General features: G+C 36.1%; 1 pseudogene; it reads right to left on the bottom strand.

The window, feature by feature from the left end:
- Nucleotides 1-38,976: 38,976 nt before the first annotated feature.
- On the bottom strand, nucleotides 38,977-40,435 carry LOC116866784 (annotated as a pseudogene).
- Nucleotides 40,436-72,089: the final 31,654 nt, after the last annotated feature.

The raw sequence follows: 72,089 nt of genomic DNA, 5'->3' as shown, positions 1-72,089 counted from the left end.
CCAGAAGAAACACAGATTCCTCTTCCAGTGTCTCAGTACAGCAATCCCAGAGAAACAGACTTTGGTCTTGCTCAGGTCCACAAGTTAGCTCTACAATATTTATTATTCCCTAGAAAAGGAATTACTACAATTGGCCAAACCAAAACACACATCTATATCTACAGCCAGAGTGCTAGATCTCTTGTCAGAAAAAAGAAACATGGAGGAAAAAGTATACTTGTCAAATACAATAGCTCCCTCGTGGCCCTTGAGATTTTCATTAGGTTACAAGATCAACTTTGCCCTACCAAACGCTTTTCCTGTAGTTCTCTATAATGTGTATTATAAACACGTCCAGAAGTCAGTTTCTAAATGGTCCAGAGATTTGCTTTCTTAGTAAAAAATCACTTTAATTTAAAATTCCACATTTCACTTCAATGCTAATCTGATGAGCTAAATATATTTCGATAATTGAGGTTGCACACATCTGGAATTTTAAACCATGTACTCAGAAAGGAAAGAACAAGCTTTGGGGGTCTAATGAAATGCAAAAAAAAAAAAATAAATAAAAATAAGAAAATAAAGAATTCTCATGAAAGAGTAGAAAATTAAAGGTGATAAAAAGAATTCTGACCAATTATGTAATTCAGTTTCATTATACTTTCCTAAAACTTCTTTGTCAATTAAAGAAATTATGTCAAAAAAATTGGGCCAAGGCAAAATGGACTAATCAATAAAGAAACTTAAGAGAACACAAATCAATAGTCTATTTCCTTTCCAAAACCAAAAGCCACAAAACTAAAACTCATCTCATTTTTGTCAATAGTTTTTTGAGTGTACTTTGGAAAAGTATAAAGGATTGTTATCATAGAGGTGGGTAAATGGGCTAAAATCCTGAATAATCAATAGTCTTTTTTTCTTAAATTTATAAATATGTTTTGGGTAACTTCTGCAAGATCTGAGAATGACTGGATATGATAATATATTTAGCTGATTATTCAAAATCTGAAAAAAAGTAATGTCTTTAAATTCTTAAAATAAAACCACTTCATGAAAATTTATAAGCTACATGCATTGTGTAAGGCCTAATGTAAGTGCATAAAATATTTAACTTTTTGAATTTAACATGACTTGTTTATACTGCTATTTAGTTTATTAAACTTCCATTCTCACATACAAATGTCAAAGCTTCACTCCTTCCTGTCTAATCAAAGCGTAAAATGAAAATCCAGATAATTATTAGAGTGTCCATAGATTTATCACAATCTTGCCAGTAAGTTAATGATATTCCCATTGAAAAACAAGATTATTTTCATATGGTCTAGGAAACAATAAATTGCTAGGCAGTTATTATGTGCCAGTCATTTTTTAAGCAATTTAAAACATAAATGTTTTATAATAAAGCATTTATCATAGAAATTAACATATTTTATCAATAAAAAATCTAAAACTTACAGACAACCTGTAATCAACAGGGGAAAATTGAATCAGGTTCAACTCCAAAGCCAATGATATTATTTACTAGAGTAAATCATCTCCTAATTATAGACTTAAACTGATGGGGAAAATTGTTTCCAACTATTTTTTCATTGCAAGAGGATTAAACAGCTCTGTCCATTGCCATGTGATTTATAGCAGTCCCTGCAAATAAAATATACTTTCCTTCTAAGTGTCAGGCTTGTCATGTGACTTACTTTGACTTACCTTGATCTATGGACTGTGAACACGTGATGTATGTTATGTCTGAGGAAAGGCTTTAAGAGACACTGAAAGCTTTTACCACTTGTTGTTTTCCCTCTACCTTGAGAACAGCATGTGGCAAATATAGTTTGCTCCTCTTACCTGATCCCCAAGATAAAAAGACATTTGCAGCAGAAAAACAGCCAGCGATATTTAGTAACAGTGGGAAATAAGAGTGTGGTGGTGGAAACCTATGAGATTTGGGGTTATAGGTCATTGCAAATGGCTAATAAATACTGTGGATATTGATGAACAGAATATTATCATTCCAGCAGTTATAAAACAAATACAATCTTAATAGAGTATTTTGCTTTTTATCAAAACCAAACTTCAAGTGGAGAAAGCTTTTTGCATTCACCATATACTACTGGTAAGTAATTTTTATGCCTCATCTTGGGAACATGAGGACTAAACCACTTTAAGGAGAGAGTAAAAAGACAGAAGGGATCTGGAGACCCCATGGCAGTGTTGAGTTACCATTCCAGGCTGCATTACAAATCCTCTTCTTCTAGAATGAGAAAAATAAACACCCTACTCATCCAACCTACTGCAGTTAGAATCCTATTACTTATGGCCAAATGTAATCTTAACTATATCAAGAGGTCTTTTAACTGCCTAGCAGCCCTTCATGTTATGTCTTTGGAGTGAAACAGTGAAGAAAATAATGAGGGGAGAAAACAGAGAGGAGAGGAGAAGACAGGCAGAATTAGAAGTTAACTAAATAAAAGATACAAGCTCAATTATGACCCACTTATTTCTTCTAAATGATTATATTTAAGAATTTCCACAGAATAAAAAGATGGACCATAAAATTTCAACTTTTTTTAAAATTTTTTTTTATTTTCAGCATAACAGTATTCCCTGTTTTTGCACCACACTCAGTGCTCCATGCAATCCGTGCCCTCTGTAATACCCACAACCTGGTTCCCCCAACCTCCCACCCCTCGCCACTTCAAACCTCTCAGATTGTTTTTCATAGTGCATAGTCTCTCATGGTTCACCTCCCCTTCCAATTTCCCCCAACTCCCTTCTCCTCTCTAACTCCCCTTGTCCTCCATGCTATTTGTTATGCTCCACAAATAAGTGAAACCATATGATAACTGACTCTCTCTGCTTGACTTATTTCACTCAGCATAATCTCTCCCAGTCCCGTCCATGTTGCTACAAAAGTTGGGTATTCATCCTTTCTGATGGAGGCATAATACTCCATAGTGTATATGGACCACATCTTCCTTATCCATTCAAAAACATTAATTATACTTGCCAAATAGTCCTTGGAAATATTTGTTTTGTCTCTTGTGAAATAAAAACTTTGCGCATGTTGACAGGCTTTCACATATTAAATCATTCTTTTATTTGTGATAAAACTTCACTTGGTCCTAATATATTATTATACAATACATTGTCATTATGTTATAATATATTCTTTAAATAAGTGGCTATACTTATTTGCTAATGGTTAATGTGGTAAATTTGATCTATGCTCATAAGTGAGATTAATTTATTGTTCTGTTTTTTGTACCATCAATATCAATTTTTTTTAAATACTCAGGATGTCTTTTTTTTTTAAGATTTTATTTACTTATTTGAGACAGAGAGAGAAAGGACGCAAAAGCAGGAGGAGCATCGAGCAGAGGGAAAGGGAGAAGCAGGCTCCCTGAGGAGCAGGGACCCCTGTGTGGGGCTTGATCCCAGGACCCTGGGATCATCACCTGAGCTGAAGGCAGTGGCTTAACCAACTGAGCCACCCAGGTGCCCTCAATATCAAATTTTTTTATAGAACTATCAATTCTTTATCAAATAGAGGGATTTTCAAATTATTATGGCTTCACATATTTTAAAAAGCATGTATATTACCAATTCAAAATAATAGATAAAATTAACATATGAAGCTATCTACAGTAATTGGTGTGTTTGAATGTTCTACCTATTTTATTCACAATTTTAGACATTTGTATTGACTATTCTCTCAGCTCAGATTATTTGGCCCTAAAATTTTCCCATTCTCTCTAGGTTTTAATTATCTTTAGTTATTTTTTAGAACAGTTCTAGGGTTACAAAAAACAGAGTGGAAAGTATAGAGTTCCCATATAAACTCTCTCCCTTTCCTGTCACTCCCACATCCCCCAGAGTTCTCTTCATTATTAATGCCTTGCATTAGTGCAGTATATTTATTACAACTGATAAGCCAATTTTGATATGTTAACTAAAATCCATAGTTTACATTAGGGTTCACTCCTTTTGATGTACAGTCTATAGATTTTGACTAGTATATAATAACATGTATTTGGCCATTGCAGTATCATATGCCGTAAATATCCCCTATGCTCCAACTATTCATACTTCCTTCCTGCCCCTAACCTCTGGCACTGACTGGTCTTTCTACTCTCTCCATAGTTTTGCCTTTTCCAGAATGTCATATAGCCTTTTCAGATAACAACCTGCTTGCCATATAAGAGAGCTACCTTGTAAGTAGATCCTCCAGCTCCAATCCAGCCTTTGGATGACTTCTTCCCTAGCTGACACATAACAGCTACCTAATGAAAGACACTAAGCCAAACTGTACACCCAAGCCACTCAAATTTCTTACCTAGAGAAATTATGAGAGACAATAAATGCTTTAAGAAGGTAAGCTATGGTATATTTTCTACATAGCAATAGATATTCCAAGGCCATAAAGTTTCCTCTAAGAATAATTTTTGCTATGTTCCACATGTTTTGGTCAGAACCATTGCAGTATTTTCTAAAAAATTTGTATTCTCTCTTCTCAGTTTCTTCTTTTCTTTGTCAACCAAGAAGGTCAGAAGTCTGAGTGGCAAGGGGAATGGACATGAGTATACTGATGCTCACGGTGTTTGCTGGGCTGTAAATAACAAAATCTTTCATCTCTGTCCTCTCTGTCCCAGGAGTCTCATGTTTCCTGCCAACATGCACAAATACTGTGGCAGTTTAACATGTTTATTTACAAGTGTGGTAAAATCTCAGACCCTTCAGAGTTTTGGCACACCTTTATAACCCCATTAGAATTACTCAGTGTATTTTTTTTTCTTTTTATCTCACCTCAACTGAATATTGAGTGAAGGCATAGATAAGTGATCAAATAAAATCTGAATCTTGAATATAATGCCTGACAAATTGTATGGGCACAAGCCCATCAGGATACTGGCCAAGTCCAGGGTCAGAGTTCATATGCATTGCTTAGAGTTCTGATAGAATATGACTTGATAAAAGCAGAATAAAAGAGATAGGATGGTAGGTTTAAGTCATTATTTTCCAATGTACAAAAGAATACTAAACATCCCAAAGTTCACAGTGACATAGAGAAAAAGGATTAATATCTGTTACGATAGCAGCTATTATATTCTATTTCTAAACTGAGCTCCTTTTTCAGGTATTTGATTGTGACATAGCTAGGCAAATTCCAATTTATGATATCCAATTTATGATCCAATTTATGATCTCTCTTCTCTTTGTCTTCTTCACATCTTTCCCCATCAGTCCTAACCATGATTACTGAAACCTGTAGTCAAGGCCTTACCTTAACTTTCACAGTCTAGTTAGCTATGAGAAGTCTCCTGACAAAGGAAGAACCAACAACATAGCAGACTTGTGTAGATAAGGATGGCAGGTATACAGCGAACACTAAGTAGCATATATTAGGTATTATATATCCATTGCAGTAAAGGCCTTCTAACACATAGTCACTTTCACTGATTTGCAGGAATTTATAACTTGTCAATCACCTTTTACCTATTATTATTTTTCGATATAACAAATTTGAAAACTGGTAAGGCATCCCCAGAAAATAAAGATTTGACTAAAAGCTCAGATTCAGGCATCTACATTTTAATGCAATGACATCTTTAAGACATCATTATTATATTCATATGTAGCTAGTAGATGGTCATTAAATAAGCAAGAATTACCTACATTATGGCTGGTCATTGAAAAGAATCCCCTTGATTCTTAACTGCTTAGGAAAGTTAACTGCTTAGGAAAGGTAGCAGGACAACAACTTCACGACTATTAGATGATGATGTGTATTGGCTGCTACATCTGATAGATATGACATCCACAATTTAACTATCTTCTAGTTCCTGGGCTAAATATTAAGAGGATGTCTTGAGTTTCAGATTGGAAGCACCCATCTTGTAATATGTAACAACAATCTAATGTAGCTACAAAGCTTCTAAAATCTTAAACATAGTTTCCTTTTTATTACTATATTAGTATAATCTTCTAATTTATATATGTTACTTTTTAATTTGTTCTATTTCTATAAATATGTTTTACCTTTGTGGTTATTAAAATGACTATTCTCCATTTTGCATGACTTCCTGGGCCATTACCTTGATGCTTTACAGCAAATACTTCAGCAATTTTTAACTCATTAAATAATCCTACAGATTATTGCACTTCTTCATTTTATAGATCATAATTAACTCCAAATTTTTGAAGTAATTAATGCAAGGGAGGGACTTAGTTTTTTTCTTTTACATTTCTTTAATCACTCATTCAATTAAATTGATTTTTTAAAATTATGGTAAGATTTATAGGAGTTCAACTCTTCTAGAAGCCCTTTCTATAAAAGTAAATAATTAGTGAGCATGTATCATGCTAAACCAAAAAACATATATATATTATATTTGTAATGTTAAAAGAAGCTTGTAAAGAAGATGAGGTAATCATTTAAAAATGTGCAAAATAAACCTATCCCTTCTAAATATATAAAAGAAACATTTTGCTAATTTTTTGAAGACCATCAAGAAAATATATTTTGTTTAATAGATGATAGTAGTTACAAATGGGCTATGTCACAGCAACATACTATAAGCAAGAGTTTTATTGATTAGATGAATATTTACATATCACTTTCAAAATTTAATTTACTGGTAGCTTTTAAATCATACAACAGATATTTACTTTAAAAGGATAATTCAACTTCTCTGTATGAGAAATGGAATGGATTCAGAAACTCACAAATTATAAACCTAAAAAAGAATTACTTATCCTTTTGAAAATATATGTACTTGAGGGAGAGAAAGCACAATGGTGGAGGAGTAGGAAACTGAAATAGCATTAGGTCACAGAAATTCAGCTAGATAGTTATCAAACCATTCTGAAAACCTACAAACTCAACAAGAGATCAAAAAAGAGCAGAAATTTTAGAAACAGAAAACTGACCACTTTGGGGAAGGTAGGACGTGCAGAGTAGTGAATCCGAAGCAATGGGAAGATAAACCACAGGGGGAGGGGCCGGTCCTGGCAAGTGTTGGAGCAGTGGAGCACAAAAACAGAACTTTTAGAAGTCTGCTCCACTGGGGGACGTCACTCCAGAGGCTAAGTGGGAGTGGAGCCCTCGTGGGGACAGGGTGGTCTCAGGACCCATGGAGTCACTGAAATTCCAGGGGTGTCTGAGTGTAGCAGAACTGCCAGGTTTCACAGCAGGGAAGCCAGCTTCAGAGATGGAGCCAAGGTGGGGGCTCTCAGCTCAGGGTTACCGTAAACCATGATCCAACGTACAGTTGGGCCACTACTCTTTGACCAGGGGCCCCACAAGTGGCAGATCTGGAGAGACCCCTTCCTTTCCACTCCAGGAGGAATGCCATGGGAGCATGTGACAGGGATCTACTGGGTTTGGAGACTTCAAACAGGGCTGTGCACCAGAGATAGAAATGCTCAATCATAGGTCTGGTGAACACAGAGCGCAGCCAGAGACCAGGGAAATGGGAGGGATTGACTGCTTTTCTCTGATGGTGCACTGAGGACTGGGTCCCCGAGCTCTTAGCTCCTCCAGGCCGGAGATCAGGAGGCCACCATCTTCATTCCCAACCTCCAGAGCTCTAAGGAATGCGTTCAGGGAACAAAAGCTACCAAGGGTGAACCCAAGCAGATTACTTAGTCTGGCCCCTGGCAAGGGTGGTGCAATTCTGCCTCAGGCAAAGACATTTGAGAATCACTGCAAAAGGCACCTACCCTAGAAGATCAGCAAGAACATCCAGCCAAGACCAAGTTCACCATCAATAAGAACTGCAGAACTCCAGAGCTAGGGGAAAGCAACACATAGATTTCATGGCTTTTTCCCCATAATCATTTAGTCTTGCAAAGTTAAATTTTTTCAACTTTATTTTTTTCTTATTTTATTTTTTTAACTTTTCCTCTTTCCTCTTTTAACGTTTTTTAACTCTTTGATCTTATCGATACCTTTTTTAAAAAAAATCTTAAAATTTTCATTGTTATAGGCATATTTTATCTCTTCATTTTATTTAACCATATTTTTTGTATACATATAGGTTTTTTTTTAAATTTGGGGATATAATTTCTTCTAACAGATCAAAATACACCCTAAATCTAGTTCCAGCCTGATCACATTCTCTCTTTCTTTTTCCCTTTTTCCAACCAACTTATCTTATCAATTCTTTAGAATTGTTTTTAATTTTCATCTTTACAGTCATATTCCATCCCTTCATCATGTTTACATATATGTGTGTGTGTGTGTGTGTGTGTGTGTGTGTATGTGTATATATATATATATTTGTCTTTCTTTAAAATTTTGGGATGTAGTTTCTTCTAAGAGACCAGAATATACCCAAAACCAAGTAGGTGCCTCTGTGAATAGTCACCATTCTAATACATAATTTTTAATTTTTATTTTTTTTTATTTTCCCCCCTTTCCCCCCCCCCCCCCCAGTTTCAGTTCTATTCTGATTTGGTTAGTGTATATTTTTATGGGGACTTTGCCACCCTTTTAGTATTTTATGCTCTCATTCACATATTCTTATCTGGGTAAAATGACAAGGCAGAAAAACTCATGACAAAAAAAAAAAAAAAAAAAAGAACAAGAGGCAGTACCAATGGCTAGGGACCTAATCAACATGGACATTGATAATATGTCAGAACTAGAGAGTTCAGAATGACAATTATCAAGATGCTAGCTGGGCTTCAAAAAGACATGGAAGATATTAGAGAATCCCTTTCTGGAGAAATAAAATCCCTTTATGGAGAAATAAAAGAACTAAAATCTAACCAAGTTGAAATAAAAAAAAAAAAAAGCTAATAATGAGGTGCAATAAAAAGGGAGACTCTTACTGCTAGGATAAATGAAGCAGAAGAATTAGTGATATAGAAGACCAAATGATGAAGAATAAAGAACCTGAGCAAAAGAGAGACAAACAAATACTGGACAATGGGAGGAGAATTCGAAAGACAAGTGATACTATAAGATGAAACAGTATTAGAATAATTGGGATCCAGAAGAAAAAAAAAAAAAGAGAGAAGGGTAAAGGTATATTGGAGCAAATTATAATAGAAAATTTCCCTAATATGGCAAAGGGAACAAGCATCAAAATCCAGGAGGCACAGAGAAAACCCTCACAAATTAATAAAAATAGGTATACACCCTGTCATCTAATGGTAAAACTTACAAGCCTGGGGCACCTGGGTGGCTCAGTGGTTTAAGCCTCTGTCTCCGGCTCAGGTCATGATCTCAAGGTCCTGAGATCAAGCCCGGCATCAGGATCTCTGCTCAGTGGGGAGCCTGCTTCCCCTTTCTCTCTGCCTGTCTCTCTGCCTATTTGTGATCTCTTTCTCTCTGTCAAATAAATAAATAAAATCTTAAAAAAAAAAAAAAAACTTACAAGCCTTAGTGACAAAGAAAATCCTGAAAGCAGATCAGGACAAGAGGTCTGTAACATACAACAGAAGACATATTAAATTGGCAGCAGACCTACCCACAGGAACCTGGCAGGCCAGAAAGGCCTGGCATAATATATTAAGAGCACTAAACATGAAAAATATGCAGCCAAGAATATTTTACGCAGCTAGGCTATTCTTGAAAATAGAAGGAGAGATAAAAAGCTTCCAGGACAAACGAAAACTAAAAGAATTTCCAAACACCAAATGAGGCCTACAGGAAATATTGAAAGGGTCCTCTAAGCAAAGAGAGAGCCTAAAAGTAACAGACCAGAAAGGAACAGAGACAATATACAGCAACAGTCACCTTACGGGCAACACAATGGCACTAAATTCATATCTTTCAATAGTTATCCTGAGTCTAAATGGACTAAATTCCCCAATCAAAAGACACAAGGTATCAGAATGGATAAAAAACCAAGACCCATCAATATGCTGTCTACAAGAAACTCATTTTAGACCCAAAGACACCTCCAGATTTAAAGTAAGGGGGTGGAAAACCATTTACCATGTTAATGGACATCAAAGGAAAGCTGGGGTGGCAATCCTTTTATCAGATCAATCAAATTTTAAGCCAAAGATTATAATAAAAGATGAGGAAGGACACTATATCATACTCAAAGGTCTGTCCAACAAAAACGATCTAACAATTTTAAATATCTATGCCCCTAACATGGGAGCAGCCAACTTTATAAACCAATTAATAACAAAATCAAACACACACATCAACAATAATACAATCATATTAGGGGACTTTAACAATGCCCTCACTGAAATGACCAGATCATCGAAGCAAAAGATCAATAAGGAAATAAAGGCTTTAAATGACACACTGGGCCAGATGGACATCACAGATATATTCAGAACATTCCATCCCAAAGCAACAGAGTGCACATTCTTCTCTACTGCACATGGAACATTCTCCAGAATAGATCACAGCCTGGGTCACAAATCAGGTCTCAACCAGTACCCAAAGATTGGGATCATTCCCTGAATATTTTCAGACCACAGTGCTCTGAAGCTAGAACTCAATCACAAGAGGAAATTTGGAAAGAACTCAAATACATGGAGGCTAAAGAGCACCCTACTAAAGAATGAATGCGTCAACCAGGAAATTAAAGACAAATTGAAAAAATTCATGAAAACAAATGAAAATGAAAACACAACTGTCCAAAATCAGTGGGGCACAGCAAAGGCAGTCCTGAGAGGAAAGTATATAGTGATACAAGCCTTTCTTAAGAAAGAAAAAAAGTCTCAAGTACAAAACCCTACACCTAAAGGAGCGGGAGAAAGAACAACAAAGAAAGCCTAAACCCAGCAGGAGAAGAGAAATAATAAAGATCAGAGCAGAAATCAATAAAACAGAAACCAAAGAACAGTAGAACAAATCAATGAAACTAGGAGCTGGTTCTTTGAAAGAATTAATAAGATTGATAAACCCCTGGCCAGACTTATCAAAAAGAAAAGACAAGACACCTAAATTACTAAATTCATGAATGAAAGAGGAGACATTATTGGGGAGGGTATGGGCTATGCTGAGTGCTATGAAATGTGTAAGCCTGATGATTCAAAGACCTGTACCCCTGGGGCAAATAATACATTATATGTTAATAAAAATAATTTAGAAAAAAAAGAAAGGAAATATATATATACTTTATCACTTCCTCATAGTCATATTATCTACTCTTAGTGAGAAGAACTCTGAAGATAGCAATGAAAAGTTACAGGATACTTGAAAGGGAGGTTGCTAGTAATGAATTTTTTTTGTCTTAAACTAATATGGAATATAAAATAACAGGCATTTTATCTTAAACATGTTACATCTGCATTTTACATAGAATCTTTAATGTAGTAACTTTCAAGCTCCCATTCTCATCTAGCTTTTACCTATTTCATAGAGCTATGCAAGTAGGTGGTAGAAATATATCTCTCAAGTTCAAGAATGCTATCTGAACCTCAGTAAGAATTCAGTCTCAAGTGTACTGTTTATAGCTGAAAAAATTTCCAGCTGAAGCAAATGACTGTGTTAATAATAGCTATAAAAAAAAAAAAAGGAAAGAAAGCAAAGGAGAAAATCAAGAAGATGATCCTGGGAACTTGCAGTATTTAAAAAGGATGTATGAGCCGTAATATATGAACAGGAAGGCAGGGTTATAGAAGAACTATAAAGATTTATATGTCTTATTCATAGAAAAAAACTAAGAAGGAGATTTTAGGCACTATTGCAAGTCTAATAGAAAAGACTAATATATGGAGGCAACAGTAACTTTCAGCATCAAAGTATATCATCTGGGCAATGTCAGATCCTACTTTCCTCATCAGTTGTTTCAAAAAAAGACAATCTATGTGAAGGTCCTCTATGATACTAAAATCATCTATGAATTTGTTACTTCTGCACCCAAAAAGATATATAAATAACAAAACAAATTTGAAATCCCTTTGGATGCATAGAGAGAGTTAGAAAATGACTTTTTTAATATTCAACCCAATCTTATTTTGTGTTAGTATGTTAGCTTAGAAGTGTGTGTGAGTGTGTGTGGGGGGGGATATTCCCTTCATTTTTTAAAGAATTTTATCCATATAAATGTATAGGGTTTACATTAAAAATGAACATAATTTTTTCCCAAATTTTTAATGGATTAAGTCAAGTTTGAAGTACTGATCAGCAGGAGAATCTATTCAAGAGATTAAGGGAAGGTAGTCAGAATTAGCTAAGTAGAAATAAAAATCATCAGAGTTTCTACAGTTTGGCCAAAGTCTGAGCAGGGAAAGAGAGTTGTAGAAAGGGAACCAATACACAGAATTGTAGGACAGTAGGGGTTGACCAAGGAACAAACTGTTCTCCAAGCAAATAGAGTTAAATGTTTTTATCCTGCCCTTGCAAAAGACCTCCACCTACAGTATTAGGATCATAAGAAAAAACATATTTCAAGTGAGTCTGGTTAGCTCCATCTTGTGGGAAGTTTGAGGAAGGTGTTAAGGGAAGTGATGGTACCTCAGGAAACAGTTAACTCTAAGTCTGTAGTGCTCCAGACCACTCTACTCTGTGTCAATTATACTGTACATTAACACAATGGGTCTCACTCAGGAGATTGTTAGAACTTGTAGGGCTTCAGCCCTATTTACCACCCACTGATCAGAATCTGCAACATAACAAGATTTCAAGGGAATTTGTGTGAATATTTAAGTCTGAGAAATATTGTTCTAGAGGGCATCTGTAAACTGCTAATTGCTACTAACACTGGTTCATTCAGCACAGACAAAAAATCCCGTAATTGTTTGTTGTCTCACCCATCTTCCTCTCTAGCACTGATGCTGTGAATCAACCAAGACCAGGATGAAAAAGAGGTTACCTAGGCTGGTGCCATAAAGACTGGCTGGTTTCCAACAATCAAGTACACCTGTGGGGATGGTGCAATGGAGTTGCAATGGAGTTGCAATAGAATACATGTGGTCCCTGACTTTTAGGGTTTACTTTAATGACTTTGTTTTAAATTTTACAATGCTACAAAAGTGATACACATTCAGTAGACACCATACTTTGAATTTTGATCTTTATTTCAGGCCATGATAGGTCATATGACACTCTCATGATGGGTAGTAGCAGTAAGACACAGCTCCCAGTCAATCACACAATCACAAGTGTTAACAGTCATACACTTTACAACCACTCTGTTTTTCACCCTCAGTACAAAATTCAATAAATCCCATGACATAGTCAACACTTCATTATAAAACAGTCTGTGATAAATGATTTTGCCCTCCTCAGGCTAATGTAAGTGTTCCAAGCACATCTATGGTAGGCAAGACTAACTGATGACGATCAGTAGGTTAGGTATATTAAATAATTTTTGACATGATATTTTCAATTTATGATGCATTTAACAGGCCATAACCCCATCATAAGTCCATGAAGATCTGCATTCATCTTCGCTTAAAGTAGCAATACTAAAATGTTTTATAAAACATCTCCTTAGAAAATACTACAAACTTAAGCAAATTGAAATGCTTCATTTTTTTTTGTTAAAAAAAAATAATGGGTAATAGAGCATTCTCTTTAGAGATCAAGAAAAATGTTATTAATATATTTATATGAATCACATGAATAAATATGTTAGTATATTAATTAGATACTGTTCCTTGGTTCTAAATAGAAATATTATCCTATTAATGTTTAATGCTCTATGAAGGAAAATAATTCACAACTAAGCTGTTTAATTTCTCATTTTCTGCTTGCAAGTTTTAAGTAGGTTTTTTACAAGTTATAATAAAAGATCTTGTCAGAACTTATTTCCTAGGGATTTAGCAAAAGATAATGAATGTATTTTCCCAAAAGTTTCAGACTCTAGTTATCATCTTTAATAAATTGTTTTCAGTTCCCTCTTAGTCCATCTACTATATTCATTAAAGAGAAGCTTCCATATTGAGAACCCAGAAATCAATCCAAATACATTCCCTTAAATCAATTGCACCCAATGGACTGATCTTCAGATAGCAAATATTTATATAGGTTGTATGATAATGGCATTGGGGCCCATTATTAAATGACCTTTCCACTTTTGGAAAGATATTGGTCTGGAAATTTTCCAGTAGAGAGAAATTTCCAGAATAATGAGTTTTCCTTGTGAGTAATTCTGTGTTTTACGTAAAGCTAGAAATGAAAAAACATAAATCATTTTCTACTTACTTGTAAGAATGAAGGTTGTGTTAAACTTAGAAATTTACTCTAGAGATGAAAATGCTTTGTGCTAACTATAGAATGAGGGGAATTCTGAAAAATAAAATGAATAGATTTATTCATTTGAGCAGACACCACTTTAAAAAGTCTAAAGATAGTTATTCGCAGATTCAGAAATTATAGTAATCATTTTAAGTATATAAAATTTAAAAATGTTATTATCCCTACTAAAAAACCAGTGTTTGAGGTTAAAATTTTTATTGTGTTTGCATCAACAAATTAATAAATATATCAAAGATGAATTTCAGGATTAATGTAATTTTTTGAGGATAATTTAAATCAATCCCACAGTTAGGAATAATTAACAGGATATAGATTATCTGAAATTTTGAAAACTATATTTATAAATAATAAAATTATCCATGATTTCAAGAATGTATTTCTCTTATTATAACAAATGAGCATTTTTGAAGAATGGAAGTGATAAGAATATATATGAATTTGCATGAGCTAACCAGAAGTTCTTATACTAATAACTTTCCAATATTATTGTTGTGGACTTTCTTAGTGCAAGCTCCCATAAACACAAACAATTAATAAAATAATGCTTTCCAAGTACACTACATAAGCTGAATATTTCTAGAAAACTCTATGAGTACATAACAAAGCCATTGAACTTCATACTTTAGATATTAAATATCTAATGAAGAAAAGATGGGAACTTCTTTATTGAAGATTTCTAACATTAGCCCAGATAAGACTCCTATGAAATACTCCTAAAAGATAAAACCTACATAGCCCTCTGTAGCATTTGGTAGAAAAGATGAGCTATCATTGCAATAGTGCTGAATTAAAACAACAGTAATATGATAATATTATCTTTTCTGGAAATAAGCCATACATTTCAATAAACTCATATGCAGACTAGGAGCATGTATATCTTTACCTTAAACCCATCTAGGTTTTCCAGCAACACTGTGATAGACTCCAAGATGGAAGCAGTAAGAACACTGATAAGGTTGCAATAGCCTTAACTAGAAGAAGCAGCATCTTGGTCCTGCTTCATTCCTAAGCTTTAGTTTCTATATAGTGACCAAGAAAACTCTAAATCTAATATACTTCATCCCTGGCCCAGTCTCTTAGACTACTAATAAAGGAGAAAATTTTTAAGAATTCTAGCCCAACACAACAGGACACATGAGGAACTTACTGCCTACTATTCTTAGTAACTGGTCTGTTAGGATAATTGGGCTTCTAATTTGTTACAGATTTTGCCCATCCTGTACCCCAGTTCTTAACGTTAAAGTATAATCTTGTTTCCTGTGCCTGAAATTCTGAATCTCTGCATAGAAAACTATTTATTTTCTGTATTCTAAGACTGGAGTTTTGTCCTATCTTACTCAATTTGTTAACTCCCCAGGGACTGAACTCTGGCCTTGAATCCAAGTCCAGTGGAAGAGGTCTGCTACCTGATGTTTCCCTTAAACCTTTACATGCTTCCTACTCCTGAATTCCCTATTGCTATAGTCTGACTCTTAGACCTGCTCACATGTTCTATCTGTAAGATAAACCCCAAATAGGTATTTTTAGATCCTTAGACTATCATACCAAACTTGATTATTTCCTATGAAGTTAGCTATTTCCTTCAGTAAATACATAACTTTGATGATAGGTTTTCATGCTCTCTCTTCCAAATTATGTCCTCAGACATAGGAAGATTTGCCATGTTTTGAACTCTATTCTATTTTAGAAATAGAAAAGCAGATGCTTGAGAAATTCTTGATATCTTCTATTAGATTAAGAATTTCTAACTGAAAATGGCATATTCAGGCCATGAAAATGTGCTTCAGAAATTTCTTATTTCAGGAAACATGACTAACTACTACCCACTGAAAGTATGTAACATCTGTGCTGAAGCCACACTTCCATTGGGATCCTCCCAGCCAGTAACTGAGTACAGTTACTGGCTGGGAGCAAACCCATTCCTGTGAGCAACTTTGGGTTTGAGTACTCTCCACTAACAAGGCAGAAGTTTTCTTAGAATTGCCCTACAATCAAAGACTCTCATTCCAACCTTCCTTCCTATCCCATCTCCTTCAAAGGTATCAGTTGTACACTGCAGTCTGATGCGCCCTCTTCTGACTCCCCTCATTTTTTCTCCCATAAATTTTCCTCAATGAATCTCTTGCATATTTAATCCTGCTGAAGGGAAGTAGAATATGCCACCCTAAAATATGCCTCTTTGGCATAAGGATTATTTTGAGCTGAAGGCACTTGAAAAATAGCGAATATAAGGAGAAGCTTTCTTCAACTCCTCTTCTCTGACCAAAGATAAGATCCTCCAAAAGGAATACAACTGTCATAAATCCCCTACCCATGAGTTTCATCAACCAAAGAAGAGTGACTCATCACAGGAGAGGAGACTAGAAGTCAAAACCACACCCAGACAAACTTTGTCACAGATTATCATATCTCCCATATTTCCCACTGACTCTTCTAAGGACCCATTCATCTTTCCTAAAATCCTCTACTTTCCCTATAATCCCCTCCCCCTAAATATGTAAGTTCTCAAAATTCGCCATTTTTTAGTATTGGCATTTTTCCTGTGATGCTCTCATGATGTAATGTTAAAATTAATAAATTTGTATACCTTTTCCCTGTTAATCTGCCTGTTGTCAGTTGACTTTATAGACCCAGCTGTTGAGAACCTAGAACAATAAAGAAAAAGTCTCTTCTCCCTTACACTGCCTTGTTGTCTGCTGCTTAGAGGACCCAAATAAAGATGAAACAATAGCAATAGCATTTAGACAATACCTTATATGATTTATATATTACTACTGAATTAAAAATTTATCAGCATTAACATGAACCTCTAAACAAAATAAGATTTGGTATTTGGCTCTCTTTCTTCAATCTTGAGAAATTTTATTTTTGGTGACATAACCATTAATTTCTACTAAAGCACTTACCTGTTTGGACTCTAACGGGAATATAGACTAAAAACCAATCAATATTTCAAAGAAATCCATCAAATTTCATAACATTGTGCTCTGCTCTAAATCATCTTTTTAATGCAATGAAATGAAGATTACATTTTAAACCTGGCTATTAAAAAAAAAAGTTCTACTGTGTATTAAAACTATAAAATAAATGTCCTAAAATTAAAGGAGAGATAGTCTCTAAAGATAATTAAAAATGTAAGCTCATTCATCCTTAAAGATATTCCAAAATACTTGCTTAGGTAAAATATTTCCTTTAAAAGGACTTAGTTAAGAATAATTAATGAATATTAATATTTTTCTATGAATCAGAATAAAATTTTTCTATGAATCTATGCCAACAAGAGAAAAGCATCAGAAGAACATTCAAATAGTTCAAATACGATATATAACTGAACTTATTAGTCCAAAAGTAAAAGCAAAGAAATGCTAAAATGCCTCTGAACTATGGATATAAGAAATGTTTAAAATTTATAGTTTGAAAATACTCTCCAATGGTATAATAAAAGCATTCCAAGTTAAGGAGAAGTAATAGGATTTCAATTGGAATTAGTCAATAGAAAGCAGCTGCAAAATTACCTGTAAATTTTCTAAGTATTTGAAAAAGAACATAAATTGTAAAATAATACCTAACTTTTGACACTATCCTTAAATATCCGTATCATAAATAATAGTAGAAAATACTACATACATTATAATGTACAGTGTTAATATAGATGTTACTACTTCTATTTTTACAACTGAGGAAACCAGATAGGTAGGTATATATTGTGTTTTTGTCACAAAATTTATCTTTGAATTCCTAATCAAAGAACAGAATGTGAAAATTAAATTCAATTCAGAAAATTTTTGGGGAAAAATCAGACTTTTTTAAAGCCAAATCAGAAACCCATTATCATTTACCATTCTCCAACATCAAAAAGTCAAAGCTGTTTTCTATTCCTTACAGAAAAAATTGAAATAAAACATTTTTTTGGTTTGTCTTCTTCCCTTTTCTTTACATATGACTGATACACAACCTCATATCTATAGTATGGACATTTTCCTGACTCAAAATATCTGCTTTGCACTCTCCCCAAAAATAAAACATTTTTTTCTTAAACTCTTATGCTTGTGTTTTTATATTACTCTATAAGGTTCTATTTATGTGTGGTTTATTTAAACCATGTTTTTGACTTTCTACTATCTATTTTTGGTAACTAATACAGTGTATTTCATGCAGCAAACATTCATAATATATTTTCATCAACAGTGTGCATAATAATTAATAGTAAGACTGCTGGAAGATGGATTTTTTTATTAATATTTGTCAATGTAACAAATTACCAGACAAAATCTATATCTCAAAGGGATATTCATGTAAGTCATAGTATCCTAGAAATCACCATCTTTTCAAAATATTGTAATCATATTAATCAACATGGTACAACACTCATCAGTGAGAAATAGGGTGAAGTTAAAAGGGAAAAACTAATAGCATTGACAATGTGTAAAAAGAGTAATGTAAAGAAATTAATCTTTCACAAACTTGTGCTCCGTCGATTACTGTGATCCAGCATGTTGTAATCAATTCTAAAGGTTTTTGCTATAATGACATGACAACTTGTTTCTAAGTCATTACTCTGAGGTTAACAAATTAAAAATACTCTTTATTGTTATCTTAATGAGATGTAAAATTTTAAGTTCCTTGTCCTCTCAAGTAGTGAACTTAGAACCGTAGTTAACTTTCTTCCCCACAACGGACACTGATGGATACTCTATACAGAGCTTGTTGAGTGGGTGGCCCCAGATTTGTGAACCCCACAGGAGGGAAGCAAAGGGAGCAGAGAATTACTTGATCTGTGCTACCTGAAATTTGAAGGGTACAGGGTCTAATGACCAACATTTTCCTGAAAAATATACAGAAGTATGAAGCTGATTGCATCTGCGAAGCTGATTGCATCTGCAAAGCTGACAGAGACGCCTACACAGGGAGTAAAAATCACACCAATGACTTAGACAAATTCTGTGAGTACAGTAGCACTAAGGAAAGTAGTTGAGCTTGAAACACTGTGCCCAAGAAATTAACATGTGAAGACAAAGTGAATCCTTTAGCAAGAAGCTTGAAGGGTATATCATTAAGAGAACTGAGGAAAGTCTTTTCAATTATCATTTGAAAGTGGGGAAAAGAGAAAAAGAGAACTAAAACTCTCCATATAAGCTCTAATTCCACTACAGAAATGTGCTTCTGTATTAAATGAAGTTCTGATTAAATGGAGTTCATACTATATTTCTCTTCCTCCTTATCAGTATATAATGTGCTACTGCTGAAAATTATGGTTTTGGGGAGTAAGAGTCTATATGCATGTGATTGTGTGTGACGTGTGTGTGTGTGTGGTATGCACATATGTCTGATGTGACAGTCACAGGCTGGATACCAGAAAAACAGAGACATGTCATCACTCACATAGGAAGGAAAATGGAGATGAGTAGTGCTCATGACCATGCCTAGATAATTCCACTGGACATGAACCATACAATAACCTATTATTTGAGTTTATTATTCCAACTCATTTGAGGAAAATTGGCTTTAGGGTGGGAGTAGATGGAGATTCATCCATTTGATCAACAAATATGTAGTAAGGACCTATTATATTCAGAACGTAACTAAAATAAATTTCATGTGACACAGAACCTTCATAAGGTAATGAAGACTTGAAGAAATAGACAATATTTTTATGCTAGGTTTGATGAAGAGTGAACAGTCTTGAAGAAATGTGATAAGTCAGAGTACAAGATTAAGAGAAATAAACTGGAGAAAATGTCCAAGAGCTATTTGTTAAAAGGTTCTTCTCAGTGTCCCTTTGTCTCAGAGATAAAGATGTTGCTTTCTTCCTGATATTGGGAGGGTACTTCTCACATGAGGGTTTTATGAACTGTTTCAGGGGAGAAGGATGGGAGGAAGACCAAGTCTTCCTGCAGCTATTCTCTTAAATTCCTTCATCTTTAAATATTTAACATGCCAAGGTGCCATGTTTTGGGGTAGCATATTTTGAGCCCCATCAGGTCCTAGATGAGGTCACAGAACACTCTATTGATATTCAGACATTTAACAATCTCTAAGGCATGATCATTTCCTATACAGATATGGTGAAACAAAGGCAAAAGAAATGTAGCTTAAATTAAATCCCCTTACAGCTTGCCGCCCACTGACAGATAACTGAAATATGCAGAGCGTGACCTTCCTCAAAGCACTCACGGCTACTTTAATGTTGATGTTTTGCTAGAGACTAAAAGGAACCTTATCGTAACAGAAGCTAGCCCCTCAACGTTCTGAAAACCTTGCTTTAAAATTCCTTAGAAATTTGGTTTCTCACTACTCCTCTCCCTCCACAAACTGAAAAGTATATAATTGGTCACTCCTCCAACACCAGCCCAGCTCTTTCCACCCACAGGACCTGTCCCTGTGCTATAAGAATTCTTGCACCAATTCTTGCACCTTCTAGCACCAAAAATATCTCAAGAATTCTTTCTTAGCTGTTCGCCCATGAACCCAACTTCAGATCGCGTCATTTTATTTGAAAGTGCCTGGTTAATTATGAAGACAAAACCACTGTGCAATGGTCAGCCTGTTTTACTGGTAATAACTCACTGAATTTCATGTTTGCATAAGAAAAGTAAGAATCACTCCGGAGTAGGTGGCAAATTAAAAAAAAAAAAAAGGCAAAAAATCAAGTTGGGAAGTTATACAGAATTATTGAATGGAAATATGATAGTGGTACAGAGTATGATGCAGGAGAGGAATTGAGAAAGAGAAGATTTAATGTATATTTGAGGATAGGATACATCATAACAAAACATTTAATAAAACTGTAACCTTTGATAATTGCCACAATAATGCTGCTACCTAACAAACCTTCAAACAATGTAAATTCTACATAATAAGTGTTTATTAATCAAATTTCTCTAGATCAGTTGTGGGGCTCTTTCAAATATTTCTTCAACTAGGATATCAGCAGGGAGCTTCCTGGGCTAAGATGCTCTCTACTGGGAAACTCAGCACAACTCCACAAAGCTTTCACTCTCTCACAGGTCCTGCTAAGTTTGCTCTCGTGACACAGAGTTCCAAGAGATAAAGCAGAAAGATGCAAGGGTTTTTGTAAGTATATATGTTTACTAACCTGTCAGTGGCCAAAGCAAGGCACATGAACAACTCTAAAGTCAGTGGGGGGAGGGAGAGAGACAGAAAGACAAAGGAAAAGGAAAAAAGAAAAGGAAAAAGGTAGAATAGGCTAGAGGAAGGCAACCCAATTAAAGCCACCAGATGACACCAATATATCAAAGGGCCTTGGGGGTTGCAAATAGCAAGGAGTAACAACAGGCATGATCGTTGCCCCAATCCTTTTCAAAAGCCAAGTAAGACTTCAGAGCCAACAAAGGTCTGCAGCAAGGACTTTGCTTCCTATTATACAATGATGTTAGACATAGCTTCAAGATAGCTGTGTCACATGTGGTTTGTTAGAAAGACACATGCCTCAATCAGGCTATAATATTCATGGTTACTATTTATTATAGCAAAAGCATACAAATCAGCAAAGGAAAAAGGAAAAATTGCTGGAAAAACCTGATGCAAGCTTCTGAATGACCTTTCCCAGGGGAAATGCACTGATGCACTTAATTTTCTGAAAAATGATGTACGGCAATCCATGCAAAGTGTTGTTAACCAGGGAAAATCACTCACTCCTTGGTATCCAGGGTTCTTATTGGAGGTAAGCCATGTACGCATGTAACACTTGTATGAGGGAGTTCAGATACCCAGACATCAGGCCCGGGGAGTAAAAACAGGAGTTCACCATTAATCACATTGTTAGCATCAACTATCTAATCAAACTGACACCTCATGGTCCAAGGCCTCGGGCATACAAAAACAGGTGCACACTACAAGTTACATTGCTAGTATAAACTATCTGATAAAACTGGCACTCATATGCATCAAATCTCAGGCATACAAAAACGCTCTTATGGGTCAGAACATTACAAAGACACAGAATTTATCTCCCAGCAACTGAACAAACGCCAATCTTGTTGTCAAGACTTTCCTGAGAACATGGAGGATTTGAGCAACCCAGGCCTGGTGAGTTAACTCTTTCTGGCACAGTAGTCAAAAATAAAATGAGGATAACTGGGCAGGGTCAAACAAAACAAAAGTCAAAAAACAAAGCAGGCAAAGATCCATGGAAAGAACTAGGGGTACAGAAATTGATACTAAAAGTCAATAGCTCAGAAAACCGCTAAGTAGTTCAAGGAATTACTTAAAGAAAGAAAAAAAAAATGAAGAAAGGAAGGAAAGGTCCTGTGTGGAAAAATATCTGATAATCTTCTGATTTCTAAACTGGCCCCAATGGAGGGCATAATTTCTAGTCTCCTTTCCTGATAAACAACACACATAGACTGTGTAAGAAAAATAAATGTAACTAGTCTGTATGTCACTGTAGTGTTGGTCTCTTTAGTGTGACAGCTTAACTTTTCTTCTCAATAAAATACTAAAAATAAACCTATGAAAATACATTCATGTTCCATGTGAAAAACAATATAGCGTTTGCTGGAAATTAGTAAAGAAAAAAAAAATCAAGAGAGGTCTCATGTTTATGGGTAGGAAGACTAGAATGATAAAGATGTCAATTTTCTTCAGATTGATCGATAAGTACTTTGTAGCTCAAACTGCTAATTAATATGAATTGAACAATCCTGAGATATAGATCACATATATATATATGATATGTAATATATATAACATATATCATTATATGTAGAATAGATGATAGTCTGCTGCTCACTCTGCTCTCCCAGTATCTCCACTTTTTTCCTCCAATCTTGGCTATAGTTTAATCAATTTTAAATATCCTTTCTTAATCCATTTGGGCTTCTATAACAAAAACATTTATGACTGAGTGGCTTAAACAACAAATATTTATTTTTCACAATCTGGAGGCTGCAAAGTCCAAAGATGATGACCCCAACATATCCGGCACCAATAAGGGCCCACATCCTTGTTCGTAGGTGACATTCTTCTTGTGTCCTGACACCTGGAGGGATAAGGGAGCTCTTTGGAACCTCTTCTATAATCCCTTTCATGAGGGCTCTTAATCACCTCCCAAGAGCTCCATCTCCAAACACCATCACATTGGGAATCATATATTATGTGAATTCTGGAGGGACGTAAATATTCTGCCTATTGTACCTTCAAAGAACTAGTTTTTATTTACACTAATTTTCCATATTTTCTGTTTGTTGTTTCTGTTTTTATCTTTATTAATAACTCTCCTCTATTTAATTCACTTTTGCTTTTCTGGTTTCTTAAGACAGAAAACTATTTCTTAGGTTTTGGAGTTTTCTACTTTTCTCATATATATATATGTGTATATATATATATATATATATTTTTTTTTTTACTAGTATTAACCTCCCCTTAAGCAGTGCTATAGATGAATCTCACAAATTTAATATGATGTTTTGAAGTTTTCACTCACTAAAAAATATTTTCATATTTCCTTGGCAATTTCTTCTTTAAACCCACGGGTTATTTAGAAGTATGAGTGCTTTTGTTTTTTAGGTTGCAAATATTTGGAGGCATCAAGATATCATGCTATTATTGATTTCCTTTTTTTATTAAGATTTTTATTTATTTATTTGACAGACAGCACAAGCAGGGGAAGCTGAAGAAGCAGGCTTTCTGTTGAGTGGGGAGCCTGTTGCAGGGCTTGATCCCAGGACCCTGAGATCATAACCTGAGTTAAAGTCAGACTCTTAACCAACTGAGCCACCCAGGTGCCCCTGCTATTACTGATTTCTAATTTAATTTCATCGTGGTCATCAGTAATACTGCATGATCGGAATCATTCCCAGACACAGTGAGGCCTTTTTTATGATCCAGAATATGCATTTTTGTACTTGAAAATAATTTCTGTTTTTCTGCTGGATGAAATGTTCTATAAATGTCATTTAGGTAAAGTTGGTTGGTTAACTATCCCCTCTACTCCTGATTCTCTCTACATGTTATTTAAATTACTGAGAGAGGGAATTATGAATTTATCTATTTCTCTTTGAACTTGTTTTTGCTTTACATATTTTGAAATTTCGTTGTTAGAGATGTTAAGATTTAGGACTGCTAAATCCTCTTGATGAATTTATACCTTTATCATTAGTAAAAGACCTTCATCTGAGGTACCACTTCTTTCCTGTTGAAAGTGGTACCCACATATGCAAAGTGCTCTGACCACCTATTATAAATCTGTAACAATAGGGGTGCATTTCAGCATGGTCCTGGGGTTATCAATAACATCTAGGGCCCCATTTGCAATCTTACTAATGGGAGTATTTTTCTTAGAAATGGATTAATGAGGGGGCACCTGGGTGGCTCAGTCAGTTAAGCCACTGACTCTTGATTTCAGCTCAGGTCATGTCTCAAGATTGTGAGATGAACCCTGTGTTGAGTGCCATGCTCAGTGCAGAGTCTGCCTGAGATCTTCCCACTCTGTCCCTCCCCCTGCTCAATGCTCTCTTGATGTCTCTCTCTCTCTCTTTCTCTCTCTAAAATAAATAAAATATATCTTTAAAAAAATGGGTTAAGGAGACTTAAATAAATTTAACCCACATAGATAATGTGGTAAGACAGGTGACTGCAGATTTCCACAGCAAAGATCAGAAGACAGAAGCATTGAGAAATTAGACTGGTGTACGTGGCTGCAAAGTCAGAAATAAGATATACCTATGAAGGAACAATTTTATAAAGTATTAAGATCTTTGATGTCTTCTTCCTTTAACTCTTAGAGCAGTTATATTTTGTCAACAACTTATTTATTTATTTATTTATTTATTTATGTGTTATAATCCCCTTTAGGTTTTCCCCAAACTTAAAGAAAATAACTTTACTATATCTAGTAGGATAAAGTAATTCTTAAAACCAAAGGGAAGTTATTTCTAGCCCAAATTAAACAGCGACACATGCCCCACATCTCTTGGTACCATCCCTACAAGGCTACAGTGAAGAGGATGCAAACCATGGTTTTCAGGCTTCAACAATAGTGAAGAGACAGTTGTCCTTGAGAAAATTACATTTAAGAGAAAGAGAGAGACATGGGTTGTATTCAGCTTACAATCTTTCTAATCTCTCACTATATGTACCTAGTATGTGTGTATGTATACACATGCATATCTCCCCATATACATATACATGCTATCATATAAGTATATATGTGTGTATAAGATAGGATATACATGGGGTGCCTGAGTGGCTCAGTCATTTAAGCATCCACCTTTGGCTCAGGTCATGATTCTGGGATTCTGGGATCAAGTCCCACATTGGGCTCGTTGTTCAGCAAGGAACCTACTTCTCCCTCTGCCTGCCCCTCTCCCTGCTTGTGCTCTCTCTGACAAATAAATAAAATCTTTCTTTTTAAAAAAAGATAGCATACACACATATATGAAGGATATATATCATAGATACAGTAAATGATTTTAAATGAATAACCAAAATATGCAGACAAAAAGATTATAATAATAGGCTCCCAACATATAATTTCAGGTATGTCTCATAATAGAAAAAAGTTACTGTATGACTGAGTGAATAAAAACTATCTCATAAGATTTTAAAAGTTAATATAGAAAAAGTTATTTAGAACAATTCTTTAGTTATGAAGAGCCCACAGTTAGAATTAAGTCCTCAGTGGTATATTCTTTATTTCTCTCCTAATCTAGAATGACCATTCAGATAAGGCCATTGCCAATAATGATAGTGATAATCAGGATCTCTTCTATACTAATAAGATCCTGGGGTAGATATTTAAATTAGGTCATACAATGATCAAATTGAGGGAGATTTTAAAATACTCCTCATAGTAAGAATTTTTGCAGCCTTGACTCAATATGAAGGTACTGGTTCACTTCTGAAAGATGTTTTAAGAATTGTAAAACTTAAAGCTTTATCTCTATTTCCCCTATCAAAAGATTCTGTGTAGAAGAAGGCTTATGCCTTAGGATTCGTGCAGAGAGAAGAGAGTACTTGCAGTGAGTTGGTCAGTTCTGGGTGGTTCCATGAGACTGACGTAATTACTTTTCCATTTTATAGATAAAGAAGCTAAAAGCAAGAAACTCAGTAACTTGTACCAAACCAAGATAAGAGATAGAATCCAGAATGAAAAGTCTGACTTAAAACCCTTGAACTTTTCTTAAAACATTTCTGATACTCTAGTGCTCATTTCTCAGTGCTTTAAATATTTCCCTTCAAATCTTTTTTATTTATTTCCATTTTCTCCTACAATACCTTTAGGCATACTTAAGGTCAATACATAAGAAATAAATTAAAAGATATTGGCAACTAGTATAAGAATCAAAGGGGTACTTTGAAATATAAAGAGTTACTACAATTCAATAAGTAAAATATCAAAAATTAAAAAAAAAACAGATAAATTAAAGTCATCCAAATTGGCAAAGAAGAAGTCAAACTACCCCTCTTTGCAGATGATATGATACTATATTTGGAAAACCCAAAAGACTCCATTCCAAATCTGCTAGAACTTGTACAGGAATTCAATAAAGTATCAGGATACAAAAATCAATCCACAGAAATCCGTTGCATTTCTGTACACCAACAACAAGACAGAAGAACGAGAAATTAAGGAGTCAATCCCATTTACAATTGCATCCAAAACCAAAAGATACCTAGGAATAAACCTAACCAAAGAGGCTAAGAATCTATACTCAGAAAACTATAAAGTACTCATGAAAGAAATTTAAGAAGACACAAAGAAATGGAAAAATGTTCCATGCTCTTGGATTGGAAGAACAAATATTGTGAAAATGTCTATGCTACCTAAAGCAATCTACACATCTAATGCAATCCCTATCAAAATACTATCAACTTTTTTCAAAGAAATGGAACAAACAATCCTAAAATTTATGTGGAACCAGAAAAGACCTCGAATAGCCAAAGGAATGTTGAAAAAGAAAGCCAAAGTTGGTGGCATCACAATTCTGGACTTCAAGCTCTATTACAAAGCTGTCATCATCAAGAGAGTATGGTACGGGCACAAAAACAGACCCATAGATCAATGGAACAGAATAGAGAGCCCAGAAATAGACCCTCAACTCTATGGTCAACTAATCTTCGACAAAGCAGGAAAGACTGTCCAATGGAAAAAAGACAGTCTCTTCAACAAATGGTGTTGGGAAAATTGGATAGTCACATGCAGAAAAATGAAATTGGACCATTTCCTTACACCACACATGAAAATAGACTCAAAATGGATGAAGGACCTCAATGTGAGAAAGGAATCCATCAAAATCCTTGAGGACAACACAGGCAGCAACCTCTTTGACCTCAGCTGCAGCAACTTCTTCTTAGGAACATCACCAAAGGAAGGGAAGCAAGGGCAAATTGAACTACTGGGACTTCATCAAGATCAAAAGCTTTTTCACAGCAAAGGAAACAGTTAACAAAACCAAAAGACAACTGACAGAATGGGAGAAGATATTCCAAATGACATATCAGATAAAGGGCTAGTATCCAAAATCTATAAAGAGTTTATCAAACTCAACACCCAAAGAACAAATAATTCAATGAAGAAATGGGAAGAGGACATGAATAGACATTTCTGCAAAGAAGACATTCAGATGGCTAACAGACACATGAAAAAGTGCTCCATATCACTCGGCATCAGGGAAATACAAATCAAAACCACAATGAAATGCCACCTCACACCAGTTAGAATGGCTAAAATTAACAAGTCAGGAAATGACAGATGCTGGTGAGGATGCAGAGAAAGGGGAACCCTCCTACACTGTTGGTGGGAATGCAAGCTGGTGCAACCATTCTAGAAAACAGCATGGAGATTCCTCAAAAAGTTGAAAATAGAGCTACCTTATGACCCAGCAATTGCACTGCTGGGTATTTACCCTAAAGATACAAACGTAGTGACCCAAAAGGGCGCATGCACCCAAATGTTTACAGCAGCAATGTCCACATTAGCCAAACTATGGAAAGAACCTAAATGTCCATCAACAGATGAATGGATAAAGAAGATGTGGTATAGGAGAGACAAGATGGCGGGGAAGTAGGAGGAGGTGCCCTTTCAACCTGTACCCTAAAGTGAGCTGATTACCTTCCAAAGAACTCCGATCACACACGAAATCAGACTGAGATCAGAATTATACACGTCTGGATCTCTACAGGAGCAGAAGATGCCAGTGGGCAGGTAAATAGGAGTGGGAACATCGGACTGATATCGGAAGAGAAACAAAAGGGGGAGGGAGCCACCAGAGGCGACCCATTGGAAAGTAATATCCCAATAGGAGATTGCCCTGCGTCTGGGGACAAGCATTAACTTGGAGTCTGGTAGAAAGCACTCAAAAAGAGCAAAGGATTGAGGTGGTGGTGGGGGGATTTGTGGGAATTGGGTTGGCTAGGGACAGGGGCTTAAGTCTCCAGACCCAGGACAGCCACTCCTGGCACAGAGCCAGAGAGAGTGCGGCGCAGAAACCAGGTCTTGGTCCCTGAGCCACCAGCGCGCCTGAGAGTCCAGCTCCCATGAGGGGCTAGGAGCCTCGCCATCCGGCAGAAGCACAGCCTTTTTGCAGTCCCCACGCGAGTGCCGTGCCGTGCTATCAGAGTCCGAGTTGCGCCCCGCGCCCTCCCCTGAGAGAGGTGTGCACAGGCGCCAGCCCAGTGCTCTCGGACCAGAAAGACCAGGCACTCCCAGCCTGGGCTGGCGGGAAAATCTCAGTGTGCGATCGCTGCTTGGAACCTCTCTGGCAGCCTGGAGCTGCCCAGGCTGCCGTGGTTTGGGTACAAGCAAAAAATCCTGTGTCCCCAGGGACCGCAACTCGGAACCTGCTCTGCCAGTGGCCAAGGGGGAATTTATTTGGGCTCTGCAGCCAGACTGAGGCTTCTCTCTGAGAGGGAGGTCAGGGTGCCGTTTGCTTTCCTCTAAACCTACAAAAACCATCAAAAGCGGTCAAGGCGGTCAAGGCGAGAGAGAGAAAAAAAAAGTGAACAAACGTAAAAACCTCCAGAGAACAAAAGCCTGAAAAAACCAGTTTCCTCAGAGCCCACCCCCTTGAGGGGGGCGGGAGGACTTAACTAAGAGAACATCATTGACTGAAAACCCACGTGGCAGGACCCTCCCCCAGAAAACCAACAAGGAAAGGAAAAAAAAAAAAAAAAAGACAACAAGAGAACAACCACCACCACTTCATAGGACAACTCTTATTTTTAATTCATTCCCACTATTCTGGCTCATTTTTTTTTATGTAGATAATTTTTTAATCTATTTACCATCACAGTGAGATGTACAGTACATCAAGTTCCATAATAACCATCTAACCTGAACTTTTTGATACATACACCTGTGTTTTTCTTTTGCATTTCTATTTTTTAAATTTCTTTTTTTTAATTTTAGTTTAGTTTAGTTTATTCCTTTTTTACTTTTATTTTCTAATATTCATATAGAGTTAAACTTCAAGGTAATCCCCTTGCCCCAATCAATGCTACCCCTATAGGTAAACCAATTTTTAATCCCCCTTTATCTTAGGAAAGTTGAGTCCTTTAACAAAGATATCAAGATACACCCAGGAAGAAGCAAAACAACCTTCCTCACCCACACTGAGAATTTATAATCACTCTCCCATCTTTTTCTTCCACCAGTGTTTCTGTGTTTTTGTGTTTGTCCTGATAATATATAAATCTTACACTTGGGGTTCTTTTTGATGAGGTTCTTCCTTTATTTGCATATATATATATTTTTTTCTCTTGTCATATACTTTTATAAGTCTTTTTGTTCGTCTGTTTTTGTTTGTATACTTCATAAATCTTACCTTGGGGCCCATTTGGGCTGAACCTCCTCTTTTATCTTCCCTTTCTTTCCTGTCTCTCTCTCTCTCTGTGTTTTTTTCGTTTTCTTTTCTTTTTTCTCTCATTTGGGTGGGGAATCCTGATTGCTCAGAAGCGTTCCAGGGTGCACCCTGACTGCACCACGGTCGATACATCCAGCTACATCCGTTCAGCCATCTTTCACCAAAATGACTAGGAGGAGGAATGCCCAACAGAAGAAAAATACAGAAGATGGGCCTTCTGCAACAGAGCTAATGGCTATCAACATAGACAATATGTCAGAAAAAGAATTCAGGCTAACAATTATCCAGGCAATAGCTAGGTTGGAGAAAGCCATGGATGACCAAACAGAATTGATTAGGGCTGAACTGAAAGCTACCAGAGTTGATGTTCACAATGTTAGGGCAGAGCTGAAAGCTACAAGGGATGAGGTTCACAATGCTCTCAATGAGTTCCAATCTAATCTAAATTCTCTCAAAGCTAGGGTAACTGAGACAGAAGATAGAATTAGTGATCTGGAGGACAAACAGATAGAGAGAAAGGATCAGGAGGAACCTGGAACAAACAGCTTAGATGCCACGGAAACAGAATCAGGGAAATAATGATGCTATGAAACGTTCCAACATCAGAATTATTGGAATCCCTGAAGGGAAGGAGAAAGAAAGAAGTCTAGAAGATATAGTGGAACAAGTTCTTCATGAAAATTTTCCCAGTCTCGCGAATGGAACCAGCGTTCATGTACTAGAGGCCCAACGGTCTCCATCCAAGATTATAGATTCCAGAAAAACATCAAGGCAGCTGATAGTCAAATTGAGGAATCAGAATTGTAGGTATAATCTCTTGAAAGCTGCTAGGACAAAGAGGCTCCTTACTTACAGAGGAAAGCCCATCAGAATAACGTCAGACCTGTCCACAGAGACCTGGCAGGCAAGCCAGAAAGGGCTGCCAAGATATATTCAGGGCACTAAATGAGAAGAACATGCAGCCAAGAATACTTTATCCAGCAAGACTGACATTCAGAATGGATGGAGAGATAAAGAGTTTCCAAGACCGGCAAGGCTTAAAAGACTATGCAACCACCAAACCGACACTGCTGGAAATATTAAGGGGGGGTTCTATAAAAGAGGAAAAATCCTAAGAATAGCGTTGAACAGAAATAGAGAGGCAATCTACGAAAGAAAGACTTCAAAGGTAGCACAATGTCAATAAAAACATATATATCAATAATCACTCTCAATGTGAATGGCCTAAATGCGCCCATAAATGACACGGGGTTGCAGACTGGATAAAACGACAGGACCCATCCATATGTTGTCTACAAGAGACCCATTTTGAACCTAAAGATACACCCAGACCGAAAGTGAAGGGATGAAGAAGCATCTTTCATGCCAATGGGCCTCAAAAGAAGGCCGGGGTAGCAATTCTCATATAAGACAAATTATATTTTAAACTAAAGACTGTAGTCAGAGATACAGAAGGACACTACATAATTCTTAAAGGGACTATCCACCAAGATGATCTAACAATTGTAAATATCTATGCCTGGAATATGGGAGCAGCCAATTACATAAGAAAACTGTTAATCAAGATAAAGAGTCATATTGATATGAATACATTAATAGTAGGAGATCTTAACACACCTCTCTCAGAAATAGACAGATCATCGAAGCAGAAAATCAATAAACAAGAGCATTGAATGACACATTGGACCAGATGGATCTCATAGATATATACAGAACATTCCACCCTAAAACAACAGAATACTCATTCTTCTCAGGTGCACATGGAACCTTCTCCAGAATAGACCACATACTGGGTCACAAATCAGGACTCAACCGATACCAAAAGACTGAGATTATTCCCTGCACATTCTCAGATCACAATGCTTTGAAACTGGAGCTCAATAACAAGGAAAAGTTCGGAAGGAACTCAAACACCTGGAAGCTAAAGACCACCTTGCTTAAGAATGCTTGGATCAACCAGGAGATCAAAGAAGAACTGAAACAATTCATGGAAACCAATGAGAATGAAGACACTTTGGTCCAAAACCTATGGGATACAACAAAGGCGGTCCTAAGCGGGAAATACATAGCCATCCAAGCCTCCCTCAAAAAAGTTGGAAAATCCAGAATACACCAGCTGTCTCTACACCTTAAAGAACTAGAGAATCAACAACAAATCAAACCAACTCCACACATAAGAAGGGAAATAATCAAGATTAGAGCTGAGATCAATGAGGTAGAAACCAGAGATACAGTAGAACGTATCAACGAAACTAGAAGCTGGTTTTTTGAAAGAATCAATAAGATTGATAAACCATTGGCCACACTAATCCAAAAGAAAAGAGAGAAAGCCCAAATTCATAAAATTATGAATGAAAAGGGAGAGATCACAACTAACACCAAGGAAGTAGAAACAATCATCAGAAGTTATTATCAATAGTTATATGCCAATATGCTAAGCAACCTAGATAAAATAGATGCATTCCTGGAAAACTATAAATTCCCAAAATTGAACCAGGAAGAAACTGACAACCTGAAGACCGATATCTAGTAACGAGATTGAAGCAGTAATCAAAAACCTCCCAAAAAACAAGAGCCCAGGACCTGATGGATTTCCTGGGGAATTCTACCAAACTTTCAAAGAAGAATAACATCTATTCTCCTGAAGCTGTTTCAAAAAATTGAAGCAGACGGAAAATTTCCAGACTCTTTCTATGAAGCCAGCATTACCTGGATCCCCAAACCAGGAAAAGATCCTATTAAAAAGGAGAATTTCAGACCAGTATCACTGATGAATATGGATGCTAAGATTCTCAACAAGATCCTAGCAAACAGGATCCAACAGCACATTAAAAAGATTATCCACCATGACCAGGTGGGATTCATCCCTGGGTTTCAAGGATGGTTCAATGTTCGCAAATCAATCAATGTGATAGAACAAATTAATAAGAGAAGAGAGAAGAACCACATGGTCCTCTCAATTGATGCAGAAAAAGCATTTGATAAAATCCAGCATCCATCCTGATTAAAACGCTTCAAAGTATACGGATAGAGGGAACATTCCTCAACTTCATAAAATCTATCTATGAAAGACCCACAGCAAATATCATCCTCAATGGGAAAAAGCTCACAGCCTTCCCGTTGAGATCAGGAACACGACAAGGATGCCCACTCTCACCACTCTTATTCAACAAAGTATTAGAAGTCCTAGCAACAGCAATCAGACAACAAAGAGAAATAAAAGGTATCCAAGTTGGCAATGAAGAAGTCAAACTCTCTCTCTTCACAGATGACATGATTCTTTATATGGAAAACCCAAAAGACTCCACCCCCAAACTACTAGAACTCATACAGCAATTCAGTAATGTGGCAGGATACAAAGTCAATGTACAGAAATCAGTGGCTTTCTTATACACTAACAATGAAAATACAGAAAGGGAAATTAGAGAATCGATTCCATTTACTATAGCACCAAGAACCATAAGATACCTGGGAATAAACCTAACCAAAGAGGTAAAGGATCTGTACTCGAGGAATTACAGAACACTCATGAAAGAAATTGAAGAAGACACAAAAAGATGGAAGACCATTCCATGCTCTTGGATCAGAAGAATAAACATTGTTAAAATGTCTATACTGCCTAGAGCAATCTATACTTTTAATGCCATTCCGATCAAAAGTCCACCAGTATTTTTCAAAGAGCTGGAGCAAATAATCCAAAAATTTGTATGGAATCAGAAGAGACCCAGAATCGCTAAGGAAATGTTGAAAAACAAAAATAAAACTGGGGGCATCACATTACTTGATTTCAAGCTTTACTACAAAGCTGTGATCACCAAGACAGCATGGTACTGGCACAAAAACAGACACATAGACCAGTGGAACAGAGTAGAGAGCCCAGATATGGACCCTCAACTCTATGGTCAAATAATCTTCAACAAAACAGGAAAAAATATACAGTGGAAAAAAGACAGTCTCTTCAATAAATGGTGCTGGGAATACTGGACAGCTGTATGTAGAAGAATGAAACTCGACCATTCTCTTACACCATACACAAAAATAAAATCAAAATGGATAAAAGACCTCAACATGAGACAGGAATCCATCAGAATCCTAGAGGAGAATATAGGCAGTAACCTCTTCGATATCAGCCACAGCAACTTCTTTCAAGATATGTCTCCAAAGGCAAAGGAAACAAAAGTGAAAATGAACTTTTGGGACTTCATCAAGATCAAAAGCTTCTGCACAGCAAAGGAAACAGTCAAGAAAACAAAGAGGCAACCCACGGAATGGGAGAAGATATTTGCAAATGACAGTACAGACAAAAAGTTGATATCCAGGATCTATAAAGAACTTCTCAAACTCAACACACACAAAATAGACAATCATATCAAAAAATGGGCAGAAGATATGAACAGACACTTCTCCAATGAAGACATACAAATGGCTATCAGACACATGAATAAATGTTCATCTTCACTAGCCATCAGGGAGATTCAAATTAAAACCACATTGAGATACCACCTTACACCAGTTAGAATGGCCAAAATTAGCAAGACAGGAAACAATATGTGTTGGAGGGGATGTGGAGAAAGGGGAACCCTCTTACACTGTTGGTGGAAATGCAAGTTGGTGCAGCCACTTTGGAGAACAGTGTGGAGATTCCTCAAGAAATTAAAAATAGAGCTTCCCTATGACGCTGCAATTGCACTACTGGGTATTTACCCCAAAGATACAGATGTAGTGAAAAGAAGGGCCAACTGTACCCTAATGTTTACAGCAGCAATGGCCACAGTCGCCAAACTGTGGAAAGAACCAAGATGCCCTTCAACGGACAAATGGATGAGGAAGATGTGGTCCATATACACTATGGAGTATTATGCCTCCATCAGAAAGGATGAATACCCAACTTTTGTAGCAACATGGATGGGACTGGAAGAGATTATGCTGAGTGAAATAAGTCAAGCAGAGAGAGTCAATTATCATATGGTTTCACTTATTTGTGGAACATAACAAATAGCATGGAGGACAGGGGAGTTAGAGAGGAGAAGGGAGTTGAGGGAAATTGGAAGGGGACGTGAACCATGAGAGACTATGGACTCTGAAAAACAATCTGAGGGTTTTGAAGGGGCAGGGGGTGGGAGGTTGGGGGAACCAGGTGTTGGGTATTGGAGAGGGCACGGATTGCATGGAGCACTGGGTGTGGTGCAAAAACGATGAATACTGTTACGCTGACAATAAAAAAAAAAGAAGAAGAAGATGTGATATATATATATATATATATATATGCACACAATGGAATACTATGCAGCCATCAAAAGAAATGAAATCTTGCCATTTGCGTCGATATGGATGGAACTAGAGGGTATTATGCTTAGCGAAATAAGTCAATCGGAGAAAGACAACTATCGTATGATCTCCCTGATATGAGGAAGCGGAGATGCAATGTGAGGGGCTTAGGGGGTAGGAAAAGAATAACTGAAACAAGATGCGATCGGGAGGGAGACAAACCCTAAGAGACTCTTAATGTCACAAAACAAACTGAGGGTGGTTGGGGGGAGGGGGGTAGGGAGAGGGTGGTCGGGTTATGGACATTGGGGAGGGTATGTGCTATGGTGAATGCTGTGAAGTGTGTAAACCTGGTGTCACAGACCTGTACCCCTGAGGCTAATAATACATTATATGTTTATAAAAAAATAAAAAAATTAAAAATATATATATTAAAAAAAACCACCCAATTAAGAAGACATCATTGGGTAAATCCTTGGAACAGTTTTTCTGTAACAGTAAGATCTGAATAGCATGATTACATAGGGATAATACAAATCTGCACATCTGATAGGTTACACAGAGCTAAATACACAGAAACACACACTCATATAAATAAGTACATGTAAAACCAGTAAAATCTGAATAAAGCTAGTAGATTGTATCAATGTCAATTTCTTGGTCATACTATTATACTATAGGTACATAGTATGTTACCGCTGGGAGAAAACTGATTGGAGGGTACATAGGATCTATCTACAATATTTCTTTCAAATGCATATGGACCTATAATTATCTCAGAATAAAAAAATTATAAATAAATTAGAAAGGAAATTCAGTCTTAATTATGTGTAATTAAAATATTCTAATATAAATGTGTTTCAAGAAATACATACCTATATTCCCTTATGGGGAACATATCTAAGCACAAAGGCTAATTTTGTTTCTAGGTTTTTAGGTTTAAATCACTTTTTTCCCCTACTTGGCTCAATATTAGTACACTTTACATGATAAATTAAACACTCTAGAGATCTGTCAAATGGCCTCATTGTTTTTTCTCTCCTTCAAATATCCAGTGCTGCAACTTTCTGAACCCAAAAATTTTCCTTCCCTTTCCACAGAAAGGAAAATCCTATTATTGCTTAACTTCTTTTAGTAAGTAGTATATACCTCATGCAAACTCTAGAAAACTACCTTGGGTAATTTGGATTTGATAATTCTCTGTTAATGGGTTCTATTTAAAAAAAAAAAGCCAGAAAGCCCAAGTTTACTCTGCTATCTCGTGTTTAAATTCACTGTCTCTTCCCAAATAGCTGAACTATTTGTCCTCTCTCAAACACAGTATTTAAAAAATAAAAGAGATGGGATGAGGATTTTCCTTACTGGAGACACACATTTTATTTGAATTATTATTTTGAAACTTTGTAAAGCCTTTCCTTTTACCTAATACTTCACTGACCAATTTTCCTCAATCTTGTTACATGCTTAAGTATGCTATCCCTGTTCTTGTCTCTTTTCTACTACAAATTTAAGTGGAAAAGGACCCATACAATATACAATTGAATCTCTGTAACATATGCACTAAGCCTTTACAACATTTTCTCAATCTGGGCTAGGTCATCTAACTCTTGTTTTCATGATTCTTTATAAGGGCTAATAATCATCTTATTTCTGATACTGGCCTGTACTGCAGTTTGCTAATGTATCCAGTCCACAGTCTTAAGTGATTCTTCATAGTTATTGTCACATCAGATAACTCGACATTTCACACTTATACAAAAGGAGGAGGAGGTAATAAGATTAGTACAACTATAAATGATACTTTTTCAATAACCTCCTGTTCAATAGAATTTTGGCAATGGTGCAGTCCCGAACACCATAAATTAGTATCATGGAGCCTTTATCTACCTTTGGCCAAAATGGTAAACTGAGATATAACACAAATACCCTGAAAACTGGTAACTGGCTTAGAAAAGAATAGCAGCCCATGATGTCCTCGCTGAATTTAAATAATTTTTTAATATTTAATTTATTTGTTTGAGTGAAAGAGAGAACGTGAGTGGGGGCAGGAAGAGAGGGACAAGCAGACTCCTCCAGGGATCCTGACATGGGGCTTGATCCCAGGACCCTAGTATCATGACCTGAGCTGAAGGTAGATGCTTAACCAACTGAGCCACCCAGGTTCCCCTGAATTTAAATAATTTAACAGAGTATCAACATCTGATGACATTACTCCATACATAATAGAACTAAGTAAAATACAAGGACATCATACAATAACAAAAATTACTATTTATCCCTCTCTCTTACCAAACTATGACAATTTTAGCTCTACTTTTCCATTTTACCTCCTAGATTAAAAATTATTAAAATATGCAATTACTAATTTGCCATAATTCCATGACAAATATTAATCCAGAACAGAACCCCCTTTTCTTTTCCTTCTCAAAAATCATCCAGGATAAACCAAAACACTGTAAAAAGCCCATGCCATCCTTTACCGAAACAACCTACAATATCACATTTGTTCCAAGTTAATATATAAAGCAAGTTAATAAATAAAGATTGACTTTAAGTGTGTTTCCAGTGATCTTTAGACATTATGGTTTATCAAGCTCACACACAAGAAGGCAGCTTAATAAGAAAGACTATGACTATTCCAAATATTGGTTAGGCTGTAGGTTAAATGGCAATTACAGTTCGTTGATGTGAATGTAAATTGGCACAACCACTTTAGAAATTTCTTCAACTATACCTACATAAGCTAAATATATAACTGCCCCATGTCCCAAGAGTTCCATCCTAGATTTATATCCCAGGGATAAGGAAACACATATTCACTAAAAGATAAAGCATGGAATATTCATGGATGTTTTAATCATAATAGCACCAAACTGAAAACAAGCCAAAAAAAAAAAAAAAAGAGTAAATTACTTATTTAAAATACTACACAGCAATGTGAATGAATGAATTACAATTATACTTAATATGAATTAATCTCAAAAACAGAATATTGAGCAAAGAAACCAGACATTAAAATGCATGCAGAATGAATCCCTTTATTAAAAAAAGTTCATAAAGAGGGGCACCTGGGTGACTCAGTCATTAACCATCTGTCTTTGGCTGAGGTCATGATCCCAGGGTCCTGGGATCAAGTCCTGCACTGGGTTCCCTGCTCAGCAGAGAGCCTGCTTCTCCCGTTCTCACTCCCCCTGCTCATGTTCCCTCTCTCATTGTGTCTCTCTCTGTCAAATAAATAAACAAAATCTTTAAAAAGAAAATAAAGTACAAAAAGAGGTTCTAATGCATCTAGAAGGTAGAATATTGGTCACACCTGAGAGTATTAGTTACTTTTAGCACAAAGGAGATTTAGAGAGATGTGGTAATCCTCTGCTTCCTGATCTGGATTTCATGAGTATATAAATTTGTGGAAATTCACCAAATGTGTATATACAAGATATGTCCACTTTTCCATTTGTTGCAATTTTTGTTTTGTTTTGTTTTTTTGTTTTGGGAATTGGCAGAACCATCTGAGGTTTTATTTGGGAAAAGACACTTGAATTGGCTTTTAGTTGGGGCCATGGGCAAGAGTGGGTACCCAAGGGAGTAGAATACCCCTAAACGTAGGCTGAGGACTGAGGCTGAGCCTCAGGTGTGTCTCCTGTTCCAGGAACTCCCCTGCATAGCATCTTCCTCCAAAGGCTTTATGGTAGCCATAGGAGTGGGGAGGTTGGGAGGGTCCACAGTGCTTGTTCACTTGAACAGGAGGACATCAGATCACTCAAACACTAGCTTCCCACCACAGGTCTCAATCGTCTTCACAAGCATGACCTTGGAGGAGCTGACATGGCTGAAGGAACAGAAGCCCCCACAAGAGATGAATCTGGACTGGAAGCTCAGGCTATAGTTGAGACCAGAGCTTGTGAGGCCCCTATAGACCAAGCTCAGCCCACCTGAGTAGCTGCTGGCGATCTTAGTATAGATACTCATGTTCTGCATCTCAGCCTCCAGCCAGCTCTTCTCACCCTCCAGTAGCTTGCAGTATGTGGAGATCTCAGTGTCCACAGCCAGCTTGATGTTCATGAGCTCCTGGTACCTGTGCAGCTGCCAAGCCATGTCCTCCTTGGCTTGCTGCAGAGCAGTCTCAGCCAGCTTGGCACTGGCATCCTTTAAGTCCAGCTCATTATGCTGCTCAGTATCACTGTGGTGGCCTCCAAAGAAGCCCTCTGGTCTTTGAGGCCCTTGATCTCCACCTGGAGTCAGGTGATGTTCTGGTTCATCTAGGAGATCTCCATCTTCCTGTAACAGATGTCATCCCCATGCTTCCAAGTCAATGTCTGCAGCTCTTCATACTTGATCTGGTACATGGTCTTGGTCTCAGCCCAGTCATAGTTGGCAGTGTCTTTGTACTGGGCTTTGACCTCAGCAATGATGCTGTCTAGAGAATGGATCTTGTCCATAGACAAGACCATGGAAGTGTCCGAGATTTTGGACTACAGCTCACGGATCTCCTCTTCATAGAGCTGCCTTAAGAAGACAACCTCATTGGTCAGCCCATCCAGGTGGGACTTCAGCTCTACCTTGCTCAGGTAAGTTTTGTCCACATTCTTCCTGATGAGGACAAATTCATTCTTCATGTCTGCATGAACTTTGATTACACCCCTCATATTTATTCTTGAAGTCCTCCACCAGCCCCTGCATGCTGCCAAGTCTAGCTCCAGCTTCAGCTTTTCCTGGCCCAGTGTGTCCAGCTACTGCCAAAGATTGTTGATGTAGCTCTTGAACATGTCCATGTTGCTCCAGACTATTTTCTGCTGCTGTAGATGGCTCCACTTGGTCTCTAGAATTTTTTTCTGCTGCTCCAGGTACTGCACCTTTTTGATGAAGGAAGCAAATTTGTTGAGCATCTTGATCTGCTCCTTCTCCTGGGTACACACAGTCTGGATGTTGGGGTCCACCTCCACCTTAAGGCTGTCGGTTCTGGTTCACTGACATAGCTGTGATGCCCTCCATGTCCCTGGCCCCACAGTAGGCCCTGACCATACTCATGCTGGTGCCCTGGCCACCCCCAAGAGCTGCTACTGTTGCCCATCTGGGAGAAGGCAGAGGAGCTGATTCCAGTGCCAGGTGTATTCATGTACAAGTAGCTGCTAAAGGCTCAGGGGCTGGAGGTGGACACCTTGTAGGACTTCTGGGTCACCCTGAGGGACATGGTAGTGACTGGAGTGGAAGAGAGCAGGCTAAACCTGACAGGTTTGAGAAGGAGCTGAGAAGCTGCTTTGGGGTAGGCTAAAATTTTTGAATTTACAGGTTTTCATAAAAATGTAAAAGGCACACAAAAACTGAACTCTCATTCTTGCATAGTAAAGATTCTATTTTTTTTAAAAAACTACATTAAAAATAGTTACTGTATCATTCAGAGTCCCACTATGAAACAGATGGCACATTAAGAAGTTAGTTGAAATAAGCTAAGGAAGAAACATTTCTTGGAGGTATAAGCAGAGTTCAGTATGCCAGTATGCCATGAGACGCACTCAGGAGCTAGCAAGAGTAGGAAGCTCTTAAGCCTCATCGTGGAGGCAGAAGGAGTCACCAAACAGTAGCAAAGACTGTATTTGCAGATAATGAGCACCTCAAAGGGAGCAGTCACTGCCAAAACCTTATTCTGGCAGAGGAAGGGAAGAGGAAATAATTAACTTTGATCTTTCTTTTTCTTCCCTCAATCAGCTCTCATGTTGCTCATCGAACCAGAGCCAGGGGGACAAGGGATTTCAGTAAGTGCAATTTAAAGAAAGTAGATTCCCAGAGCATAGAGCAGAACAGAAAAGGGCAGAGAAAGAGTCTGCAAGGGTAAATGGAGAAAAACTAGTAATTATAGAGTCTATAAGGTACTTATAAGGGATTGTTTCTGAGAACTGGGTATTATGCCTCCATCACAAGGAAAGCATGTACTTTTCATTTTGCCACAAGTTCTTTCATTTTTTTCATCTCCCTTTCTCTGAGACTAATTGTCATTTGAATTGTTATATTTTTATTGCTTCATTTTTTGAAACACTATCTTTAGATGTTGATCACCATAAAATAGTATGATGAGTCAGGAGAGCAGGAATTTCTCCCCAAATGGCAGAATATATGTATTTTTGTGGGCCTCAAATATATCATTCCCTATTAATGTGCATAACAAACTTGTCCTTCCAGGCATTTTGATTTCCAGCCCATAACCTAGACACATTATTAGTAAATAGTTCAAACTAGTCAATGGTCAGGATAATCATAAATGGCAAGACAACTGAATATTCACTTTCAACTATTTATTCTTTGACTTGGAATAAATAGTCTTATAAAAAAAACTCAGTTTGTATTTTAGGCTACCTTTGAAGAACATGTGTTTTACCTGCAACTTCCTTCCCCAAAAGAAAAGCATTTTGTATTGTTAAGTAATAATATAGTATGAACAGTTTTTCTCCCCATCACCTAAAAAGAATATACAACTAATAAACTATTATATTTGTATAATTAGTAAAAAAACCCTGAAATTTTAGACATTGATATAAATAATTAAAACTTGATATCTACACAAAAGTAAAGTTTATCATCTCTATGGGATATTTTTAAACTTTTTAAGTGATAATTTTTATGTCTTTAAAATCTGATTATTGATATATGGATAACACAGTTACAGAAAGTCTAAATGATTATTGTTATTTAGTTAAATTTGCTTTTAAAAACTTGCCAAACAAGAACAGATCAAAAGTGTGATCACCATAAATTCTAATCAAATGTCTAAAAAGGGAATTCAGTACTTTAAAACTATCTTCTCATGTGTAAATCAAAGTTATGCTTATAAGTACTAATTAGATTGTTCTTAATTAAATCTCAGTTATTCTTAATAGAAATTTTAAATATCATTAAAATTATATGACAGAAATAATTACTAAAAAAAAATCTGATTTTGACAATCTTGGAAAAATCCCATGCAAACATAACTTCTATTTCACACTTCAGAAGTTTACTTTATATAGTCTTTTTGAAATGGGTAAATTTGGGCATTATTTACTACCTTACAAAATAAACTTCATTCTCTCTCAATACAAAAAAAAAAAAAAAATTAATACCCTCCATCCAATTCACCCATACGATGGGTTGAGGGCAAAGCCTTAAAGTCTGGAAAGTGTGGTAAAACATTCATAATGATCCCTGCATCTCTATCCCCATCTTCATCTAATAAGAAGCAAGAATGGAAAATAGTCTCAAAGTAAAATCTCATATAAAATAACATCACAGATCTATCTTAAAATGGTAGTTTTATAGGTAGGCTTTTTTTTTTTTCTTTTTTTGGTAATAAAACAAAACAAAAAAATGATCCATGTGTCCAAAATAATTAAAGTGTTATATTAGAATCAGGTACAAACTATTTTCTATTAAAAAGCATATATTTTCCCCAGCGCTTCCTGTACACTAACATACAATGAAATATTTGCTTTTAAATGTTCACAGTTTCTCTCAGGAGGATAAGCATGCATTCCCATCCTCATGTCTAATGGTAATTCATTTCTATCTTAATAGGTGAGTGATAAAGAACTAACTTCATGTTGATGATTGTTGGTCCCACTACAGAATAAACAATTGTGGTTGCTGAGATAATACAAAGGGACATATCACCAAATCACGCACAAATCAGTACAATCATCCAGTATCCAGCTTTACTAGTAATTTCAGAGATACGAGCAAGGAGGAGACAGACAAAGCACAAACAAGGACATCTCCCATAGTTCCCTAGGTCTTTCTGTCCCACATGGGGCATGTGCTCTCTAGTCCAAATTAATAGGTAAGGCTGAGATAAAACTAGGTAAAGGGTGAGTTTAATCAATAACTCCTGTGACAGGGGGGCGAGGAGGGAATTGGGGGTCAACTCTCTTCTTTGTGTGTAATAATCATCCAAATTATGCACATAAAAAAGGTGTCATGACCATCAGATGATCTATCTGGCCAAACTTTCCAATTCATTCCATAACTGTTATTTTAAATGCCTCCATCATAGTGTTCCTGACTCTCCCAGTTTCACATTCAGGTCTTTAAGAACAACATTCATATTCCCCATAGGGATTACTAAATATCTACCTTTCTCAACCTTAGCACTATTAACATTCAGGACTGGATATTCTTTGTTGGGGATGGGTGAGCTATTCTGTGCATTGTAGAAGGCTTACCAACATCTCTGGCCTTTACCTAATAATTGTCAGTAGCATCTACTTTGTTGTGACATACCTCTAGATAATGTCCAAGAAATGGTTCTGAACTGCCAAAATGCTCCCAGTAGAGAATCACTGTTATTTACTGAGCACTCTCATCTATAAACTTTAGAAATTTTGTATACCAGACCTCAGGCCACTACACCCAAACCACTGTAAAATACCCAAGATCTTTCATTATTGGTTGTGCAAACTGATCTCAGCCTCTTAGACAACATTTTCAGATTCTAGGGCTTTATTTGAGGATAATGTCAGCCTCTCTATCCAAATGTTTTTCATTTTAAGTCACGATTCACATAATTAGGTTGTAATTTCTCTAGACTACAACAGAATGAAATTGCCATGGTGTTTTAAGTCATAAAAGTGGGTACACTGTTCTTCAAAACTCATCTATAAAGACTCCTTCAGTTAAGTCAGTTATCATTTCCTTCTCCATACTTGTGCATCTCTTCCTCATGCCTTTTATTTACGTGACCTGAATCTTTTACCCACCATGTACCCTCCACACAGTTACTGAGCCTGATAGTCATGACTACCTCCTGAATATTCTCTTGATTTACCAAGAATTAGATTACATAAAGCATTTAAGATTAGGAAGCACTCCATATCACACATCAAACAATCTGAATCAGTGGTATTTAATTAGGTGTGTCTTTCTGGTCATGATAAAGGAAGTTAAGGTCACATTTACTTGTCACATCCCAACTGCTTGGGAATTTTACATCCACTTGGGGATTAATTGTAAGACAAAGATTCCTTCCTTTTAGTGGAATCAAAAATTAGCAACATAGCCCATGTATTAGTTTCCTGGGGATTCCAGAACAGATTTCCAAACTATGTGGATTAAAACAACAAAAGTTTACCCCCTTGTTGTTCCACAGGCTAGAATCCTTAAATTAAGGTATTGGAAAGGGCATGTTGTCTCTGAAGCCTCCTTGGCGCTCTTAGTTTCCTGATATATTCATTATTCCAATCTCTGTCTCCATCTTTACCCTCCTGTGTATCTGTGTCCAAATCTCCTTCTCCTTATAAGGATACTAGTTATTGGATTAAAGATCACCCTAATCCAGTTTGGCTTCTTGTTAGTTCTTTACATATAAATCTACTGCCAAATAAGATCACATTCATAGATAATGGGTGTACATAAATTTAGGCAGACAGTATTCAGCCCAGTACACTCTTTGATCATTAATTGAGGAATCCATATTAAAAACAATTCAATAGGGGCATCTGAGTGGCTCAGTGGGTTAAAGCCTCTGCCTTTGGCTCAGGTCATGATCCCAGGGTATTGGGATTCAGCCCCACATAAGGCTCTCTGCACAGCGGGAAGCCTGCTTCCTCCTCCTCTCTCTCTCTGCCTGCCTCTCTGCCTACTTGTGATCTGTCTGTCAAATAAATAAATAATAATAAAAAATCTTAAAAATAATTCAACAAACTTTGTCTAGTATTTCTTAGTAAAATGTCTAAATTCTTTATCAGATTACTCCTGGTATTTTTAGTCACATCTCTTTAGCCAGCAACTGGCTGTATGGTTTTACAAACAATGAATTTACTGGTTTTATTATGCAAAAGAACAGGACATCTCACTACAAAGCCATAGAGGCAGAAAGGAACTTTCCAGTATCAAGAAAATTCAGCCTTAAAGCTTTTCCTATTGTTATCTCCTGCTCATCAGAGTCTTTTTTTTTCCCAACAGCGCTGCCAACAAGAGCCAAAGAAAAAAATGTTTGCTATCTTTTCCACTATCTGTCACTCTCTGTCAATCCACCTAGCCAGTCCCTCCAGTTCTAAATCTATTTCCTTTGAATTTCGTTGGCAAGATTTTCCCTTGTAATGTGTCCCAATTTTTCCTCCCTTTCATAAGAATGAGTAGCAGTTACCCAAGCATCAGATTTTTACCAGATTTTTTCATACCCTCCTTTTTCTTGCTTCAGCCATTCTTTTCCATGCATCTGAAAGATAGCCTGGCTTATCACACCACCTAAACTAACACAAATGACTTGACAATTCAGCCAGACTCCCAAAAATCAGACATCTTATAAAATATCAATCTTTACTAATGATCTTAAGCATCATTTAAAAAAAGTTTAAAAAGTTTAAAAAAGCTTAAAAGCTTTTAAAAAGTACTAGCAAAGCAGAAAAAGTTCTCTGACAACCTGTATGCGTCTCTCAGATCTTCCATGGGGTAACTATCCTTTGATTTCTGGTCCAGAGTTATAAATTACTTTTTAATGAAGTTGGCACATTAACAAATAATTGTGAGTGTCCAGACTGTGAAACATCTCCAATTTTGTACTCTACAGAGTTGTATGATATTCTTCTTGGAGTACTTATTCATATATCCATTAACTGTAGGCTTGTTTACCAAAAGCAAACCTAAATCAGGGACACCATTGCCAAGACCATTCCTTCACAGAGACTCTTTCTAGCAAATGAATGAGCAAATACGGACAAAATCTGCCCAAAGGCTCAATACCATATACCATTTCATCTGCCTTTTTTCTTTCCTCAGGACCAGGTCCTTATTTGGCAGAACAAGAACAGATCACAAGAAAACTGCTTTATCTCCTACTATCCCAGATGCTTTTCTACAGATTATTATTGCTGATGTTGCAAGAAGACGATAAAGATGAGGCTAAAATCTTTTTTACCTTACTAAAGGAGGAAGAAATCTTCTAATGGCAAAAGACAGAAGTCTGTATTTGATGCTTTCAAACAACTAGGTGTTTTTATTTTTTAATTTAATTTAACTTTATTTTCAGTGTTTAATTTTTTCAGTGTTCCAAAATTCATTGTTAATGCACCACACCCAGTGCTCCATGCAATACGCGCCCTCCATAATACCCACCACCAGGATCAACCAACCCCCCACCCACTCCCCTCCAAAACCCTCAGTTTATTTCTCAGAGTCCATAGTCTCTCATGGTTTGTCTCCCCCTCTGATTTCCCCCCACTTACTTCTCTTCTCCATCTTCCAATGTCCTCCATGTTATTCCTTATGCTTCACAAGTAAGTGAAACCATATGATAATTGACTCTCTCTGCTTGACTTATTTCACTTAGCATAATTTCCTCCAGTCCCACCCATGTTGATACAAAAGTTGGGTATTCATCCTTTCTGATGGAGGCATAATACTCCATTGTATATACGGACCATATCATCTTTATCCATTCATCCGTTGAAGGGCATCTTGTTTCTTTTCACAGTTTGGCAACTGTGGCCACTGCTGCTATGAACACTGGGGTACATATGGCCCTTCTTTTCACGACATCTCTATCTTTGGGGTAAATACCCAGTAGTGTGCAATTGCAGGGTCATAGGGTAGCTCTATTTTTAATTTCTTAAGGAATCTCCACACTGTTTTCCAAAGCAAACAACTAGTTTTATGGAAAAGTTGTCATGTTTGATCCTATGTAAAAGAAAAATATTTGAAATACTTAAAAATGAGCACCTGAATACATCCCTGAAAGTGGGACTGTCGATAAACAAGGTTGCAAACAAACAGTCATCTACAACTCTGATGGCATCTTAATATTGCATAAGACATTGTATCAGACATTAAAAAATTATAGGATCAAAAATCCAAAAATAATTTTAGTGTTTTGAGAGATTTAGATATATTCATGAAATATTAAAGAGAAATTACAAAAAATTTTTAAATATTATAAAAATTTTAAGTATTTTTTAAAAGGAAAAAAATAAATAAGAAGGAAATTAATCCAAACATGATTTTTATAAAATTAAAGGATAAAATAGGGAGACTAAGAAAGGGTAGTGGTGCAGTATTTAATTAGAAAAGATGAGTTGAAGGGCATGAGCCATATATAAATGACAAGATCATTAATGAAAACAAAATGAATTTTAATAGCTGAAATAGTACCCACAACATAACCATTGCCTACAAGTGAATTTATTTTATTATTAGATATCTGCTTGATTTTCTTAATGTCCAGGAATTCCTCAGTTTCACTGGCAGATTCCTCAGTTTCCAGGAGACTTAAATGTGCAGTTACATATAATATATCCTGAGGGAATTTTATATTCTCATATCTATATTATATCAATATTATAGATGGTGAATGCACCTGTTTTTTAAAACACTGATCACATATTAAATGATTCATCATAGAATTGCTTCCTTTTTAGAGATTTAGAATGCTGATAATTTTATATTATAGAAAAACATCTTCAAATAAAATCCAGCTTTAAATTCTAACCTTTAAAAATTTTTATTGGAAACTGTAAAACTATTTTTCTTCCTTTTATTTTTTAAACTAGCCGTAGTCCAACATAATAGTTGTATTTTATCCTTAAACCTTTGTCACTTATAGATAATATCATATGTATTTTTAAAATAAAACAAAGGTCAAATTGTTATGATTTAAACCAAAATTGTTGGCAATAATGTAAAATATAGACAATAGCGTCTCTTACAAAATACTTAAGAGAAAAATTTGCTCACTTCTTTGGACTTTAAAATTTAATTAGTACACAAATGCCCAAGCTTAAAGAAAATTTCTAGTATTGATTTCTCTCTATTTAAAATTTTTAAATGATTACATTACTTTCTTTAATATGGTCAATCATTCTCACAATTATTTATACAAAACATGTTTCTCTGGAATAAATATAATTATCTCAAAGTTCCTATTTAATGATAGTAATTGTAAAAGAAATATAAAAATAATAAAAGCCCAGACACCAAAAAAGCTCGAACATTTTTCTAGTATTTATTATAAATCAATTGACCTCCTGGCATTGTTCTACAGAATCATGATTGAATAAATAACACTAGTAGTGCTATTCCATCCCTGTGAGGAACAGATGAATTTCAAATCAAAACCTTCTGTTTGGGGGCACCTGGGTGGCTCAATCATTAGGTGTCTGCCTTCAGCTCAAGTCACGATCCCAGGGTCCTGGGATCAAGCCCCACAGGGAGCCTGCTTCTCCCTCTTCTACTCCCCCGCTTGTGTTCTCTCTCACGCTGTCCCTCTCTCTGTCAAATAAATAAAATCTTGAAAAACAAAACACTGTTTGGAGCATTTGCCCTTAGTATACTTTTTTTTTTTTTTAAGGTTTATTTATCTATTTGAGAGAGAGCAAGCATGCATGAATGGGAGGGGCAGAGGGAGAGCAAATCCCAAACAGACTCCATGCTCAGCATGAAGCCAGTCATGGGGCTCAATCCCATGACCTGAGCCAAAACCAAGAGTCAGATGCTTAACCAACTCCACCACCCAGGCACCCCTGCCCTTATTATTCTTGATTGAGTGTTCATACTGAAACCACCTGTCTCCTCCCTACACTGTGTTTATTGGTCAGGCCTATCTCTCCTACTGGCTGCTGCATGGACCTCTTTTAATATCTTGATCAGCTGTATGGGGACAACATAAATTGATTTAATTAAGTTCACATAATGAAGGCAACAAATTGATCACATATGATATATATCCTATATTTCAATATAAACTCTCCCATCCTAGAAACAGGAAATTAAGGATTTGAAATTTTATAAAAATTCATTTAGCCATAATTCATATAACTTTAGTGATAAGCAAGCTAATATTTTAAATTTTCTTTTCTGGTAATGAAGCCAATTCATTACACAAAAATACTGTATAATGAAGTCTTTACACGGTCACACTCTTTAGAAAAGGAAAAAAAAACCAACGGAATGAACACATTGCACTTTTTTGTCTCAATCATGCAGTATTGATTTGAATACATAAACTTCTTGAAGCCTGAGAAGATAGTGGAATAAAAGGACCTTATGCTCATCCTGTCGCATATTCACAAGTAGACATCATTCACATCTGTGAATGAATAAACCAAGAGTGATCTGAAAACTAACAGAACAAACTCCACAACTAAATGTAGAGGAGAAACTGCACCTGAGAGGTTAGGAAGGGCAGAATTGGTAGTCTGGAGCTGCCCACAGGAGGAAGGGAGCTGCAGGCATTGTTAGGGGAAAGGGGGAAAGAAATGGTTCTCCTCACACCAAGAAGCTCCCATGGGAAAAACAGACTCAAAATATCTGGCTATGAAAACCAGAGGGGCTGAATCGCTGACTTTGTATAACCAGCCTGACTTGGAGATGGGAGCTTTAGAAGTCAGCTGACTCAGCACTGGGAGAGCCAGGAGGGCCAGTGATGGCTTGGTCCCAACACTTTAAGAGACAAAGAGCCTACAGAGAGACAACATGGAAGGGACAGTTTGCACAATGTCAGGGCAAAGTGAAGTAAGTTCTGTTTATACTGATTTCAGAGCCTGTTGGAGGACTTCTCTGAGAACAAAGGAGCTGGTAGGCATCATTTTCTATCCCTCAGACCCCAGCATAAAAACAGAGCCACTTGCTGGAGGCAACACTGAAAAGATATTGCCTATCTAACCAGTTAGCAGTGTGCTCTGTCCACTCCAAGCCCCCAGTCTTCTGCTCTGGGATCAGCACGAATTTTGCCAACACAGCACATGTACCCTGTCCAGCCACCCTGCACACAAATGCTATGTAAGCCCCATCCTCCAACCCCCCACACCCACCCTACCCCACACCCCTGCCTCTGTGCTTCAGGGGATCCGGCCTAGGCATAGAGTTTCAGCACAAATTTTGCAACACTGCCTCCCCAAACTCAAACCCTCCTGTGGTAACACCACCTCAGAACAGGACTGCCTAGGTCTCACTAACACCACAGAGACCAAGCATTGCCTATAATAGACAGAGGATCAATGCAGACATCTGGAATGAAAGAAAAAGTGACTCAGAAACATCAGCAGGACACAAGCAACACATAGTTCAAAACTTCCCTGAAGTGCAAGGTTCTGGTGAACAGAGGATACTACTACAGGTCACTACAGGACCTTTTCTTCAAAAAGCCACTATTTTCAAGAGCAGAAGACTTAGATGACTTTCCTAACACAGAGACACAGAGAGGTAGACAAAATGAGGAAACAGAGGACTATGAGCCAAATGAAAGAATAAGACAAAATCACAGCAGGAGATCTAAGATCTTACATCTAACAGAAATAAGAAATATTCCGGATTAAGAATTTAAAGTAGTGATCATAAAGACACTCTCTGGACTTCAGAAAAGGGTGGAGGATATCAGTGAGGCTCTTGACAAAGAGAAAAAAGGAATAACACTTAAGAGACTACCCCTCCTCACCATGCTCACTTGCACTCTTTCTTTCTCTAATCAATAAATAAATCTTTAAAATAAATATGTTGATTTATTGATTGATAGATTGAAATATGGGGAAAATCTGCAGCTAAGAATACTCTATCAGCAAGGCTAGCATTCAGAATAGAAGGAGAAATAAATAGTTTCCCAGATAAACAAAAGTTAAAAGACTTCATCAGCATTAAAACAGCCCTAAGAGAAATGTTTAGGAGGACTCTGTGAGTGAAAAATAAAAAATTATACAAGTAATAAAAACAAGAACAAAAGCAAAAAAAAACCAAGTATTTTTGTAAAAATCAGTCAAGAGAGACAATAAAAGGATGTAAAATATGATACCACATATATGAAACATATAAGGGAAAGGAGTAAGGAATGAGTTCAAAATTAAGTAACTATCATACTACAGAATGCTTAATATAGACCGCTATATGCAGAATATGTTATACATAAGCCAAGTGGTAATCACTGATAAGAAGATAATAGATATGCAAAATATAAAGAATAAGAAATCCAAATATTTCACTAAAAAAGCCAACTACTCATGAAAGAAAGCAAGAGAAGAAAGGAACAGAGAGAACTACAAAAACAACTTAAAACAAGTAACAAAATGGTAATAAATGTACACACATAGATGCAAGAATCCTCAACAAAATATGAGCAAACCAAATCCAATCACAAGTTTAAAAAGTCATTTGCCATGATCAAGTGGGATTTATTCCCAAGATGCAATTGTGGTTCAATATTTGCAAATCGATCAATATGATACATCACATCAATAAGAGAAAGAATAGAAATCATATAATCATTTCAACAGATGCAGAAAAAACATTAGACAAGTACAATATCCATTCATGATAAAAAAAAAAAATCCTCAACAATGTAGGTCTAAAGGGAATATACCTCAACATGATAAAGGCTCTATATGAAAAACCCAGCTAACACCATATTCAATGCTGAAAAACTCAGAGCATCTCCCCAAAGGTCAGAAATAAGACAGGGATGTCCAATCCCACCACCATTATTTAACATAGTACTGAAAGTCCTAGCTGTAGCAATCAGACACAAAAAAGGAAATAAGAGGCATCCAAATTGGCAAATAAGTAAAATATTTTGCTATGTGTGTGTGTGTGTATATATATATATAACTCCAAGGACTCCACCAAGAAATTACTACAGTTGATAAATAAATTCAGTAAAGTTTCAGGATACACAATCGACATACAGAAATCTGTGGCATTTTCATATACTAATAATGAAGCAACAGAAAAATTGAGAAAGCAATCAATTTAAAAATTGCATTTAAGATAACAAAATATCTAAGAATAAGTTTATCCAAAGAGGTGAAAGACCTATACTCTGAAAACTATAAAACTCTGATTAAATATACTGAAGATGACACAAGTAAGTGAAAAGATACTACATGTTCATGGACTGGAATAACAAATATTATTAAAATGTCCCTAATACCCAAAGCAATCTACACATTTGAAGCAATTCTTATCAAAATACCAACATATGTTTCACAGAACTAGAACAAACATCCTAAATTTGTTTGGAACCACAGAAGACCCCAAATAGAAAAAACAATCTTGAAAAGGAAAAACAAAATGGAGGTATCACAATTGCAGGTTTCAGTTTATGTTATCAAGCTGTAGATATCAAAACAGCAGGGTATTGGCACAAAAATAGGCACATAGATCAATAAGCCAGAATAGAAAACCCAGAAATAAACCTGCATTTATATGGTCAATTACTCTTTAACAAAAGAGGAAAGAATATGCAATGGGAAAAAGCTTTCTCCAACTTTAACTGCAACATGCAAAAGAATGAAACTGGACCACTAGCTTATACCCACACAAAGATAAATTCAAAATGGATGAAGGATCTAAAACTTTAACAATTCTACAAGAGAGCATAGGCACTAATTTTTCCCATATTGAACGCAGCAACTTTCTTCTGTGTGTGTCTCCTAAAGGAAAGAAACAAAAGCAAAAATAAACTATCAGGGCTTCATCAAAATAAAATGCTTCTGAAGAGCAAAGGAAACAATCAACAAAACTGAGACAATATACAGAATGGAACATATTTGTAAATGATGTCTCTGATAAAAAGTTAGTATTTAAAATATATAAATTACTTATACAATCAACATCCAGAAAACAAGTGATTCAATTTAAAAATGGGAAGAAGACATGAACAGACATTTTTCCAAAGACAACACACATATAGCCAAAAGATAATGAAAAGATGCTCAAATCATTCATCACCAGGGAAATGCAAATCAAAACTAATGAAATAACTCACATATGTCAGAATGGCTAAAATAAAAAAAATAGAAGAAACAGGAAGTATTGGAGAAGATGTGGAAAAAGAGGAACCCTCATGCACTGTTGGTGGGAGTGCAAATTGCTGGAGCCACTGTGGAAAACAGTATGAATGTTCCTCAAAAAGTCAAAAATGGAACTATCATGCAATTCAGTAATTACACTACTAGGTTTTGAAAAAATACCAAAACATTAATTCAAAGGGATACATGCACCCCGTGTTTATTGCAGCATTGTTTACAATAGCCAAATTATGGAAGCAGCCCAAGCATCCATCAATAGATGAACAGATAAAGAAGTTATGTGTGTGTGCACATGCACATGCACATGCGTCAATGCAATATTATTCAGCCATGAAAAAGAATGAAATCATGGCATTAGTGACAACACAGATGGAGCCAGAGAGTATAATGATAAGTGAAGTCAGTCAGAGAAAGACAAATACCTTATGATTTCACTCATATGTGGAATTTAAGATACAAAACTAAAAAGCAAAGAAAAAAAAGAGACAAACCAAGAAACAGAGTTTTAACTATAGAGAACTAATTGATGGTTACTAGAGGGGAGAGGGTTAGAAGAATGGGGGAAATAGGTGACGGAGATTAAAGAGTACACTTACCATAATGAGCCCTGGGTGATGTACAGAATTGTTAAATCACCATACTGTAAACCTGAATCTAAAGTAACACTGTTTGTTAACTGTAATAAAATTAAAAAATTAAAATGGCAAAAATATATATATAAATTTCTAGAAACTCAGATAAGTCAATGATGCCTTATGCCTCTAAACTCTTTTCTTTAATATTTCTTGAAATAGGATTATATAACCTTTCAGTCCTTATCTGAAGAGGACTTTTTAAATAAATATTTATTGGTTTCCTACATGGAATATATTAGGAGCTAAGTGCCAGTGATGCAAAATGAACCAAAGAAAAGAATTCTGATTTCAGGAAGCTTGCAGTTTAGTGGAGGAGTTATACTAAAAACAAGTAAACAAGTGAGTAAAAATGACCATTTGTGTGTGGTAAGTGATATAAAGAACAAACTAGATGCTGATCTAGAAAAAATAATAAAGTGAATGTGAGAACCTTTATCAACAGAATATTCTGGAAAGGTGACTTTCTGGCTGAGACTTCAAGGACAAAAATGGAAACCTCCTCAAAATGCGTGGCAGGAAAGAATATTCCAGGCAGTGCAAACAAACTAAGCAAAAGCCTGAAAGCCACAAAGAATTAGGTTTATGCAAGGAATTGAAAGAATAACAGTTTGACTGCAGCTTGGGGGTGAAAAGGAAAAAGTAGCAAAGTAAGAGTTTGGAGAGATCAAGGACCAAATCATGAAGGAACTCAGAACACATAGTAAGGAATTAGGATTGGGTTTAGTTGCAATGAAAACCACTGAAGAAATTAAACTGTGACTATTAACTGTGTTCACATAACTCTCCTTATTAATAGAGAAATGGTTGCCAGAAGATGAGCATGAGAAGGAGACTAGGTGGTTCTCTCGGTAACCAAGAAAGAGGTGATAATGTCTGAGACAAGTACTATCATAATAAAAATACTTGCTGAATTTCATATGGGAATGAAGTAACAGAAAGAATCAAGGATAACTGAACAATCCAGCCACTGGTTTAAACAATTAGTTGAATATTCCTGCAAAATTCTGGGGTGGAAAAGTTAAGCGAAGAACAAGGGAGGAAAGAGTTAGAGGAAAGGATCATAATAGAGCTCAATCTTAAAGTCTGAAATGTCTATGATAAACCAAATCTTAAACATCTCTAAGGCATCAAAGTCTGTAAGGTTAGTCTGGAGCTTAGAAAAAAAGCTCTGAAATCAACATAAAGCATATTTAAATCTAGACACAGAAATCCCTGTCCACTCATAAGGTTCTACTCATCATGACTGAGTTTACCTTGAGGTTATTATATTCTATTTTACTCGGAATTCAGTGTTTTTTGTTTTTACTGATTCCTACCTTGTCTTTTCCACAGTATGGAATCTGGTACAATGTTTATTCTGACCTAACATGCTATGTGTTACCCAAAACCTTCTCTGTGGCTAGAACTAATACCTAATACCTGCATTCCCACATCCATTTCCCAACATTTTTCTCATTATTACCTTCCATAGTGGCTTTTATAGACATTTATTCCTAGTTCCCCCCATGTATTTTACTACCATAGACAGATTATATATCTGTTGACATAATTTATGTCTATTTGAGCTCTATACATAAAAAGAATAATATAGAGATTATTCTTTTATTCAATGCAGGACCAAGAATGACTAAAAATTTTAAAGTAAAAATTTTAAAATGTAAATCCTACTAACATAATACTGTTTATGCTGAGTAATTTTTAATGTAATTCATTTACTTAACCAAATTGTATCAAATTAGATATGCAAATTAGGAGCATATATAAATACAGAATAGCAATGTAATGAAAATTCTAAAATTAATAATTCAAAACTTATTTTCCAGCTAAGTAAATGGTAGAAAAACTAAATTAATTGCTTAAAGTTTACTTTTAGTGAACTTAACTTTAAACTTTTGCTTTATATGATAAAATAACTTGATGTGCTGGAAATCTGATAGTCATTCAGATATATTTTTCTCTCTTTTTATTACTTAATATAACTAATTCTGGGTTGAATAATGCTGCAATATTAAATAATGAAATATAAGCAATTTGGGGGACACCTAGGTTGCCTGGTCAATTAAGCATCTGCCTTTGGCTCAGGTCATGATCCCAGGATCCTGGGATCGAGCCCTGCATCGGGCTCCCTGCTCAGTGGACAGCCTGCTTCTCCTTTTGCTGTTCCCCCTGCTTGTGTTCTCTCTCTCTGTCAAATAAATAAAAATAAAAAATAAAATAAAATAGGGCTTCCTGAGTGGCTCAGTCGCTAAGTGTCTGCCTTCAGCTCAGGTCATGATCCCAGGGTCCTGGAATCGAGCCCTGCATCAGGCTCCTTGCTCAGCGGGGAGTGTGCTTCTCCCTCTTGCACTCCTCTAGCTTGTGTTCCCTCTCTCACGATCTCTCTCTGTCAAATAAATAAATAAAAATCTTTTAAAAATAAATAAATAAATAAATAAATAAAGCTATTTTTTATTCAATTTCTAGAACCAACCACAAAGCACTGAGAATCAAACATAAACCACCAGATCCATAAAGCAGACAATGGCAGCCAAAAGGCACCTAAAGGTGACCTCTCATATAAGACTTCCAGATGGAGAAAATGACTGACATAAAGTCATCCAGTGGCACCATCTATTCACTATAATTTTGTAGCAATGATCTTGCAAACATTTTACACATCTTCTAAGAACTTAATGTCAATGCCATTTATGTGATACCCAAGAAAATCCCATGAAAGAAACTACTGAGAAATAAGACTCTGTAGGGTACAGCTGAGTTTTAGATGGCCACATACCATTGTAATAAAAACATTTTTTTACCCCTTCCTCTCTGAGAACAAATTTTCATGACTTTGAGAGTGATATTGTTCTCATTGAGACTCTAGGTCTGAAATCATCCCAGGTCCAAGAGACTGTCACTTTGTCCCATTTCCAGCTCTATTGCTGTAGACTGAACCCCTTTAGAGATAGGTTTCCGGGAGAGGACATCCCATACATACAGCTTCTCAGGATTTAATTATTTCTTTATTGTTAATAACATACATAATAAATAAATGTTAAAAATAAGTAACTAAGTCATAAATTCAAATCTTACTTAAAATTAATTCCAGAAACTTTGGCATATAATTAGAAAAAAATATAACAATAAACCACTAAAACATTTTAATTCTACACTGACTTCCACAAAAAGCAGAGTTATCAATGGAAGATGGTCCAAAACTATTCATTGTATTTGGAATAATTATTTAATGACTGGCATAGTTTTAAAATGTATGTTTTTATTCATTTCTATTTCAGGATACCTTGACCTCCTTCTTCAAGGTATCAGTGTTTTCTTTACAGCAACTGCTGATCCACACATGTATAACCTGGTCCAGGGCTGCCTGAAAGCCAGTGAATCATTTCACAAAACTAGGCTCACTTCAAGATAACCCAAAAATATTTCTGGGAAATAAGCATCTAAATAAAATTATAGTTTAGAAAAAGATCTTTTATACACAATGTTATAATTTGAAAAAAAGAGGAAAAAAGGCAAGTAGTTAATAATCACTACCTCTGCTTCTTCTTTTCAATCTTGGGAAAATTCAGCTCCCCAAAATGTATTTTTAAATGCAGCAAAAATATAAGAGAGTTATCTATGAATAATTTTTCTTAAATTTTCAAGTATGAAAAGTTGTGTGGTTAAAAATAGCAGGATTTTTTTAAGGAAATAATATTTTTAAGTAGTTGGCAAAAATCTCAGCTGGAAGTGAAATGGTCTTATTATCAAATTTAGCAAAGTACAGAGCAAGGCACAAGTGGCAATTTGCTGATCACATGAAGAGGGATGAATCTGGCAGAGCTGAAAGAAGTAAAGACAGCTCTGGAGTTGTGAGGCTCCCCAGAATTACATCTACACTTTCAGCAACCATAATAGGCATATTCTACCTAATAATCATATCTCCAGAAGTCTTTCTAGTCTTTAAAATAGCTAATGAAGAGTTGTCTAGATATGCCAATGATTGAAATAGTTTAGGACACAGTTACATAAGGAAAAAATATCCCACGCAAGTTCAGTTTGGCATACATTTAGGAAAACAAGCTTTCAAAATCTTCCCCAGCCTCCTCCCCAATGTTGAAGCATTAGACCCGTAGCCTAATGTTCTGAAAGTCTGTATTTTGTTAAAACAAAGGTTGTTTTTTTTTTTTATTTGAACACAGTCTGTCACCCTCTTAAATTTGTAATTCTCACTTTTTGTCTAGCTTACTGTTCCATTTTCTGTTTTAAATTCTTCAAATGCAAGATCCATTAAGTTTTAACTTACTCTGAATACCACCAACTATAATGCCATCTGCAAATAGGTGCTTAAAAGGCTCTGAGTGATAGACTGTTGATGTCGACATAGGGTCCCAGCAAAGAATGGAATTGTTAAAAAGTGACAGAAAAGTATGAGCTTGGTACAAACAGGATTTTTATCTCTAAATGTTGATTGATTGGCTTAAAACACGTTTTTTTAGTAGAGTTGAAAATACGTCAAAATAATTAGCATGGTACCTCCTAACACGAACAACTTTAAATAAAAATTTAAGTTCAGAAGGACTCAATTCTCATCGCTTCTCGGCCTTTTGGCTAAATGGGAGTGCAGAAGGACTCAATTCTTAGAGAAGTTAGAGTCAAGCACCTATTCCCCAGAAACTGAGTTGGGTTGGGGATACAATTATTGCAACTATCAAAATCAAATTTTGACATATAGTTTCATGGTTTTTTAAATTTTTTTTTCAGAAATATGTTTTCTGGTTTTGATAATATCTAAAAACTTGAAGATTTTCATCAATGGATATTTATAGCTGTTTCTTAACAAAACACTTATTCAAAGCACTCCCTACACTAACAGCTCAGAAAGCTGGGTAATTATCACCACTTAGTAACCATGTGACTGTGAGAAGGTCACTTTATTTCTCTTAAATTTAAAAAGTGTCTCTTTTATATATTATAAAAATATTTTCTCATTTCCTCCCAGTAAATTTCAAATGAACTAAAAAAAAAAAGTTTTATATCATCAGATACATCATTATCATACTCTTGATGGTGATGATAACAGCCATAAAAAGAATGAATTAGACTAGTTTTCATATATATTTTACACAAAGTAATTATAAGGCCTTTCATCTAAGAGAGGTTATCAAAGGGAAAAAAGATGACAAATTTCTAAATTTGTAAATGTGGTCTCTCTCACTCTCTATAATCCTAGTTTAAGGGGATCACATGGTATATATTCTTTCACAATTATTTCTTCTCAACAGTATCTCTATATTCCATTTCAGAGCATATAAATTTATTGCCTCCTTTTCATTTGCTATATAGTGCACCAGGACTTAGGAATACTAAGGTTTATTAATTACAATTTACTCCAATGGATAAAATTAAAAATTATATTTCTAGTATTGTTTATGTACTGCCTTATTCACATGTAGAGAATTACCCAAGAATAAATCTCTAGAATGAAATGGCATGTAAAAAAAAGTTATATTTTCAGCAAAACTGGCATTTTCATTGTGCACACAGTAAGACTACACTTTTCAGCTCCAGTGCATCTGGGTGGAATCATGTGATCAATTCTCAAAAAGGAAATGTTGGCAGAAATAGTATAAAAGCCATGTCTGGTCCCTAAATCTTTCATGAGATCCTCTGCTTGCTTTCTATTCTTTAGTCTCCTGGCTAAATGAAGGTTGCTAAATAATTTTATGCTGTCCAGTCATTTGTATATTTTTCTTCCATGTCTTATTCATTCATATTGATTTTCTGTTATTTTTTGCATCTCTTTCACTTTTTTTCATTTTTTTTCAGTTAGCCAACCTATAGTACATCATTATTTGTAAGATTTCTACGTCTATTTGTGAAAATGCATTTGTGAGGCAGATAGCATTTCTGTGAGTCTACTAAATTTGTTTACAGAACTTTCTACCATTTGTAATATTTTTAAAGATTCTGCCATGAAATCTATTTCTTCACTTTTAGCTTCTGGTTATTACATTGCATTTTAAAGAACCTCACTTCAATCCTTCACAAAGAAAACTGCTTCACATAGAAATTTGTTTAACCTGGGGCAAATGGCTGGTTCAGTTGGTGGAACGTCCGACCTTTGATCTCAGAGTTGTGAGTTCAAGCCTCACATTAGGCAGAAAGCTTACTTTAAAAAATTTTTTTTAAATAAAATTTAAAAAATTGTTCCACCTTTTTTCATGCTGGGTCTCTTATAATTTCATTTTTAAAAATAATTTTACAGGGGCACCTGGGTGGCTCCGTGGGTTAAAGCTTCTGCCTTAGGCTCAGGTCATGATCCCAGAGTCCTGGGATCGAGCTCCGCATCGGGCTCTCTGCTCGGCAGGGAGCCTGCTTCCCTTCCTCTCTCTCTGCCTGCCTCTCTGCCTACTTGTGATCTCTGTCTGTCAAATAAATAAATAAAATCTTAATAATAATAATAATAATTTTACAAAGTTGCTGGGTTGTTTATTCTTTTATATTTTCATTTTTTAAAGTAATTTTCATCAACTTATAGTACTTGCTAATGAAAGTAAGTTAGGAATTCAATGTTTTTCTTTAAATAATTAACCTTTGACAAAACATTATTCATTATATAACCAATGTTTGTCTAACCGCTTGAAGCAAGATTTCTTATCTATTAAATTTTTCCATAGTGTGTTTCTTCCATTGTAAATGATGTACTAATTCTTCCCAGAAGCTTTTAGGATTCTTTCTCAATGCCGAGTCCAATTTCCAGGATATATCATAATCTCAATATTTTTTCAATAATCTATTGGCATATAAACCCTTTCTCTGGACTGATTTAGTTATTTACTAAAGATGTCTTCTAAATTTGCTTTATTTTGCTTGCCCCATTTGTTCTACACTTTTCTTCACAAATGTCAACTATACATATATTGATTAGCCATTTTCTGGTTCTTCTATCAACTTCTCTGTGGGTTAACTTTTATCTCTGTTCTTTTTCACCAAATTATTTCTCAATAATGTCATCAGTAGCTTTTAACAGTTTCTAATAAGGGTTTTATTCCTGTAATTGCTTCTTTTCTGTCCAATACCTTCTCTTTTTTTTTCTGCCATTTTTTTATGTCCCCTATCTTAGCTCTTATTTTTTCATCTCTTAATTTCTCTTCTTTTTCTGAAAATTCACAGTCTTTCCAATTAAGAGTTTTAAGTATGCTTTGATTTGGGGGAAGCAATATATTTCCAAATGTCTGGATGAGATCTACCTTTTGTTTATGCTATACTCCTTCACTTTCTTAAAATTACTTATTGGCAAATTTGATCCAGGTATTTTCTACTACTTTTATTTGTTTGGCTATGTTTCCCATGAAAAGTAAGGCTGAAGTATGCTTTATTTTATGACTGGGCACTGGCTTAACTATATCTTTGGAATTTGAGTTGTAGGACAGAAGAATGTTAGTTTATAGTCACTTTTGAGTCATGTATTTGCTCTGAGGCAGCAGAATGAGGTGCTAAATAAACTGAGCAGCTTCAGTTTGGGTTTACTATTTTCATTTTCATATTTTATCACTAAATTGAATTTGTTCCTTGGTCTGCAGAAGAATTCAGTTTCAAAGAATTCAGCTTTTACACCCTTGAGCCCAGCCTGGATCCTAGTGGCTATAAGCATTTTAGTTTTGTGTTTAATAATTTTCAAGAGTTTTCTGCTTACATAATTGTGGTCAGCAGCTTCATGGCCATGTTTCACATTTGCATGTCTCCTCTTCTGCCATACTAAATCAACTCTAAGCTATTTGTCTTTTTTTCTGGTGGTCTATGACCAGAACCTTACATTTCTTTCCTTTTCTTATTTCTTCCATTTTCCTTCGTGTGTGTGTGTGTGTGTGTGTGTGTGTGTGTGCGTGTGTGTACTAATAGATGTTTTCTGGCCTCTCTTGTTTTCTTTTAGAGAATGTTATACTATGGTGGGATCTGGGCGATTTAATCTAAATTTTACTCTCTGGTAAATATTCTTTATAATATATTGGACAGTATGACTGTTTCTTATTTTTTTTTTTTTCGTTTGTGGACTTTTAGGGGTTCTTTTGTTTTCCTATTTTAGCTGATTCAAGGAAGGGAAATTAAGTGCAGGTACTCTGCCATCCCTACTAAGTGCTCTGAATTCTGACTCCAAGAATAGATTACTGAACTACTTCAAAATGAGTAAATAATTAAAAAAATGAAACTGACTTTAATATTTTTAAAAGATATGACTCTATTACTCTTGTAGCCAGACTGACTACCAGGAAATTTTGGCTTTAATCTCTTAGATCTATTATCCCTGAATACAAATTACTTTTAGTGATTAAAAGTTAAATATAACAGACCAGAGAAAAAAACAAAGAAGCAGACTAAAGAAAATACAAATGGTGGACTCACTGGAGAGATTTCAAAGAACAGAGTTATGAATGTTTATTCTTCCCAAAGATAAAAAAGCAGATCATCTGCAAAGTAGAATGACTGTTCAGCAGAAACACTGAATGTTTCAAGATGGGGCAATGCTTCCAAAGATCTAAGAGAAAATTATGTTTAATCTGGATCCTGCAACCAAGGTATAAATTTAATATTAGGCTAGAATAAAGAAATTTTCAGAAAAGAAAAGACTTGGGAGATATGCCTCCCAGACATGTTTATTGGTCATTGGTGAAATCCAGCAAAAATGAGGGAGAAAAACAAAAATGTGGAATCATGGGAACCAGAGGAAAGCAGAAACAGCAAAGACATGATCCAGGTTGAGGACCACACAACAGGTCTGTGGAACTGGCAGTCAGATGGGAGCAGATAAATGTGGAACCTCAAAAGGGGAAGACAGAGAAAAACTTGAAATACTGACTGACTGACTGATTGACTGGGAAATTTAGAAAAAATGGAGGCTATGAATAAAGTAAATAGAGGGGAAATGACAATTTAAAATTCCACGTAACTATTTTTTTAAAGATTTTATTTATTTATTTGACAGAGAGAGACACACAGTGAGAGAGGGAACATAAGCAGGGGGAGTGGGAGAGGAAGAAGCAGGCTTCCCACTGAGCAGGGTGCCTGATGCTGGTCTTGTTCCCAGCACCCTGGGATCATGACCTGAGCCAAAGGCAGACACTTAATGACTGAGCCACCCAGGTGCCCCCTGATAACTATTTTTAAGCACAGTGAGTTGTGCTCTGCTGTGAATAGGATTTATACAATCACAAATGAAAATACTGTATACACATTTTTGACTGAAATAATCAACCAATATACAAAGCATGGAGACTTAAATATGATTATCATGATAATATAAATGTTACCAGTGCTCACAATATAGAGGTAAGCTCATATATAACAGAAATAAAGTATAGGAGGGAGGAAATCTCAGTAGGAAGTTTTGAAAAATACAATTAAACACAAAATCTTCTCCTAACCCAAACACCTCTCCACAAAGGTAGTGGGGGAAAAAAAATCACTTCCCTTACTGATTAAGTATTAAACCAGACCGTGATACATACCATAGGCAATACACTAAGAGACTGCAAAAACAGTAAAAAAAAAATTCACCTTCTTATATATCTGAGGAGATACAACATATACGTATTATCAAGATAAACAATGACTAGTCCTCAAGTGAGAGGTTATAGGACAAAACCATTTGTGATACATAATTCATCCTAAGTTTAACTGGTGACCATCTGTGTTAGCTAATTGGGGTGACCATCTGTGTTAGCTAATTGGCATTATCCAAAGGAAAACCAAACTTCTCACATCGTTATGGCAGGAGATTTTGTTGCAATTTGGAGCAAGGTGCTCACTGAAATTGGGCTCTTACCTTCCCACAGAAAGGGAGATATTGATGATTATGTTTCAAAAATGTGGCCTCTAGGTCCTCAACACATTCCTAGGTCATAAGCTTACAAAGGGCTTGTTAAGCCTTTGAAAGAATTTACATATATTTCAAGGAGAGGAGAAAGTACTTAAAATTGCAGGTGTTCTAAAACAAATTATCTGAGTAAAAAGAGGATAAGGAAATCTATTTCCAATGGTGAAAATTAAATCTCATTTTTAATCTGTATTTGTAATTACAGAATGTAACTGTGTTAATCATTTCTTCTTGGAGAGTGGGCTTTAAGATACACAGTCAAAATAAAAATGTTCAGATTTTTTTTTGAAGATAGACAAATTGAGAAACTGAAATAGCAATAAAAATATACTGGAATTGGAAGGAAGGAAAGTGGGAGTATTAGATAAACAAGCTAAATTCTCACTCTATGTAGCTAATAGTTAGATAAATTAAGAAAAGCACCAGAATTCTTATATGTAGATATTTGGGAAACTAGGAAAATTAGATATGTTTGGCACTGAAAAGCAAGATTTAAGTGAAGACTGCTGCTTATCCATGCAAACATAACTTTTTATATTATTGGAAAAAGAAAACATATGGTACATTTTTAGTGACCGAACCAAGATATATTAAATAAAAAAATAAGTGGGGAACTGGCAAGAAAATAATCTTTTGATATAGGAATTTAAAAAGCTCATTTACAGAAACTTTTGCTTATGTCTAATTTTCAAAAAAGGAAGCATTATATGTATGTGTGTATAGTGAGGTGTGTATATCTGAAAACATCTTAGATTAAAGGACTTTTTATTTAAAAAAACCTTCAAAACATTTTTAAGTATGTAAGATAACATAAATACATCTCCATGCCCACCACTCACAGTTTACCAAAGCCTCCCATTGTATTTCCTCCAAAAGTTCTGGTTTGTATTTTAAAACTGGATCCAACTGTTTTTTATTTGGTTCAGAGCATCCATATTTCTGATAAAATTGAGGCTTAGCAGTCCAGTTTCAGTACCAGTTCTGTTTTGGAGCTATAAGGAATTCAAGAAGAGTAATTCCTCTCCTCACCTGCTCCCCAACACATGCCACTCTTAGGCCAGTCAACTGAAACCTGCTAGAGGTCTAGGCTGACACAGAGCATTTAATTTCTGGGGCACAAGGATCAAATGATAAGTAACATAATGTACTTACATTACCTTCTTTCATTGGTACCTGAGGTACACTATGCTCCCAGCTGGGCTTTCTTCCCAAAGTAGTAATAGTATTAGTAGCCCTGACCACTGGTTTAAGGATCAGGCTTGATACTTTTAAAGTATTAATTTTTGACTTAATATTGGATTCACACTACACCTAAAAGTGAACCTCTGATGTCTACCCAGAAAACTTTACCTTCACCATCTCTGTAAATGGCCACATCTTCCTTTTTGTTGCTCAGGCCAAAAACTTGCAGATAACCTCTACTTCCTCTCTTTTCCTCTTACTCTGCAACCACCTGTTAGCAAGCAACTCCTGCTGACTCTAGTGTTTCCTTGCTGCTCCTTGTTTACACTGCCACAAACGAGACCCCAGCCAACAGCCCTTTCTTAGACTATTGTAAATCACTTCACTGAGCAGTCCCTTCACTACACGTTCCTTCAAAAAAATCTCAATATAGAAGCTTGAAAATTTTTTTAACTACATCAGGTCATGTCTTTCACTCATGACGTTCCCTTTATTTTATTTTATTTTATTTTATTTTATTTTATTTTTTCAGTGTTCCACGATTCATTGTTTACACACCACACCCAGTGCTCCATGCAATACGTGCCCTCCTTAATATCCACTGCCAGGCTCACCCTTCCCCGCACCCCTCTCCCCTCCAAACAAACCCTCAGTTTGTTTCTCAGAGTCCACTGTCTCTCATGCTTCATCTCCTCCTCCGATTTCCCCCAATTCACTTTTCTTTTCCTTCTTCCAATAAGTCAAGCAGAGAAGGTCAATTATTATAATGTTCTCTTTCTCTCAGACTACAATCTAAAGGCATTACACTGGCTCACAAACCTCTGCTTTCACACTGACTCAGTCAGTCTCTTGCCATTTCCTTCTCTCCTTCAGTGCAGCCACTTCTTTTGTTGCTGTTTCCTCAAACACATTAAGCATATCCTCATGTCTTGGTGTTCTACTATGTGTTTCCCCAACCTTGGAGTACTTATTTCCTTTCTATCTTCTCTTTAAATGTCACTTTACTAATGAGACTTCTCTTACAAGACTGAATGATAAAGCAAGGTCCATCCTCTAGGACCCCCATTCTCACTTCCTCTGCTTTGTGTACCTCCATGGTAATTATTACCAACTAACATGGTACCTAGTTACATTTGCTTTTATATACATTTATCTACAATAGACATATATTTGCTATTTATATATATTTATATATTTGCTTATAAATATATTTATACATTTGCTTTTATGTATATTACTATTTTTATATTTTTATATATTTACATATATATAATATATATTATAACCTTAATCCCATTAGAATGCAAATTCTAAAAAGAGGAAGACCTTTGTATATTTATTGCTTTATTCTTAGCACTTACAAAAAATACACATGTTAAATGATACTTCTTCATGGAAGCCTTTCTTGACCAACCCATACCCAGCTTTAGGTTAGTTTTCTATTATACATTCTTATCAAAAGCCCTCTAGTGTTGTGCTCATAGTCTGGCAAATTGTATTAACATAATGATCAGTGCATAATAAAGGTTAAGCTTTGACTACAGGAGCATAATAAGTGTCTGGCACATAATGTTTAATATGTATTTCTTGATAGAAGGATGGTTAGCTGAAAAAATGACTTCAAGAATCCTATCCTCTACCCAAGCCTGACTACTTCTTCGGGGTCTCTCATTTCTCTCTTAACCTGACTATGCTATTTCCTATTCCTATCTGAAATTTTTTTTTTAAGATTTATTTATTTGAGAGAGAGAGAGTGCACAAGCTGGGAGAAAGGCAGAGGAAGAGGAAGAGAATCTTAAGCAGACTCCTTACTGAGCAAAAGCCCCATGCCAGCCTCAATCATGACCTGAGATGAAATCAAGAGTCAGGTGCTTAACCAACTGAGCCATCCAGGTGTCCCTTCCATTCCTATCTGATTTCTAAACTCAGAAAAATCTTGGAAGTTTTCTCTAACAAGACTTGAACCAACCCCTGAAACTGTTACGTGCTACTCTCTGTGCTACCATAGTCCATTTATTTATTCATCTAATAATTGTTTAAACAATTTTCATCCTACTGATCTAGGTGCTGCATATACAAAACTCAACAAAACAGAGGACTTACCCTCATGGAGCTTACATTATAATGAGGTAAGGGAGGACAGGGTTAGTGAGAGAGACAGGGAATCTTAAAGAAATATATAATATAATGCCATAGACTGAGTGCTATGATGAAAACATAACGTGATCCCTTGCTTTATGGATAGAAGGTATGAGTGCATAGCTTCAGAAGGGGAATAAAACAAATTATTTTTAAAATGTGGAACAAAGACAGTGAGAGAGTACACCCTGCAGAAATGCATGGTGTCCTTGGATCAGGGCCCATATCCCAGCTTCCTAGTATTTTACCACACATATGGCTCAGAGCAGAAACCGCCAATTTCTGACACCAATTCCAGGCTGGTTTTTTTTCTACACTCCCAAGCAATTAACTCAATTCTGACACTCTGTACCTGGAGATAACATCAGATACCACAGGTTAAAGTCTCAGTCCTACAAGACTGCTCCCCACTCCACCCTCAATTCAAACACCAAACCTAAGTCCAGGATTTCACCTGCACTTCTGACCAAATGGATATAAATGGAAGTTCCAACAACCTCCATACCATCCCCTCTACTTTGTTTGACTAATATGCTAGAGTGGTTTACAGAACCCAGAGAACATTTTACTGACAAGACTATCAGTTTATTAGAAAAGGCTATAATTCAGGAAAAGCCAGATGGGAGAGGTGCATAGGGCAAGGGCATATAGGAAGAGGCACAGAGCTTTCTCACTCCCTGGACAGCCACTATGATTCTCCACATGTTTGACAACGTGGAAACTCTCTAAATCCCAACTTTTTGGGTTTTTACAGAGGCTTCATTACATAGGCATGATTGATTAAATCAATGGACATCAGTAATTTCATTCAATCTCCAGCTCCTCTCCCCTCCCTGGAGGCTAGAGGTAAAATCTGAAGTTCTAACCCTCTGATCCCATGGTTAGTTCCTATGGTGACCAGCTCCCCCAGTGTTACATTCTGAAAGTCACTTCACAAACATAAACTCAGGTGTGGCTGAAAAAGGTTGCTATGAATATCAAAATAACTTCATCACTTTTATTAGGAAATTCCAGGGTTTGGGGAACTCTGTGCCAGGAAGAGGGATGAAGACCAGATATATATTTCTTATAAATCACAGTATCACACCTTCTTAAAGGAATTCCCTTAGGTGTAGAGAGACGAGTGCCTGGGACAATATATTTACTGATCCCTACCTCTTCCTCAGGCATCCAAAGCTGATGACTAAATGGTATGAAAATACAAAAGTCCAGTTCCTTTGTTCTGATGCAATTCATGCTCCACTGGGGAGGAGCATCTCTCCAGAGCCTTCCTTCCGAGAAAGGCATTACCTACACTTGAGTCCTCATCTCTGGGTCTACTTCTGAAAGAGCCTAACATAAGACAAGAGAAAAGAACATTCCATACACAAGAAATGGGAACTACCAAAATGACATAGGATATAGTTGATATATTTTGAGGAAAAGGAAAAAAGTTCCTATGGCTAAGGTATGAGAAAAGTGTGGTAAGAAGTAACATCAGACAAGGTCTTAACTGGTTTGTTTGAATCTCTCCACCTCTCCCATGCCTACCCACTGCTCAATTTGCTTTGAAGAAGTCATTGTTTCTTGTTCATTCTTCTATCTCTGGCATCAACCTTTAATACAAATTTACCATTTTTTTTTCTTTTAGGAAATTATCAGGTGGATATTTGAATCTATTATCATATTGCCCATTTAGCTACCTGAATGTTATCTCCTCTGATATCTTAGAAATATCTTTAATTTCCATTCTTATAATTTAAAAAAAAAGAAAAGAAAAAAAAGCCTGGGTAGCTGGGTGGCTCAGTCAGGTAAGTACCTGACTCTTGGTTTCAGCTCAGGTCATGATCTCAATGTCCTGGGATCAAGGCCCACATTGAGCTCCATACTCAGCAGGGAGTCTGCTTCAGGATTCTCTCTCCTCCCTCTGCTTCCCCCCACCCCACAATTCTCTCTCTCTCTCTCTCTAAAATAAATAGAACTGCAGCAATATACATAGAAACAACTTTAGTTTCATAGTGAACAGACTAATAGAACAACTTGATAAAGTATAAAAGAAAGTGTGAAAAATCACCTAAATGGCTAGGGCATTTGTGTTGTATAAACTGTCATAGTGTTAAAAATAAATCCTGCATTTTTTTCCCATTATGAGCTACTTCTTTTTATGACTATTTTTAAAAATATATATTGGCTTTTATTATATCTCTTAATCATTTCAAATTCATGATGTAGTAAAGAAAAATAGTATTCAATTATATCTACTTTGAGGCTATAAGAATGGGTACTGATATAATATTTCAGATGAACAAGGTCTATACAAAGTCCCAGTTCCAAATGTTTTAAAAATAATTCCATTACCCACATACACAGAAATAAAAATATTTCCAAGAGCAAAAACAACTATCCTGTGGGTGAACTTGTCTGTACCCAGGTAGGTAGTCTGCCAAGCACAAAATGAATCATTAAATATTAATAACTATCAATTTACTTTATAGCTGTCCTAAAAACATTTACCATATATAATAAGCTCTTTGCCATTGTCCATGAGTCATGCTTAGCTTCTGGTGTTGGACTGGATCCCTCAACTGACAACATGGTACTTTTTAATTTAGCAAAGCTAAGGGTAAGTTCTGGACTTTAAATCGGAAGCTTTTAATAATTTTCAGGCTTACTGTAAGGTATTGATGTTTTAATGATACCTTTCATTTATCTGTCATGCCCATACCATATCTTATCAACAATTTATCTTTTTTTAATTATAAATTTCCTCATTGTACATCATTAATAATAGCATACTGTATCAGTTCACTGTGACTGCCATAAACTTACCACAAACTTGGTGGCTCAAAACAACAGAAATTTATTCACACAGTTCTGGAGGCCAGAAGTCTAGAAGTATAAAATCAGTTTCACAGAGTTGAAATTAAGATGTCATAAGACTGCACTCTGAAGGCTTTAGGGGTGAATCTGCCCTTTGTCTCTTCCAACTTCTGAGGCTGCTGTCATTCCTTGGCTTGTGGACACATCTCCCTCTACTCCATCTTCATCTTGTCTTCTCCATGTGTTCGTATCAAAACATACTCTTCCTCTCTATTTTAAGTATGCATGTGACTGCATTTAGGGCCTACTTGGATAATCCAGAATAAGCATCTCCTCTCAAGATCCTTAACTTAATCACATATTTTGCCATATAATGTAATAATCACTATTTTACCACATAGAATAATATTCACAGGCTCTGCAGTTTCCGTTATGAACTACCCATGCCCAACAAAACCCATTTCTTTTAATGGAAATACATTCATACTGTGATGCTTTTTTATCTTCCCCATTTAAAACTATAAGTATATGAGTAAGTTCTTAAAGATAGATAGACATTTAGTTAGAAAAACTGAGTCTTTGGCAAGGGGAAATTTAATTAATAAATTGGTTTGATTTTCAGTTTCTTCTAAAACATGCTGCAGTGTAGATTGTTCTCACCAGCAAAATTCTGTTCTAAACAATTCTTTAAATACCTGACTATTTCTTCTTGGGTTTCTATAGATTTCACAGAAAAATCTTCATCTTACACAATCTCAGACTTTGAGTCCAATAGTTCCATGGTAAGAACATGATGAATCTTATGACTAAGATCAGCAGTTAAATCAGCCAAACTTCTTACCTCCTCAAGTCATGATCCCAAGTATGCGTTTCCTGCCATTTCCTAATTAACCACATCTCTTAAAGAGATCTTCCACTTTCAAGCTATTTGAACTTATATCTGTGTTCTACCTAGATTAACAGAACTTACACAGCAACATTTACAGGATCAGCAACATAATTTTCAAGGCTCAGTGCAAAATGAAAATGTGGGACCCTCTGTTTCAAGAACTATTAAGAATTTCAAGATGATGACACTGGACCACTAAGCCAAGCATGAGGTATTTCTAATTATGGGCACCTGTGCAACTACACAGGCCACATCCTCGTGAAGCCAGCCCCACCCCTTCTTTAGACCTATTAAATCTGTCCTCAGGGTAGGCTCCTGAGTCCAGTTTCCTCAGTTTGATTTGAAGCAATACCACCCTCAAGTATTAACATTGTTTTATGCCCTCAGAAAATCCATTTACTAACCAATAGAAAATAATAATTTCACTAAATTTGGGAAATATTTTTAAAAAGTTAAATGTCTAAGGAAATGTGGAAAAACAAAAGTAAAACTGGCGGCATCACATTACCTGATTTCAAGCTTTACTACGAAGCTGTGATCACCAAGACAGCATGGTAGGGGCGTAAAAACAGACACACAGACCAGTAGAACAGAGTAGTGAGCCCAGATATGGACCCTGAACTCTATGGTCAAATAATCTTTGACAAAGCAGGAAAAAATATACAGTGGAAAAAAGACAGTCTCTTCAATAAATGGTGCTGGGAAAATTGGACAGCTATATGTAGAAGAATGAAACTCGACCATTCTCTTACACCGTACACAAAGATAAACTCAAAATGGATAAAAGACCTCAACATGAGACAGGAATCCATCAGAATCCTAGAGGAGAACATAGGCAGTAACCTCTTCGATATCAGCCACAGTAACTTCTTTCAAGATATGTCTCCAAAGGCAAAGGAAACAAAAGTGAAAATGAACTTTTGGGACTTCATCAAGATCAAAAGCTTCTGCACAGCAAAGGAAACAGTCAAGAAAACAAAGAGGCAACCCACGGAATGGGAGAAGATATTTGCAAATAAGAGTACAGACAAAAGGTTGATATCCAGGATCTATAAAGAACATCTCAAACTCAACACACCCAAAACAGATAATCATATCAAAAAATGGGCAGAAGATATGAACAGACACTTCTCCAATGAAGACATACAAATGGCTATCAGACACATGAAAAAATGTTCACCATCACTAGCCATCAGGGAGATTCAAATTAAAACCACATTGAGATACCACCTTACACCAGTTAGAATGGCCAAAGTTAGCAAGACAGGAAACAACGTGTGTTGGAGAGGATGTGGAGAAAGGGGAACCCTCTTACACTGTTGGTGGGAATGCAAGTTGGTGCAGCCACTTTGGAGAACAGTGTGGAGATTCCTCAAGAAATTAAAAATAGAGCTTCCCTATGACGTTGCAATTGCACTACTGGGTATTTACCCCAAAGATACAGATATAGTGAAAAGAAGGGCCATCTGTACCCCAATGTTTATAGCAGCAATGGTCACGGTCAGCAAACTGTGGAAAGAACCAAGATGCCCTTCAACGGATGAATGGATAAGGAAGATGTGGTCCATATACACTATGGAGTATTATGCCTCCAT

Source organism: Lontra canadensis, unplaced genomic scaffold (assembly GCF_010015895.1).
Source record: "Lontra canadensis isolate GAN:19392208 unplaced genomic scaffold, GSC_riverotter_1.0 scaffold11, whole genome shotgun sequence".
In the NCBI taxonomy this organism is placed as follows: Eukaryota; Metazoa; Chordata; class Mammalia; order Carnivora; family Mustelidae; genus Lontra; species Lontra canadensis.
The sequence above is the reverse complement of the archived record's forward strand: the minus strand, read 5'-3'. Positions and strand labels throughout refer to the sequence as shown.